We start from the raw sequence: 72,089 nt of genomic DNA, 5'->3' as shown, positions 1-72,089 counted from the left end.
TAATTGACAGCAAAAGTATCATTTTTTCAGGTAAATAACTATAGCAAATATCATTAATTATTTATTGATTTGATTTTTATTGAATTAATGAAAACCAAATAGAACATAATCTCCACCATTTTCCTTAAATGTTTTATCACTTTTCTTTCATTCTCTTTCAATTTCTCCCCTTCATATTTGGGTAAGAATCCCTCTTAAGAAAATAATAATGTTTTTCCTTTTTTAAAAAGATAAGTGAAATATGGAAAAGCCTCAAATGTTTCATAAGCCTCTTTTGTCTAATGGAATTAAAAGGAAATTTAAAAAGTTTCATGAAGATGCAGTCCACCAGATTGGATCTATGGTGGTGTTGAATGCATTACATGAGTTTCTTTAATGTAGTTTAAAGCATATAGAGACTAATTAAATAATTTCCCCATAAAGAAGAATTAATAGTGTTTGGATTCTAGGAAAATAATTCAAGGTATTACATTGCTTTCATTGGAAATGTTGAAATGTTCTGATTTATAATACCCTTTTTCTTGTATCTGAAGACAGTAATAACATGTGGACACAAATTGAACATGTTATAATTTTCAAGCTGTTGTATAAGATTAACATATTGCCAATTTGAAACACTCACTTGCTTCAGAGCATTAAATATTAGACTTGGAATCCATAGTAATAGCTTTTGAATCTCTTCATAGCTTCTTTAATATCTTTATTTCTCAAAGAGTAAATTGTAGGATTTAGAAGAGGTGTTATAGCAGTGTAAAACACGGCAAAAAATTTGTCCAACCACGGAACGCCAATTGGCCACACATAGATGAAGATGCAGGGCCCAAAGAAAAGCACCACCACTATGATGTGGGCAGTGCATGTAGAAAGAGCCTTGGATGCACCAGACTTAGAGCTTTGGCGAACAGTGAAAAGAATATGTGTGTAGGATATCAGTAATAGAATAAAGGAGGTTACAGCCACAAACCCACAGTCAATGTTTATTAAAGTGTCTACATTAGAGGAATCCATGCAGGCCATCTTGATTACCAGTGGTATGTCACAGAAGAAGCTGTCTATTTCTCTGGGGCCACAGAAAGGCAGCTGTGCAATTACAACCAGTTGACTCATGCCATGCACAAAGCCAGCAATCCAGGCAATCACTACCAGCCTCATGCACTTTTGCAGACTCATAATGGTAGTATAGTGGAGGGGTTTGCAGATGGCCGCGTAGCGGTCATAGGCCATGGCCACCAGTATTATCATCTCACTTGATCCAATAAAATGCACAAAGAGAACCTGGCACATGCAACCTCCAAAGGAAATGCTCTGGTTTTCCCTGAGAAATCCTATGATCATCTTAGGAGTGGTGATTGAGGAAAGCCACATGTCAACAAAGGATAGGTTGGCTAACAAGAAGTACATGGGGGAATGGAGATGGGTATCCTTCATGATTAGTAGTATGATAAAAATATTTCCAAAAACAGTCATCAGGTAAATCATAAATAATATCGTAAAGAGCAAAACCTGAATATCCCATGAGTGGAAAAGTCCCAGAAGCAAAAATTCTGACACTCTGGATTGATTTCCTCCTTCCATTTTATTCAATGTGTCTTCTGAAATAACCTTGAGAGAAGAACAGATTGTCAGTTATGGAGATAAAAAAGGAACTTGACTTTTAGAATTTGATGTTTACATTGACATTTAGCATCTATGTCTGAAATTGAAAAGTATAAATGGAGGAAAATCAGGGCTAAACATATCTGGTATTATGCTCAAAAAGAAAGATAACTGTGATTGGCTTTTCAAGAGAATAACGTGATTAGCATGTAAATAATTCATTATGAGTGTTCTTTCACCAGCAGGAAATGAGGAGAGGAAGGGGAAAATCTAACACATGTTTGAGTTGTTACCTGATAATTAGCTCCAGTTCACTGTTTAAAAGGATCAGATCAGTAAAAGTGATCTGGATGGGTAAACAACAGCAATCTTTATACTAAATAGCAAAAATTTAGATGATGTCCTTGGGAAGACATGGCATATTGAAATATGGTAAAAAGATTTGACATAATATTACAGTTTCTTTCTAGCTGTTCTATTTATCATAAAACTAATTATAAACTTATCACTAAAGTGTATAGTTGTTCAATTTCTTATAGATAAAAACTGCAAGAAAGATCATATAATAAATATCTGATATGAAGATTTGGATACAAACTCACATACATAACTCATCATTAATTTTAAAATCTATAAATTAAATGAGTATTATTTAATCAGCTAACTGAATTAGGCAAAATCTGTGGAGAATTATGAAACACTGAGACTAAAATGGAGCCAACTCAGACTTAAATATATATTTTATTGGGGTGAGTGGGTCCTGAGAATTCATCCCAGGGCACTCCAATGAGCCATATCCCCTGCTCTTTTACATTTTGTTTTGAGATAGGATCTCACTAAATTGTGTAGTGCCTGAAAAAGTTACTGAGCTGGCCTCTAATTTAGGATCCTATTGCTTCAGTCTCCTGAATTTCTGAGAATATTACAGGTGTCTACCACCATGTACTGTGGTGTACTATATGTTTTAAAACTTCTAGAATACAAATTTCAAATGTTGCAACATGAATAACAATTAATTGAGACAATGTATATATCAATTACCTTGGTTTATTCATTCCACATTGTACAGATATGTCAAGATCAAGTTGTACCACATTTAAAAGTACAGATTTATTTATTGATTAAAATAAATAAAATATAGTAACAAATTTTGGTTCTCCTTCTAGGTGTGATAGCTTTCTATAAAAATCATTTTCTATAATAATCCTAAAACTGAGATTCTTGATATTTATTTTTTACAAGGAGAATCTCTCCTCAAAGAACTTAATAGATTGCCAAGGCACACATTGGATGAGATCCACAGGAAGAAATTTCACGATCCTCTTAGTGCCTTGTTCCATCTTCCTTTTTCCTCAGGTTATAACATTTAATACTATTTCAGTATGAATATCACTTTGCATTGGATTTTACTTCTATCTTTACACTAAAAGTTACCTTAGAATACAATGATTTCTCTAATATAAAATTTTATTCATTCATATTCAATGGACCATTTAAGCAAGGATCATTGGAAACTTCTGGTCAAAGAACTGCAATCCCTCTACTCACACCAGAGAGAAGCTCTGAGGCAAAGCATTATGGTAGTGTGTGCATTATTGTTAAATAAACCTCAGAAATTCCAATAAGAATAGGGGACAAAGAAAAACCCTGTGCAATGTTTTATGGAAATATCTGAAGCTAAACCAGTCATTTTCAACTGTAAGACTAACAGTTTGTGTGAAACAGATACATAGAAATCCTTTTAAAATAGCCTTTGAGCATCACAGAGAACATGAAATGACTTACTCAGCATGAGTGTTCTGTCAGCTCACATTCTCTTTCAGTATCCTCTTCGGAAACACACTTGAGGTGACAAGCATTGTTCTGGGAAGAGAGTATCTGTGGAAGTGATTTCTCTTAGCCTGAAATATATTCAATACTGAAAGACATCCCTGGAGTGAAATATTCCTGTTCTGTGTTTTGTGGATTTGTGTTTTCATGGATTTGTTTTTGTTTTTTTACTTTAAACATCCCTTGAGTACATCTTTGTTAGGAGTTACATCAATCTGTTCATACATTGGAAAACATAACAAGGAGACAAGAAAAACCTCATAGAGATCAGCTTTGGCACCAGCCTAGGTGTTCATCAACAGATGAATGGATAAAGAAAATCTGGTTTATATACACAATGGAGTTTCATTCAGCCATAAAGAAAAATGAAATTATGTTTTTGCATGAAAATGGATGGAACTTGAGAACATTGTTCTAACTGAAATAAGCCAAACTCAGAAAGTTAAGGGTCATATGTTTTCCCTTTCATGCGAAAGCTAGAGAGGAAAAAGAAAAGAAAAGAAATAAAATAAATAAATAAATAAAAGGACTGGGGATTTAGCTCAGTGGTAAAGTAACTCTGGGTTCAATCCCTAGTGCCAAAACAACAACAACAATAACAAAACAAAAAAAAGAAAATTTAAAATACAGGCATTGTGACATCTGAGATCTTTATTTATTTATTTTTTAGTTATAGTTGGACACAATACCTTTATTTATTTATTTTTTTAAATGTGGTGCTGAGGATAGAACCAAAGGTCCCACACATGCTAGGCGAGTGCTCTACCACTGAGCCACAACCCCAGCCCCATCTGAGATATTTTTAACAAAGCCTCTATTTTAGTGCAATTGGCCATATAATAACTTGCCTATATTCATAGTGTGCAGTTTTATGCATTAATATATATATATATATATATATATATATATATATATATATATATATATATATTTTATTTATTTGTTTATATGTGTTGCTGAGGATCCAGCCCTATGCCTTGCACCTGCTAGGGGAGTGCTCTACCACTTAGACACAACCCCAGCCCAGTTTTATACATTTTGAAATATATATGCAGCCCGAAAAGATAAACACAGTCAACCTGGTGAACATGGGCTTCAACCCCCAATGTTCTTCCTCTCTTGATAAGCCCTTTTTCCATAAACTTAATTTCTTATCAATAGAAACAGTCCAGGGTGAGTTTTCAATAGTTAGTTCTAGATCTGTTCTGTTGGAATAAGAAAGAGAAAATGACTAATAGGAAAAAGGACTTCAGGGGCCTGGGTTGTGTCTCAGTAGTAGAGAGCTTGCTTAGCACGTGCAAGGCCCTATGTTCAATTCTCATCACCACATGAAAAATAAATAAATTAATTAATTAAATTAAATGTATTAAAAAGAAAAAAAAAGATTTCAACTGTGTTTGAGAGAGCAATTTGCTGAAATATGAATATTTACTTTCTTAGGGAACAATTTACCAGGAAGAAATCATATTTTTTATTATTAGCTGTTTTCAATTTTATAATAGTTAATTTTATATCATTAATATTAATTGCATAGTTAGGAATATTAGTAGACTAGCTATTTCCTTTTAATTTGTCATATTGGTCTGAAATCTCACTCTTACTTACTAACCTTGTGACCTTGATCAAAAGGGCAACCTTGAGGCCACTCAATCTAAAATGTATTTAGATAAGACAGAACTATAGAGAAGTTAAGCTTTTATGACTTTTCAGTCGATCTTTAATAAATATTAATCATTTTCCCTCTCTGTTCTTTCAGTTCAATCTTACAGAAGTAGTTTCCAATTGTTTTTTGACAAAATTTTTATTGCACAGACAAGGACTTTCTGTAAAACAAAAATATAAGACAACTTTCAGAAACATGCTCATTACCTTCTCTCTAAATTAACACACACATACTCAGCAAGGCTATCTGGTATACACATCAAAGGACATGTCCTACATGCTGCTTGCTTTATAGAAATGTGCCAATTTCTTTACTTTCACCCTGCTATTCCCAGGAGCCATTGATATTTTAACAGGAACTAAAAAGGGCAATAGGATAAATGGTGCCATTAAATCACCTTGGAAATTTGTACCTTGAACTCAGAGTGACTTCCACAATATGTGTGTAGGGGGGTAATTTTATCTCTTGAAATAATTACATTGAAAAGTAAGGGAAAAGACACAAGCTGACTTGCTTCTTTATGGGGTTTAAACTATAGCAAAAAAAATCATCTTATTCTAGGTACAATTTTCTTACCTAGAAGTAAATTTTTAAACTAATAATAGTCCTAAAATCCTGGTAGATCCTTAATATTTATGTCTTACAAAGAGAAACTTTAAATTTAGAAAATTCTAAAGATTGCCTGAAATATTCTTCACTGGATGAGGTACAAAAGGAAAGTCTATGTTTCTCCCACTAGCTCACCATGTCCTCCTTTGCTCTTAGGTTATGAGTTTTAGTCATGTTGAGCATGTACCAACTGAGTTTTATATCACTTCACATGTGATAGGTAATCCTCTTTGCTTCTCTGTATTTACTAACAGTCTTTTTACATAAAATACTATTTATGATGGAGTAACATCAACATCTTTATTTTATTTTTATGAGGTGCTCAGATGGAGTGGCCATCCAGGGACTGTCTCTGAGGCATTTTGGTGGTGTGTGCTAATAAAACCACGGAAATTCCAGTAAGAGTAGGGTATGAGGAGAAAACCCATGGACTAGTTTCTGATTTTCAGAGACTAAACAAGTCATTCTTTGCTCCAAGCATAGTGAGAACATGTGAAACCTAGAAATATTTTAATAATATCTTGGAGAATCAGAGAAATGAGTTGACTTACTAAAAATAACTTGTCTCTAAGATCAGATTTCTTTTAGTCTTTTATTCTAAAGTGTTATTGAGATAATATCATTGTTGGGTAATGGTAGTGTCTGTGGAAGTGCTTTCCCTCAGCATGATACATATTCACCATCTGAAGTGATCCCTTGGGTGAAATTACCTATTTTGTATCCTGGACAGAACAAGAATCATAAAAATAATTTACTATGGGCATCTCTTGAGGACTGCTATATTGAATAATACCAAGTGTTGCATATTTTGGAAATCAGATCATGGAAACCAGAGATACCTCAAATAAATCAACTCATGATTAAAAATTGGTGGTTTTGAATATTACTATTATATGAACACAGGAAATTTATATATGATTAATTCTCTTGTATTTCCTACTGCCATCTCCACTCCCTTTCCATCATTCCCCTTTGTCTAATCCATTGAACTTCTATCTGCCCTCCTACCACCTTATTGTATGGTAGTGTCTATATATCAGAGAACATTTGGCATTTGATTTTTTTGGGGTGGCTTATTGTACTTAGCATGATAATCTCCAGTTCCATCAATTTACCAGTAAAGGCCATAATTTCACTCTACTTTATGGCTGAGTAATATTCCATTGTGTATATATACCACATTTTCTTTATCCATTCATCTTTTGAAGGGCACCTAGGTTGGTTCCAAAGCTTTGCTGTTGTGAAATGACATTCTGTAAACATTTATGTGGCTGTATCACTGTAGTATGCTGATTTTAATCCTTTCAGTGTGTGCCAAGGAGTGGGAAAACTGGGTTAAATTGTGGTTTGATTCCAAGTTTTCTGAGGAACTTCCATTCTGTTTTCCAGAGTGGTTGCACCAATTTGCAGTTCTACCACATTACCAGTGAAATTTCACCTTATTTAAAACCACGAAGAATGGGATCCCAATTAGAATAAGTTATACACCATGTGTTATAATATGTCAAAATACACTGTACTCTAATGTATACCTAAAAAGGACAAATAAAAATAATAATGAAAAAAAGTAAAAATGAAGGCAAAAAAATATTTGGTGCACCCAAATACATTTCAAAGTTGTCTAAATAGGCTCCTAATCTTGGTCCACTGAGTATTTTTTTAAGAGAGAGAGAGAGAGAGAGAGAGAGAGAGAATTTTTTAATATTTATTTTTTTAGTTTTCGGTGGACACAACATCTTTATTTTATTTTTATGTGGTGCTGAGGATCGAATCCAGTACCCTGTGCATGCCAGGCAAGTGCTTTACTTTAATATTTAAAAATATTATCTATGATTACCTGATGTCTTGACAGTTATGCACTGCATGTCAAATTATTAATATCCTTAGATGTTTTAAAAATCAAATAGATGTTAGTTTAAAATACAGTTTTTTGACCTCTTAAATGATAAAACAACTTTCTCAAGATGCAACTGATATATATTAAATGGTTCATAAAAATCTTCTGTTCAATATACTTTTACCTATGTATGTTCACAATTATGAAAACATCACCATGATCAGGCTAGTGGACATGTTTATGCCTCGTTCCCCCAAAGTTGCCTTGCTCCTTGATAACCCCTTTCTCAGTCTCTCCACACACTCTTTCTCCAAGACAAACATTAATGGGTGTCTTATTCCTCACTTCATGTTACATTTTCTATAAATATGGAAATTAAATTTTATATAAGTAGTATATAATAAGTTTGTCTTCCTTTTGGTCTGGTATCTACCACTCAGTATACCTTCACCCATATATTGTGTTTATGAACAGAACACTTATTTTTATTTCTGAGCAGCAGTGTTCTATTTTATGTTTGTACTGTAATCTGGTTTTTGATTCATCTGGTGAGAGATATTAGGCTGTTTTCATTTTGGACCATTAAAATAAAGTTGTGATAGGGCCTGGGGTTTGTGGTTCACTGGTAGAGCGCTTGCCTAGCATTCATGAGGCACAGGGTTCGATTCCTGGCACCACACAAAAATAAACAATTAAATAAAGGTATTGTGTCCATCTATAACTAAAAATATTTTTTAAAAAGTTGTTTATATTGGGCTGGGGATGTGGCTCAAGCGGTAGCACGCTCGCCAGGCATGCGTGTGGCCCAGGTTCGATCCTCAGCACCACATACAAACAAAGATGTTGTGTCTGCCAAAAACTAAAAAATAAATAAATAAATAAATAAATATTAAAATTCTCTCTCTCTCTCTCTCTAGCTCTCTCGCTCTCTCCCTGTTTTAAAAAAAGTTGTTTATAAAAATTTCAGTACAAATTTCTTTGTGACCCAAATATATTAAAGTTTGTTGACACTTATTTTATAGCCTAGAATATGGTCCAACTCATTGTATGTTTTGTTTGCCATTGAAAATAAGAACTATTATGATGTTTTGGGTCAAAATGTTCTATGTATCACTTGCTGAAAAATTTCTACATGGTGATTTTCAGATCAACCACATCTCCATGAATTTTTGACCATGTTCTCTATTAATTATTGAAAGGTATATTCGAATACTTATTTAGAATTTTTGTCTATTTCTCTATGTATTTTGACCTGATTTTGTTTCCATATTGTAAAATTCCTCTTTAAGGCATTTACAAAATTTCAATTGTTAAGTCTCCCTGATTAAGTGATCAAGATGCTGCCCAATGGGATGTATATACTCCTTTGTTAAAATAAATTTAGATCTCATTTAACAAAGTTAAACACATAAGAAGATTGAGTAGATAATTCCATGATAACGAAGGATCACTAGATATTTAGGCATTAAGTGTTTCTCTTGCAATCTATGTAGTAGCTTCTGAATCTCTTCATAGCATTTTTCATCTCTTTGTTTCTCAGTGTATAAATGACTGGATTGAGGAGAGGAGTAAATACAGAATAAAACACAGCAAGAAATTTGTCCATCCAGGTGATGCTGAGTGGCCACACGTAGAGGAAGATGCAAAGCCCAAAGAAAAGCACCACCACTGCGATGTGGGCACTGCATGTGGACAGGGCCTTAGATGCACCAGTTTTAGAGCTTTTGCTTACTGTGATAAGAATATGTGTGTAGGATATCAGTAGCATAACAAAGGAAGTTATAGCCACAAACCCACAGTTAATATTCATGAAAATTTCTATATTATGGCGATCCATGCAGGCGAGCTTGACTACCAGTGGTCTATCACAGAAGAAGCTGTCCACTTCCCTGGGGCCACAGAAAGGCAAGTGCACAATGACAACCACTTGGCTCAGGGCATGCACAAAGCCAATGGTCCAGGCGGTCACCACCAGCCCAATGCACTTTTGTAGGCTCATAATGGTGAAGTAGTGAAGTGGTTTGCAGATGGCCACATAGCGGTCATAGGCCATGACCACCAGGAGCACCATCTCAAGTGCTGCAATTAATTGGGCAAGGAAGACCTGGGACATGCAGCCACCAAAGGAAATGGTCTTGTCCTCTCTGAGAAAGTCTATGATCATCTTAGGAGTGGTAATTGAGGAAAGCCACATGTCAACAAAGGACAAGTTAGCTAACAAAAAATACATAGGGGAATAGAGATGAGGGTCAGTTATGATTGAGGTCACAATGACAATATTTCCAGGAACAATGATGAGATAAAGCACCAAAAATATTACAAAGAGTAATATCTGAGTATTCCATGAGTGACAGAGTCCCAGAAGCACAAATTCTGATACTGCAGACTGATTTTCTCCACCCATTCTATTGTGTTACCTGAAAGAACCTAGGTATGATAGAGTGTCAGTTAGTGATATGAGAAAGGATGATTTTTAATATTTATTGTACACACAATAGTTAGCATCTTTATCAGAGAGTTAAAGGTATAAGTACAAAGAAACACGTTGTGCAAATATACATTGTATAATAACCCCTTTGAAAAGGTTAATGCCCAAGAATGACTTTCCAGGATGCAGAGACCAAGATGGGATTGTTGCACAAATTATTTATCATTAAATAGATTTTCTCACAAGAAGAGAGTAAGAAAACACACATATGGCTAATAAAAGACTTAGGTGTAACCTGGAAACTAGCTTCTTTCTACCATTCCTGTAAGTTAATCTGTGCAGATCAATGGCAACCATTGTTTTGATTAACTATGATTAGGTCATATGCAGTAGTGGATTTTCATTATTTCAGCTGCCTTAAATCAACTTCAGTATGAAAGTGTTAGTATTTGTTTTGAATCACTGAAAAAATAATCACATTCACACAAGGTTTTTTTTTTGTAATATGTGATGGTTATTCTATTTTACTATTTGTTATTGTTGAGCTCTTTATTATTCTAGTTTGTATATTAAACATCATGATAGGTATGCATTTTTAGGAAAAATATACTATGTAACATTTTCAGTACTATTTGCAGTACTGTCATCTACAGAATATTTTGAGATATGTCCTCTAGAGATAAGAATTGACTATTGTACTTAGGAAATGAATAGATGTTGTTATCCAGTACAAATGAATAGCGATAACATGATAATTCTCTCTACCATGTATATCAATGTTTTCAATATTCAGTGGAACCTATTCTGTAAGACATCATAAATCTAAATCTTATTTATTATCATAAATCTAAATCTTATATGGTGGGGCATGAGAGAAAGTATATAGAAGGGGATATAATACATATTTGGGCATAATGAATGGGATACAATAATAGGCACATAATTTGTCATTAGTTAAAATCTACCACAGAATCAACTAATTTAGAAAAGTGAATTGACAAGGAAAACAATCAGTGGAGCACCACATGGAAAGACATTCATCAAATTTTAAAGCAACTTGAAGATTTTGACTTCTAGAACTCTGAAAAAGAAGCTCCTTATAAGTCAGGCTTATCAATAGACAGTACTTATATTCTGTTACAATGCATGGAGGCTGTGAAATGCCTAGATTTTGAACTATTTCCATCTCTTGACCAACAAAGTTGAAACACCATCTGTTTGTCTATCTCTATATAGATCCATTTTCATATATCTGCCATTATCTGTGTTTTCTGAGTATAAATTACATATATGTGTAAGCAAAGTACATCACTGAGAGTTAGTCTGGGTTGGCAATAGGTAAATTTCAGAGTTCTTTGTTCATCTTTCAACTTAACACTGATTTTGCTTATGTTCAGCTCTGCTTGAATTCAATATTCTTCCAAAAATGGACCATAGAGAGATCTCATTCATGATTACCTTCTCCTGGAAGTTTCAGTTTTTGCCTGACACACCCTCCTTTGTACTATGATATGTCCAGGTGTTTCCATGGAGAGCAGGGAAATTATGATATCTGTTACTCATCAGGTATATTACCTTACCCTACCCTTACAGTAAGACCTCAGAAGCAGTAATTAAGACCAATAAGAAGAAAATTTCTCCTAAAAAATTACCTAGGACATACATTTACAATAGATTAGGGGACTGGTGTTAATGGCCTTAAAACTTACAAATAAACACATCCTCCATAATAGAAAAGATTACCTAATTTCTAAAATAAAAAAAAAATTCTAGAATGACTTCCAAGAGATTCATAACTATTGGGGAAATTCTCTCTGTAACTGACTTTCTTTTCTTAAAAGTCTCTTTTGGTCTCAAGAGAAAATCCTTTCAAGAGAAATTTTCAGTAACTAGTTCTGAACCTGTTGAATAAGTGACAGAGAAGATAGCTAATAGCAAAACCAAGTGTCTATCTGTTTGAGAGAGAGATTTGTGAAAAGATGAATATGTACAATTTCAGAGAAGAATTCATAATAAGAATTTACACAGCTTTTAAAAAAATCAGTTCTGTAACTGTAAATATATATTGGGGGACAAATGATATTACCCTTAATATTAAATAAAATATTTAGGACAATTAGAGTAACTATAGAATCTTTAATTAGTCCTGTGTAGCCTAAAATCTTAGTCTATTATCTATTGTGACTTCAAAAGGAAGGTTTTATTACTTCCATTTCTATATCTGTAAGAAATAGAAATGAAGATGAACCAGAAGATGTACCAGAACATATACAACACAGATATACTTGTTGTCTTCCGAGAATAGTAATAAATATTAATTATTCCTCTATTTTTCAAGATGGATCTTAAAGCAACACTAATTCCAGAGTTTATTGTACAGCTGAGTATTTTCTGTGAGTTAAATGCATGTAATAAACTTTCTTTAAAACATTAGCTACTGACATTTTATATAAACTGATTGCACTGGTATCTCAGGAGTATGAAAATCAACAAAATATCAACTTGTATATGCAATGTCCTTCCATGAATAATTTTTCTATATGAAAACTGAAGTTTTTCATACTTACACTTTAAGAAGAATCTTTTCTCCAGAGCTTAATATATCACTGAAACATACCCCGGGTGAAGTACACAGTGAGAAAGTGCACGTTCCTCCCACCAGCTCATGATGTCTTCCTTTACTCTCACCGATGAGTTTTAATCTATTTATTTAATAATGTCACTTCTCACTCAATATGTAACTCCTTTTACTTCTATCTCTATGAGTAATGTTGCAGTGCTCATCATTATATGAAAAACATTATTCTCTTAAATGGGGAGGACCATTTATATAAATATTTCTGAAGTCTGCTCAGATGATTTAACCATAGGAGAACTGTGAAACCCCACAGAGACCTGAGGTGGTTTTTGAGGAGGTGCATTATGGTGTTGGGTCCATGGTTGTTTAAGATACTGTAGGAATTCCAGAAACAAAGGGAGATGAGGAAAAGCCTTTAATTTATAGAGAACTATGAATTGAGATCTGAGAATGTCAGAAGCTAGATAAGCTTCTCATCTCAAAGCATAGTGGGCACATGTGAAACAGATATACAGAAATATTTTAATAAAAATCATGAAGAGAATCAAGAACATGAGTTGATTTACTAAACACAGTTTTTTTTCTTGGACTGGATCCCCTCTTATTCTTTTCTGATATGTGCAGCAGATGATAGCCCAGGCTGTATGAGGCTGTATCTGTGGACCTGCTCTCCTGAAGCCTGACATGTATTTTCCACCTGAAGTGATCCCCTGAGTATAAATTCCCATTCTACATCTGAACACAATGAAGATCATAAAACTAATTTACTTTGGACATCTCTTGGGGACTTCTTGGCTAAGAGTGATTACACTATTAAATATTTTGGAAATCAAAACAGGGAATCCAGGAAAACCTCAAATAAAAACCTAGTCTAGTTAACAAAATTATATTAGATAAAAAATACTAAGAATTTGTTTTCTGCAATTTTCATGTCTTGCTTGGTGTATGTAATCAGTTAATGTAGTCTTGATTTATAGAGAAATCATATCCCTGTATAGATGGAGTGCCCTAATACACATCATAGTCATCCAAGTAAGGAAGTAACTTTTCTCAACTGACTGATTATCTTACATGATATCTGTGATTGATTGAGATCCTGAACAGTTATTCACTGGCTATTAAATTATTAAGATATCTTTTGATTTTTCTGTAAAGATATTGATGTTAGTTTAAAATCCATCTACTGTTTTGACATCTTAGATGAGTTCATTAGGTACATTGGCATATCACAAACTACCCATATTTAAGTGACTTGATAAGTTTTGATACCTGTACCCAGCCATGAATACATCATCATAGGATAAGTAATGTATGCTCATCCCCAAAGTTCCCTTGTACCTTGACAATCACTCCTTCCCTTCTCTATTTACAACCACAAATCTGTGTGTGTTTGCTATTTGTATTTTCCAGAGTTTTAATTGAATATACTCCAGTTTATGTAATTTTTCTTGGTCTGATTTCTTTCCATGTATTTAGTTACAAATGCATAACTTTGTTGAACCAATACTGCATTCTTTTCTATTGTTGAGCAGTATTGCATCCTATCTCAATGCTACATTGAATGGCCAGTTCATTTGTTGCAGGAAATTTTGCTAGATAAATCTGGAATGTGTATTTATAGACAAATTTGTATGACTTAAATACTTTAAAATTCATTATGAGTTGGCTTATGAACCCGAATATGAGTCAACTTGGCAAATATTTTGTGTATTTTTTTAAAAAGTAGCATGCTGATATTTTGCATCTAAGCACTCTATAGGTATTAATTACATCACATTGTTTCATATTGTTATTCAGGTCTAGCTCATGTCTGAATTTTTGTCTACTATCAATAACTGAGAAAGAGATATGAAGTCTGCTTATAATTTTTGTGTATTTCTTGTTGCAGTTGTTTTAGTATTTCATTTATTTTTAAAATTCTCTTATTGAGGCTATACATCAATAAAATCATTATATCTTCCTGATTAATTAACCCCTTCCTCATTACAAAATGCTCTTCTTTAATCTCTGGTAGTATTTTTGAATCATATTTTGCTTTTTATTAAAAGAGTTGCTAATGTATAATAAGGATTGTAATGCATTCCACTCTTGACATGTATTTAAAAAAAGAGTTACTAATGTTTTCTTTTGGTTTATATAAGCATTGTGTATATATTTCTATCCTTTAATCCAAACATTTTAGGACTATTTTAGAGCAATTTCAGGTTCTCAGAAAATGACTAGAAATTTCAAATTGTCATGCGTAGCACACACAGAATTATTCAGTTTCTCCACTTTCAACATCCAAACCTCCAGATGAAGTTTGAACATAGATGAACACACTTTAACTAACCTAAAGTCCATAGTTTAGATTACAGTTCACTTTGGGTGTTGTGCACTCCATGGGTTTGGACAAATAATCACATCTATCCACACTATTATAGTATACTACCAAGTAGTTCTACTGCATTAGAAATTGTCTGTGTTCTGCTCATTCCTTCTTTCCTCCTTCCCTAAAACCTCTGGAAGACACTTTAAATTGTCTCAATGTTTTGTCTTTTTCAGAATTGCAGAAACTCAAACTCTACATAAGCTTTTCAGGTTAGGGTTTTTGTTTATTAATATGCATTTTTGGTTCCTCTGTGCCTTCTAGTGGTATTTTTTGTATTTATGACTAACTAATATTGCATTTCTGTAATAGTTTATTATCTATTCATAAACTGAAGCCCATTGTAGTTCTTCCATTTTAGAGAAATTGTGAAGAAAGCTCTTGTAAATATCCATGTGTCAGTGTTTTGATTTTGACTCTGCTAATAGTTACATAGTAGTGTCTTTTTGTTGTTTTATTTCCCAGTTCTCTATTGATCTGAAGTTGAACCTCTTTTTGTACACCTATTTACACTTTTTGCATGTTGTCATGAGACATTTCTGTTTATGTTTTGGGAAATTCTTAAATTATTTCTCTTTTTGTTGACTTTTAAATGTTCTTGGTGCATTATGGATGACAATCCTTTATTAGATATGTCTTTTACAAATACTCTCTGCAGTTTGACCTGTCTTCTCATTCTTTTTACATTGCCTCAAAAAGAAGAGTATATTAATTTTAATAGAACTCAGTTTGCAAAATTAATATTTCACAAATTGTGACTTTGACTCTAACAAGACATTTCCATACCTAATGTCATCTGGATTTACTCTTGTGTCATCATAAAGAATTTCAAGTTGCCATTTACCTTATGTCTCTTAAGTTTTGTGAGTTAATTTTGAGTTAAGGTGTATTGTCTGTGTGTATGCACATTGTATCTATTTTGTGCATGGTCTAGTTGTTCCAGCCCCATTTATAGGAAAGACTGCATTTTCTCCTTTTTCTCCTTTGCATTGTCTTTGCTCTTTTGTAAAAGATCAGTTAATTATATTTGTGCATCTGTTTATGGTCTCTGTTCTGCTCCATTGACCTATATGTCTATTCTTTTTCCAAAGCCTCATCTTGATTACAGCACCATTCCAGTTAAGACTTGAAATCAGGTAGTATCCGTCCTTTGACTTTTTTTAAAGCCTATTTGTGTCTTTATACTTAACCTATGCTTCTGTTAGATAGTTTACAGTTGGGCCTACATCCATGATGGTTATTAGGTTATAGTTTTCCTAACGTTTTGTTGTCTTTTCCTGCTTTGTTATCAGAGTAAATTTGACATCATCAAATGAGTTATCTTGGAAGAGTTTGTGAAAAATTAGTATTGTTCTTCTGTAATGTGTGATAGGAGTCTCTAGTGAAGCTCTCAGGTCCTGAAATTTTTCTGTGTGTAGTTTTAAATACAGTATCTTTAGTGGTTTTTTATATTTATATTTTTTTAGTTTTAGGTGGACACAATATCTTTATTTTATTTTTACATGGTTCTGAGAATCGAACCCAGTGCCTCATGCATGCTACGCAAGCGCGTTACCACTTGAGCCACATCCCCAACCCATCTTTATTAGTTTTGTCCCTTTATTTTTATATTCTTTCTGTCTTTCTAGGTATTTTATATTCCACCTACATTTTATAAATTATTAGTATATAGTACTATGCCCAGATGGCTGGATTTCTTTCTTTCTTTCTTTCTTTTTAAGAAAACAGTTAATAATGTTTCTGTTGTGATCTCAGTCTTTTCATAATACCTGGTCTCAGGTTTTCCATGTCTTTCTCCATATAAAGGCAGAACCAGGGAGCTTCCGGAATTTTCTCTCTGCCATGCTCACCTGGGAAGATCTCCACAACATGGCACCAAAGCTATGAGGTGAGAAGGAAGCCACCATTTATCACACCCTGCCTTGGCCCACCTAGAAAAGAGTCTGTGTTGAAATGTTGGAGCTGAGAGGGAGAAGAGGAGACACCCACCCATTTCCAAGGCCAGCCTTCTTGTGGTGGAAAGAAATTGAAAAACACACAGCTGGGGAAATAGTAGCCTCTATTAAAAAAAAAAAAATATATATATATATATATATATATATATATATATATACATACATACACACACACATATGGATTCCTATTTTTACATAGATCTTGTCTATTTTCCTTAACAATTGTTTCTTAATTTGTTCTATGTCTTGTCATTTCCAGGAGCTTTAAATGTTGTTTTCTGTGTGCATATCTAAAAATTGTGTCCAGTTTTATTGTTGTTTTTCTGGGGAAGTATTTTTCCAAGCTTTTAACTCAGTCATTCTGAATGCCCTACATCTAGATTATTGCTTTTTGTTCCTCAGAATAATCTAGATGTAGATAAATCACAATTTGTGTGGCCATTTTGTATTTTTCAAGTGTTTTCCACTATAAATGTTGTATTATGAACACTTACAAGGCTTCGATATGAATTATTAAATCAAATAATTGTTCCTTTTAGAACATGACAGCATTGGGTGTCTGTGCTTGTGATTCTGGGACTGATATGATCCCCCATTTTTCCAGTTGAATGTCATATAGTTAAAACTTACTGTCCAGTTATGCTAATGAAACTTTCTTCAAAGTCATTCTCTCCTGTTGCTACTGTTCTTCTTATCTCATTACAGTACAGTTAAGATACGTCTGGGAAACATGAATGGTGTGACTCTACTTTGTGTACAACCACAGATATGAAAAATTGTGCTCTATATGTATACTATGAACTCAAATGCATTCTCCTGTCATATATAACAAATTAAATTAAAAAAAAAAACTACATTGAGATTTCATCTCACTTCAGTCAGAATGGCAATTATCAAGAATACTAATAACAATAAATGTTGGCAAGGATGTGTGGGGAAAGGTACATTACTGGTGAGACTGCAAATTGGTACAACTACTATGGAAAGCAGAATGGCGATTCCTTGAAAAAATTGGAATGGAACCATCATTTGACCCAGCTATCCCACAACCCAGCCATATTCTCAAAGGACTTAAAAGCAGCATACACTGATGCAACCACATCAATGTTTATAGCAGCTCAATTTATAATAGCTAAGGTATGTATCTAACCTAGATGTCCTTCAACAGATGAATGTATAAAGAAAATGGAGTATATATACACAATGGGATATTACTCAGTCTTAAAGAAGAATGAAATGATGCCATTTGTCATTAAATTGATGGAGCTGGAAAATATCATGCTAAGTGAAATAAGCCAATTGTAAAACCAAAGGCCCATTGTTCTTCTGACATGCAGATTCTAATACACAATAAGGGGTGGAGGAGAACAAAAATTCACTGGATTAGACAAAGGGGAATAAAGGGAAGGTAGGGGAGATAAGTATAGGAAAGACAGTAGAACGAATTGGAAGTAACTTTCCTATGTTTTTTCAGAACATTCATATGTTCCTGTATGAATACATGACCAGTGTAACACCACATCTTGTACAATCACCAGAATGGGATTCTGTATGTGGATGTTAATTCACAATGTGGGGTGAGGGGTGGGGAGTAGGGAAGAATAGAGTTACTTTAGATTATGGACAAGGGATTGAAGGGAGGGGAGGGGATATGAGGGTAGGAAGGATAGTAGAATGAAATAGACATTATTACCTATGTACATATATGACTGCCTGACCAATGTGATTCTGCAACATGTACAATCAGAAAAATGAGAAATTATAATCTATTTATTATGATATATATCAAAGTGCATAAATGTATTCTACTGTAATGTACAACTAATTATAATAAATTTAAATTTTTTTAAAAAAATGAATGGGATCCTAATTAGAATGAGTTATGTTCCATGTATGCATAATACATTGAAATATACTCTGTTGTTATGTGTAACAAATGATCAAATAAATATGACAAAAATGAAAAAAAAATGTCTGGGAAAAAATATGAATGTTTATAATGTATGTGTCTCCCACCTATTTTCATTGTCTTTTTCTGTATCTATTCCTCTTCTCCATACCTACTGGGATGCCATTTCCCTAGGGCTTTGATCTCAGCTGATTTTCAAAGAAGAAAAGAGTTGATAAAATCCCTCATGACTGAAAACAAATATGTTACCTTTTGTATGTTTATATCCTTAACTAATGTATGCTCTAAAAAGAACTGTGTTTTTTTTTTACAATGAATGACAAACATTAGAACTTCAGGTCATGTAGCAAACAATATTGCTAGAAGATTTTGATCATTAAGTGGGATACTTCTGTGCAAATTCAGAATTATCACACATGTGTATATTTTGTGCAGTCTATGTACAAACTGTCATTGCGTCTTCTCCTCTGGCAGTGGGGAGACGTCTCCATTCTGGGAGTGTTAAACAGAACTCTGCCCTTGGTTGTGCACAAGGGAGTTCTCCAAGTGCCATGGCTTCTATCTTATTGTGTGATAGTGTGATAGTTGTGGAGAATCCATAAAGTCTGCTATCACAGGTATTTGATTATTTATAAAGACATTCGTCTTTTGTCTGGGAGGGTACTGGTGATGGTGCTGAGGTATTTGCATTAATGGATTTTAAAAAAGTATGTGCTTTCCTCTTATACTGCTTTCACTTCAGTTACTGATCTTGCTCATAAAATTATGTTTACTTTTTCTTTCTTTTTAAAATCTTTATTGATTCTTTTTAGTTATACATAGTATTAGGATTCACTTTGATATAACCATAAAAACATACAATATAATTTAGTCCCCCGTATTCTTCCCCATAAAAAAGGGGAAAACTTTATTTTCTTTTTAAAATCAGAACTCCTTCTTTTTTATTGGTTCTTTTAGTTATGTATGACAGTAGAATCCATTTTGATAAAATTAAATAAGCATAGAATATATCTTATTCTAACTCAGTCCCCATTCTTTTAGATGGGCAAAATGTGGGATTCACTTAGGTGTTTTCCTATGTGTAGGGAGGAAAATTATTCTAAAGCCTTTCTTATTCCTATACCCTCCCTTACTTTTTGCCCCTTTATCTAGTCTACTGAATTTCCCCTTTTCTCCTGTCTCCATTTATTGTGGTTTAGCTCCCACATATCAGCAAAAACTTTTGATTTTTATGGATTGGCTTATTTCATTTAACATTTTGCTCTTCAGTTCCATCCATTTACTGACAAATGTCATAAAGGTTTTCTTCTTTATGGCTGAGTAATATTCCATTCTGTATATGTACCATATTCCTTTTATCCATTCATCTGTTAATGGGCATCTAGGTTGGTTCTGTAGCTTAGCTATTATGAATTATGCTGCTATGTATATTGGTATGGTTGTATCACAATAGTGATTATATAAATCCTTTGGATATATATCAAGGAGTGGGAAAACTGGGTCAAATGTGGCTTCCATTACTAGTTTTTTGAGGAGTCTCTATACTGTTTTCCAAAGAGGTTGCACCAATTTGCAATCCCATCAACAATGTATGAGTGATCCCTTTTCCCCCACATCCTTGTTAACCTGTGTTGTTACTTATAATCTTGATACTTGTCATTCTGTCTGGAGTGTGATGAAATCTCAATGTAGTTTTAATTTGTATTTCTCTAATTGCTAGAGATATACAGCATTTTTCATATATTTGTTGAAAATTCATATTTCTTCATTTGAAAAGTGTCTGTTCAGTTATTTTTGCCCATTTATTGATTAGGTTATTTGTGTTTTTGGTGTTAAGCTTTTTGAGTTATTTTTATATATTGAAAATTAATGTCATGTGGCAAAGATTTTCTCCCATTCTGAAGGTTCCCTCTTCACACTCTTGAACGTTTTCTTTGTTTTAAGAAGCTTTATGGTTTGATGTCATCCAATTTATTGATTTTTTAAAATTTTATTTCTTGTGCTTTAGGATTCTTGTTAAGGAAGTCTGTTTCTGAGCCAATATAGTAAAGTGTTAGGCCTATATTCTCTTCTAGTATGTGCAGGATTTATGGTATAAGTCCTATGTATTTGATCCAAAAAAGACACCAGTTAGTTTCTAGAATTCATAAATGAATTCAGAAAGGTAGCAGTATGCAAAATTAACACTCATAAGTCATTGTATTTCTATATAACAATGATGAACCAGTTGAAAGAGATGTTAGGAAAACCATCCATTCACAATAGTCTCAAAAAAGTCAAATACTTAAGAATCAATTTAAAAAAAGAGATGAAGAATCTCTAAAATATAAACTAAGAACACAAAAGAAAAAAAATTGAGGAAGACCTTTGAAGATGGAAAGACCTTCCATGCTTTTGGATTGGCAGAATCAATATTGTCAAATGGCCATACTACGAATAAAACTATACAGATTCAATGATATTACCATCAAAATTCCAATGATGTTCTTCATAGAAATAGAAAAAGCTGTCATGAAGATCACTTGGAAAAATAAAAGACTCAGAATAGCTAAATAAATCTTTACTGAGAAAAATGGAGAAAGAGGCATCACAATACCAGACCTTAAACTATACAACAGAGCTATGGTAACCAAACCACCATGGTATTGACAACAAAATAGGCAAGAAGACCAATGACACAGAATAGAATACACAGAGACAAACCCACATAAAAACAGTTACCTCATACCATCCATCAAATGGTGCTGGGAAAACAGGAAATCCATGTCACAGAATGAAAGTTAACCCCTATCTCTCAGCCTGCACAAAAATCAGCTTTAAGGTGATCACAACAATTTCTTTATTTTCTCTCAGTGAATCATCAGAAAGTAGTCTCTCAGGAATTTGCTATTTCTCAAAAGCACATTCTGAGATAACATGATCAACATTGAGACTGTCCAAAGATTTTAGTTTGTAGATTGGCTATTCATTGAAGTGAAAGTAAAATACAATATTTGATTTTTGTGTTATTGAGATAATTTGTCTTTCCTGATTGGATGAACAAGGTTATATGCCGCAGTCCGACTGGCTGCAGCAAAATAACCGGGGGGTGACGAATAACTTGTGTACGTTGATACAGCATGAGTGGGAGCCGTTTATTGTAGGACAGGAGCAGTATTTATACATTCCACACAGCTTATCTAATTAGCATAAACTAGATACATCAGTCAACCAATAAGGAATCTCCACACTTAATGGCTTGTTTTTGTTACTTCTCAAACCACTCCCTCTGGCATTTTGCCAGGCACCATCCAGACTTGTTTACGAACTCTTAACATTCCCCTGGCTGAATGCCAGGTGTTATTTTGACTTGTTTACAGACTCTAACAGTTATATTCCTGTGTTCTTTCTAGCCACAAGTTGCTGCCACTGATTTTTTTTCTTCATATTTCAATGTCTCCTGGACCATTAAATTCTACTCATGTGGTTAAGATCAAAGGACACACAGAAGAGGATAAAATAATGTATCCTAAATATGTATCTACCTTCCCCTCCTCACCAGATTTCTACTATGCTTATAATAAGACTTGCCAAAAATACAAAACACAGTTTTATGTAGTTTCTATATTTTTCTTATATACAAATGTGATATAGACCAAGGAAATAAATGCATAGTTGAAAATAAGTCTGTGCATTTTTACAGCAAGAGAAATGTCAGAGAATTGTGATTTATTAAGTAAAATTAGTAGTGCAATGGTATTCAAATGTTGTTACATAAGTTCCCTAGAAATCAACAACTTGTGTGATATAATTTATTATAGATGATAACATATTATAGTCCAATTACCTTAAGCAAAAATTCAGTGTATTTCTGGAATGTGTAATCTTAGCTTTGGAATAGGGACAAAGTTCTTTGAAATCAAAATATTTGAGTGTAGAAAGATGGGAGTAAGATTTGATACTAATGGACTTAAAGGCATTTTTTTCTCCTTTTCAAGTGACATGAAAAATTATACATGTTTATAGGAACCATGTGATAACTTCTTGGTAAAATGAACTTCTACATACCTTTTGAAGGTGAGTCATTGAGTTTAAACAACATTTATAGAAAAATTCAACCCATCTAATTATTTTGCTGATACTATGTTAAAATATTATTGAATATTTGGTTATTATAATCTGGCTTTGTGTTTCTTGCTTACTCTACATGGATCCAGGAAGTTCATCTTAAAAAGAGATCCTGCATTTCCCTCTAAGAATTCCCCAAATCTCTTCAGAGAGCCCTCATGGTTGTATCCACTTCTTTGTTGTTTGGATTACAGATGACTGGATTCAACAGAGCTCAGGATGCTGTCGGATACAGAAGTGAACTTCTTCCCAATGATGCAGAAGGAGCATGGGACAGCAGACCCAAGCTGGCCAGTGTGAGGTGAGGCTGGAGTCCACCATACTGCTGCTCTTTTTACTCTTGAACATCCACCCACCTGTGAGCAGACTTCCATTCTCCTCACTTTCCAGGGAAGCCTTTCTGAAAAAGATGAAGTTTGCTGATATGACTGTCTCTGTCCATGACCTGCTGCAGCTGGAACTTACTGTCCCAGAGGAGGCTTGCAAGTCCCTTGAGTGGCAAAGGCAAGGAGGAATGTTCTGGGTCTTAGTGGCCCTGTCACATTCTAAAAGGGCCACTTATCATATATTGAGCAAGAAAGGTGCATGAGTACAAGTGACAATTCTTCCCACACTTAAGTGTCTTTACTTCTGCCTTAATTCCCCTGTTATGTCCCACCTGTCTTTGTACAATTGCATTGTGTGAATAAGCTTTTTTGAACAATCCCTGCAGTTAGATGCTGTCTGCATTGCAGCTGTCTTCGTACTCATGCAGAACAACAATGACTTGGTGATGGTGGAGGATGGCCCCTGTGCATAAACTCAGCTCTGGATCTCATTGTAATCAATTAATACAGACATCATGGGTAGACTACTACTACTACTGTGCAGTAGAGAATGATCGTGTGTGTGTGTGTGTGTGTGTGTGTGTGTGTGTGTGATGCATCAGAACACTCAGTAAGTACAATGACTAATTACACAGGAAAGAGAAATAAGATTGAAAGCTATCCACTTTATAAGGATTAAGGTTAAGAGAAGAATAAGCAGGACTAGGACTGAGAACCAACTTTGCTTACAAAAGTTGACTCATCTTTCCTTCTTGATCTGTTAATAAGCAGTAAATCTAGGTGGTTTCATTTGGTCTCTGAGTTCCTTAGTAGACCCAAAAATGGGCCTCTTGATAATGATTATTATTCTCATTTATGGATCTTCATTTTTACCCACATTTGGAGATTTTATTAGTTGTTTGCCAATTTGATTGTAATTTTGACAAACATAAATGTCAGAGCTTGTATGACAGCTAGTTGAAAAGTAAAGAGAAAACATACAGAATGGGAAACATTATTTATAAACTATGCATCTGACAATGAGGATTCATATCTGTAATACATAAGGAACTCAAAAACTCAACAGAAAAAAAATAAAACAAAACAAATAAGTTGACTTTGCAATAGGCAGTATATGCCAGCAACCTTGGGGCATGCCTGTAATCTCAGCAACTTAGAAGAAGTCAGGACAATGAGAATCAGAAGTTGAAGAACAGCCTGAACAACTTAGTGAGACTCTGTTACACACACACTCACACAAAATGGGGACAGGTATTGTAGCTCTGTAGTGTCTGCAGTAGAGTGTTACTGGATTTAATCCCCAGCATCACACACACACACACACACACACACAAATTAGTTTTTAGACAAGTAGGAAATTGATCTGAATAGACATTTTCTAAAAAAAAAAAAGAAAGAAAAAGAAAAGACATACAATGGTCAAAAGGTATATGAAAAAATATTCAACATCACTAATCAAAGAAAATGCAAATCAAACCACAATAAAATATTATCTTGCTTCAGTAAATAGGGCTATTATTAAAAAGACTAAAATTAACTAGTGCTGTTAATGTTGTGCCAAAGAGAACCATTGCAAACTTTTGGTGGAGATGCAAATTATTACAACTATTTTAGAAAATGAGGAGAAATTTTCTGAAAAAAAAGACTTAAAAAGACAAGTACCATATTTTTCAGTAATCCCACTCCTTGTTACATGTCCAAATAACATGAAATCAGTGTGTTGAAGAAAAAAAAGACAAGTGTGTCGAAGAAACATCTGCACACCCATGTTCACGGAAGCACTATTACCTAGTGTTAGACCTTGTTTTATTAAATGTAACACCAAAAGTACATCTGACCAACAAAAGTAAGTAGATTAGACGAACTTCAACAAAATACAAAGCTTCAAAATACATAATTTAGAATATAAAGATAGCTCCCAGTTTGGGAGAAAATTTTTCAAATTGTGCATTAGTAAAAAAAATGTGACAAAAGATACATCATTTATGAAAGTGGATTTATCATAATTGCAATGATGAAAAGATGATAACTAAATGAAACAGGCTCAGAAAATTTCTACAAAGAGGACTTTTCAGTTTGCAATAAGTACTTAAAATGGTGATCAGCACATCAGGACTTAGGGAGAAGCCAATAGAAACCACAAGGAAAATCCATTTGGCAGGGATTGAGATGGTAAAAGTTAAAAATACAGAAGATAACTAGGGTTGTCAAAGACACAGGAAAACAGAAATTCCTGTACATTGTGAACATTTCGTTTTGAGAATAATAGGGCATAGTCTTTCTGAGAATGGTCTGAAAATTCCTCAAAATGCTGCATAGAAAATTAACATATAATCTAGTTATTTCATTCCTCAATATATATTCTAGGGAAGTGAACACATATATTCATGTTCAGAAAACCTTGTTCATTCATTATTCATGATATCAATGAAGCAGAATCATTAAATGTCTAACAAAGGGTGAAGGGAAAGGAAAAGTGGTTGCATAGTCATTGAATTGAATGTTTTTCAATTTCAGAAAGGCTTGGTTTGCAGCATGAGGAAAGTTCATGCTAAAAGTTTGAATCACAAGTGTTCTTCAGAATGTTGGCAAAAGGCAAACCCAACTTTTTAAAAAAAAAACACAAAAACATTACCCTAGAATTGCTATGCAAATTTATCATATATTAATTTCCACCCAAGATAAAGTTTTAGGAAGAACTGTAAACGTAGGATAGATTTTCTACATGTGTATATGTGCATCTGAGAACTATGAAATTTCTGAGAGAAAAATATGAACTACTGAAATAACTCTGAAAGCAAACAAGATAAGCTATCATTTTCCTTTCAATATTAATCTTTTATTTGGAAGAACATAATTATTATTTTTTATCTAATAGAATGAACAAATGAATATAACTAACTTTATAAACATTATAATAAACTTGAATGTTTCTCATCTTCTACAAGAAATTTTCTACTTCCATAAATACAACAAAAATCAAAGTGTTAATTATTTATTTGTGCACACAGCTTCTTCAATAACCTTTGCCATGGCTGTTATGAAACATTACAGTGCTGAACAGTTTTCTGAGGGCCTCCTTCATGTCCTTATTCCGTAAACTGTAGATCAAGGGGTTGAAAAGTGGAGTTAACATGGAGTAGAACAAAGTCACAATTTTCTGCATCCCTGCTGGATTTCCTGCTGTGGGGCTCACATACACAACCATGATGGAGCCATAGAAGAGGGATACTACAGCCAGATGGGAGCCACATGTGGAGAAAGCCTTTTTCTGGCCTTCTGCTGAAGGGACCCTGAGTACAGCTCTGATTACCAAGGTGTAGGAACTGGTAATATAGAGGAAGGTGGAGAAAATGAGGACTGAGTTATAGATGGCACAGATAATTTCAGTGCCAGGAGCTGGTTCACAGGACAGCTTTATAAGTGGTCCTGGGTCACATAGAAAGTGATCAATTTTATTTGCACAACAAAATGGGAGCTGAGAAACTAGGTAAACAGGCAAGAGGAAACACAAGAAGCCACACACCCAGCAGCCGGCTCCTATTCTGAAGGAGTTTTGAACAGTCATGATTGTAGGGTAGTTCAGGGGTTTGCATATTGCAAGGTACCTGTCAAAGGCCATGACAGACAAGAAGAAAGTCTCAGTGGTGCCCATGGAGAAGAAGAAGTAGAACTGGAGGAAGCACCCAGAGAAAGAAATGTCATGGCTCTCAGAGAGAAAGTTGGCTAGCATATTGGGGACAGTAGAGTTGATATAACAGATCTCCAGGAAGGAAAAGTTGGCCAGCAGGATGTACATTGGTGTTTGTAGTCTATAGTCCCACCATACAGCACAGATAATGCTCAGGTTTCCAATTAGGGTTGAGATGTATGTTCCAGAAAAGATTGAAAAGAGGAGGATCTGAATCTTCCAGGTGTAAGGGAAGCCCAAGAGGATGAATTTACTCACAGAGCTGGAGCAATTATTTACATTCAAATTTTTATTTGTTCCAAAAGCTGCAAAGATAAAAAGATTTCACGTGAGAAGTGATCTTATATAATATGACTTTTTAAAACAGATTCCTTGAGTGGGGTCCCATTGATATTCCTTTCAAAAATAACAGATTATTCATACAGAGATATTTACATGATTTTCAGTTACTCATAGTCCTACCCTAGACACACCAAACCCAATTTGAAAAGAGGAAGAGAGAGTCTGGAGTCAAAGGAAGTTTACCACCCGTATTTTGGTTTTGACAAAAACAAAAGAAAACTAAATGAAACAAAACAACATATTCAAATTTAGGTCTTGTGGTGAATGAAAGGAGACAATAAATAAAGAGATAAGTCATTGTTTGTGACATACAAAGATATTACTTTGATTGTGTTCAATATTCTTTGCTCTATTTGTGAGAGTAATACAGGCTTTCATACTGATTTGAGGAGAGCATCTTGATGAGTCATAGAATTAAAATATACGTATAGAATAATTCATTTTAGCTTTGTTGTGTTAGGTTAAGACCTTTCTTTCTCTGTACATTTGAGACTGCAATTTAAATAAATATTGAGATGAAAAAGTTTGAATGCTTAATAGGAGTTTCCACATAAATTCATCTCATTAGTAAAAATGAATTCTTTTGAAATACTATGCATTATAAATGAAATACTATTTTTAAAGAAATATGGTTTATAACATATTACTTGAAATATTACAGGATAATTAGAATGATCTGGTTAAAAGAATTTGAATCTGAAAATTTATTCCACAAAAATGAGCCTGTCTGCTATTTGTCATTCAATGCGGATGATATCCCATAATTTTCATTTCAGATCTAACCATAAATATCATTTGCTAATATTTTATCTCAATTTGTTAACCAATGTAATAATTGGGATGATTTGTAATACCATCATAATCAATGAATCTTTTAAATAAAATTAATATAAATATATGCGATATATGTAATCAACCTCTTCAATACTTTGTAATTGGAATGGAGGGTGAGTGATCAACTCTCTTGTGGTTTTTGTATGGAAAAAGGTAAATAACCAATTATTATTACTTGATATTAGAGAGCTATGGTAGTCCAGGAATGATTGGTGGTCTTTGAGGGAAAAATAGATCAAAACTATTTTCATAATAATGTTAAGACAACATTTGGTTTTTCATTTTCTTTTTTATTTATTATTACATTGGAGTTTTCAGGCTTTATGGTATGTAGTATCACAGTAGATCAACCAGAGAAGTAGGTAGGATTCAATAACTTTTATTGTATTAAGACAAATAGTAATGATATTGGCAAAAAGTTGTAAATTGCAACTCTTCTTAGTAAATTTGATGAAGTTATTTTTACATAGACCTCACATGCATAATTACTTTACATATGTCTAATTACTTAATGCTACTATTTAAAAATTAATTTATAAGCAAATATTTTTCAGGTTTAATTCCTAAATAATAAATATTATTGGCTATAATTTACATAAATAAAAGTTGTGTGGGGTCCATTATAATAAGAAAGATTTTAAAGAGGTCCTGATACCAAGTATTTGATAACTATTCTCAATGAAACTATCCTCCAAAGAATAATTAAATGCTTTTCTTAGTCATTCATAGCAAAAGAATATATGTTGGATAAGAGTCTCATGTATATGTTGGATAAGAGTCCTTGGCATGTATTCATTATTCTTGTTGTATGTTTTATTGAAATTACTTTATTTGAATAGTATTATTAAAGGGTTTCATATGCAAATAGTAATTTGATTTTGGAAAAGTAAACATTAGGGCAAAAAGCATATGCCAATTTAAATTCTCCATTCAATATTTTAGAATGTTAAAACCTTAACTTTCAACACTAACCAGGCAATAGAATAATAAATCTATTCTATTTGTATCACTTTGACCTTTGGGGGTTTTAGCATATCATACAGACATGGAAGGTAAGTTGAAAGTAAATTGACTCATTCTTAAAATATTCACCATGTGTTTATGAATTCCAATCTTGGGAACTCAGAGATATAGATTTTTATCTATATTATACTAAAATATATTATATGTTATCTATATTATAGATATAGTTTTTTGATAAATAGGTCTAAAATTTGAAAAGCAATATTTTGTTTAGTTTTTGGTATCAGTCTTGAAGTCAGGAACATTTAGCCACTGAGCTACATGCCCCGCCTGTTTTATATATGGAAAGAATTTTTCTAAACTGGTTATTTTATTCAAATTTAAAGTAATCATATATAATATAAACTGATGCTTTTGATGAATGAAGAACACACTGCAATCCAATGCCAGTTCAGTAAGCCCTCGACATTTCAATACCACCTTTGCTGATGATTTTTAATTTTCATTCACTCTACTTCTTTCTCTGTGTTTCTGTATCTATCTCTATCCTTGTGCCCACAAATTTCCATTTGCTTCATTGGTCTTCTTTCTCTAAGGGTCTTGTGTATATGTGTTTGTACCCTTCCATAATTTTTTGTTTTATATTTTATTCAACTGTGACTGTATTGTCTCCAGATTGAAAACAGCATCTGCCTGGTGTCTGTTCCTATAAACTATAATTAAAAGGCAAAGAATATGATAGAAGAATGGACTAATATCAATGAATGTTTCAATGCAGAAAAGCCACTGATCATGTGGTAGATTTTATCAAGAAACTCAAACCACATTCTGTAATAACATTTTTCTTCATAAAATCTCAACTCTATTCTATATGATGTTGTTTTTCATTAATTTTACAGTTGAGATAAGATAGTAAGATAGATATTGAAATCAAATATATATATATATAATTTTCAAAAATATGTAAAATTTTGTTATGTTCACAAAGGCTATTCCTTTAAATTTACAATCAAAATGTGAATAAAATTTCCTTGCCTGATAGTCTCTAAAATAATCAGAAAGTCACAGGGTCCATGCAATATGTTGCTTAAAATTTTAGTAAAGGAAGATACGTCCATACTTGTTTTAGGAATCCTTCATAGTTAGGGTACAAACTCTACTATATGGAGTAGAACACAAAAGGTAATGTGAGAAGATCTCCAGCAAATTTAGCTCTCAGATAAAACCTTGGCTTTGATTCTGAAGAAGCAGTGCTTTTGTAATTTTGTGATAGAATATAAAACTAGAGCAGAGTGGAAGAAGGGCTGAAATCTGGTGGATGATTGATCATTACCTGAAGAAATAAGATGGGAATCATAGACACCTGTATGATTGAATGCCATCTTCCACATCAGAGTTCAAATTCCGGTCTCAGATCTCAGAGAAATGAAGTCATGTTTCAGGCATTACTGTGGGAACTCGTGAGGCTTTTTGGAGGAAGAACATTATGAGATTAATAAATTAAGTATGAGGCGTTTGTGTCTACTAATGTAAGTTAAAAGACAACAGGCAACTTGACATTTGGAAAGAGAATCGTGATTTCTCATTGTCTAGGCAGAAAGAAATGAACCAGTGAAATAAGGAGCCTTTGTGCTGGCCATCTCTAGGGAGGAGGTCTGTAGAGAAGGAACTTATAACAATATTTTTAAGGAGCATAGTGTCATGTTCAGCACTTTATTAATTATGCTGAAATGTATTGAACATCTTTACTTACCTCTTATTCATTTTCAAGGATTTTTCACTTGGTGTTTTTAAGTAGGAAAAAAAATACTCTTCTTTCTGATGATAAAGGGAAAATTGTGACTCTAGCTGGGAGAATTGGTTCAAAGCTTGGAAAAATGTCTACAGGGTGTAGGTTAACACAGAAGTAATGTTGCAGTATACTCACCTTATGAAAGACGCATTTCTGTGTAATTTGTTGTAAATCACCACTCCATTACACCTTATCAGTTTGAGAGATAATTTCATTGGTTGTTTTTTAAAATAAGACATTTATGAAAATTTTTCAAGAATCTAAATATACAGTTAATATACAGTTAGCTCTTCAACTTATGCTAAGGTTATACCCTAATAATCCAACTGAGATGATAAAAACAAAGTTAAAAAATATATACAATATGCCTAACCTACCCAAATTGCTTACACTACCCTACTTTTATTCTACAGTTGGGTAAAATCATTCAATAAATGCCCATATTGTTACAAAATGTTGAATGTTTAATGTAATTCATTGAGTACTGCAAGAGATAAACAGAGTAGCTGTATGTGTATATTTTCATACCATGGCAAAGTTGAAACATCATTAAATTGAACCATACATAAGGGATTATCTGTATTTTAATGGCTCTCTAGTATAGCACTACCTTTGTACATATATATATATAATTATTTATTTAATAATTCCCTAATTGTTTAGCTATTAGCTATGTTTACCAGAGCTAAAATGGTTCTAAATAAATTAACTAAGATCTATAGTAGAATATCACTAAATGATAGAATATGATCAAGTGAGATTTATTTCTTTATTTTAAATTATCCAGCATCACACCATTTTTCATTAGCATATATGAATATAACTTGGGGTAACTTATTATTAGAAAAAATATAAGGAGATTTTAATAGATATAGAAGTAGCATTAGATAAAATTAATTTTGATAAAACACAGAATTAACCAGAAATAAAAGGTGATTCCTGAATTTGTTACAAGAGTGGATTTTCTAAAATAATTGGCAAAATCATACTTCAATAGTAAAATACACAAAAATCCCATTTCAATTATACAAAGACAAATAACAATGATCACTTTGATAATCAGTGTTTCTGTTCCAAGTGATTCACTGTCCTTCATAGAGAAAGATTATGTTTTTATAACCTGCAGACATAAGTAGGAAGTATTATTTTTGAGTATTAATGCTGAGTGTATAAGAAGTTAAAACTTCAGTGATGAGAAATTACTTCCAAATGTAACAATGATATTGCTTATATTGGTCCTTTAGTAAACTGAGAATTCTAAATCTGGAGATTGAAGAGATTATTGCCCACTCTCCTTCCCTCTTTATTAAATCTCTTCCTTGACAATTCTTCACTATTTTTAAATCAGCTTTCATCTCCTTTTTATACTCTGAACTTCCGAGGGTGATACAAATGCAAGCAGGTGAGGAATGAAAAACAGTACTGCCTTCCAAACTGTCCCCTTAACTTTCTCTGAGAACTCAGAAATACAGAGTAAGGACAGAAAGAAAGAATCATTCCTAAAGCAATTTGACAAAGCATACATTTGCTGTGGAAAGGGAGACGTATACGATGAGTCTCAAATTACAAGTAAGCATATAATCTATAATGAGAATTACCTGATTTAAAGATGATATCCTGATAGCATATCAGATAGGCATATGCCCCTGAGATGTGTGAAATATCTGATATTTGTTTTTGAATTGAATTTTCTATCACTACAAACCTTTCCAGAATAAATTTTTGGTAGCTCTTTCCTCACGTTTTGGAATAAGTGACATAGAAGATAGGTAATAACAAAAGCAGAATTCCAGTGGCAATTGCTACAACATTAATATATAGCTGCAAGGGAACAATTTAGCAGCAAGAAATCATCCTGATTTTGTGTGTGTGTATGTGTGTGTCTAGTGCTAGGGATTGAACTCAGGGCCTTCTGAATGCAAGCGAGCACTCTACCAACTGCCCTATATTGCCCTCATCCTGATTTTTATCAGTTTTAAAAACTATTACTATTTAATAATTATGGAAGTTATATTATCTAATGCTATATTCAGGATACCCAGTTAAACAGTCATTTGCTTTTTAATTGTTAAGATTTGCTCTGAAATATTGATCCTACTTGTTGAACTGTGACTTTGATTTTAATCTATTTCTGTTTCTATTTCCTCATCTGACAAAAAAAATACTTAATCTATAGGAATGCTGTAAGAATGAAATATAAAATAACTTCAAAACTTTTGGTACAGTAAAAGTTAATAATATTAATTAATTCCCATCTTTAAGTTGTACAGTTTTCAAAGCTTTTAGCAATAATTTTAACATTTAGCCAAGTTTTAGTCAGCTTCTTTTGCTGCTGTGACTAAAATTTTAAAGGAGGAAAATTTATTTAAGGGCTCACAATTTCAGAGATCTTAGTCCATACAAGGCCAGCTCCATGAGGCAGAACATCATGGAGGAAGAGTGTGGCAGAGGGAAGCAGCTCACATGGTGATAAGGAAGCACAGAGAGAGAGAGAGATCTCCACTTGTGAGACACAAATAAATACTCCAAAGCTGTGTCCTAATTCCCACCTCCTCCAGCCACACCCTACCACTTTAGTTGCCAGGCAGTTAAACTCTATCAAGGGATTAATTCACTGATTGGGTTAAGACTCTTACAACCCAATCATTTCTCTGCTGAATCTTCTTGCATTATCTCACAAGTGAGCTTTAGGGAGACACCTTATGTCCAAACCATAACAGATAATTACACATATATTTTACAATGCCTCTGTTTAATATGTGTTGTATTCTCTTTATCCACTCATCTTCTCAAGGACGCTTAGATTATTTCCATAAATTGACTACTATCAACCATTGGGATCAGTGTTGCTCTGAACATAGGAATGCAGTTATCTCTTTGAATACTAATTTCATGTGCTTTGTATCTTTGAATACTAATTTCAGGCTGGTATGGTTGGAACGTATTGTTATTCAATTTAAAAGTTTAATTCAATTTAAAAGTTCTGTTTTATACACTAAATGTACCAATTTACATTCCCACCAATTTTGTTAAAAAGAGTCCCCTTTCTACTTAATCTGGTCAACAATTTTTTTATTATTTTAAATATTTTTTGTAAAAATCCTTCTAAGAGATGTAAAATGAAGTTTCACTGTGGTTTTGATTTGTATTTGCCTAATTATTAGTATTGTTAAGCATCTTTTCATATACCCGTTGGCCATTTGTATATATTTTTTTCCAAAAAATATCTATTCACTTCTTTTCATAGCTTTTAATTGGGTTACATGTTTTCTTTTTTTCACATATAGTTGCTTTTGTTCAGTACATGCTTTAGATATTAACAACTTATCAGGTGCAAGGTTTGAAAATATTTTCTTGAATTATATAGATTATCTTTTCATATTGTTTCTTGATTCATTGTGAATAAGCTGCTTAATTATATATAGTCTCAATAGTTTATTTCAATGCTTTTTTGTCTGTATTTTAGTTCATAGCCATAAATATATTGCCAAGAATAATGTCAAGGAACTTTATTTACTCATAGGTGATTTTTTATTTCTGTTTTTATTAGTATCTAATACATTTTGGTTGACTTTGGGCTATAGTGTAAGAAAAATTTCATTTTCAACTTTTTTGCATGTGAATTTCTATGTCCCAACACCATTTATTGAAATAGAATACTTTCTTCATCGTGTAATTTTGTGCTCTTGTCTAAGATGAGTTGACTGTACACTCATGAGCTTATTTCTGGGCTCTCCATTCTTATTTTATTTGTTTATGGGCCTGTTTTTATGTCAGTACTGTGCTGTTTTGATTTCTATTGCTTTGGAATAAAATTTGGAATCACAAAGTGCAATGCTTCCACCTTTGCTCATTTTCAGTTTGCTTTATTTATTCAGTCTTTTAGTGGTTCTATTCAATTTTAGGATTGTAAATTGTCTATCTGTAAACAATGTCACTGGAACTCTGAATGGGATTTTATTGAATCTGTAGATTTGGGTGGGAGGTAGTGTGATATTTTAACAAATTGATTTTTTCCAATCTATGAATATAGGATAACTTCAAATTACTTGTGGTTTTTTCCATTTCCTTATACACTTCTTTATAGTTTTTCATGTACTGATCTTTAACTTTCTTCCCTCATGACTGAACACAAACAAATATGTTACCATTTCTAATTTTGTATATACTTAGTTTATGTGTGTTTTTAAAAAATGTTTTTCTTACAAAATAATAACAAACTAGTGGAAATTTAGGCAATATAGCAAACAATACTGAATGAAGATTTTCATCATTGAGTTGGATTCTTCCGTGCAAATTCAGTATCACATGTATGTTTTCTTTTTTTTTAATTTTTTATTGTTGGTTGTTCAAAACATTACATAGTTCTTGATACATCATATTTCACACTTTGATTCAAGTGGGTTATGAACTCCCATTTTTACCCCATATATAGATTGCAGAATCACATCAGTTACACATCCATTGATTTACATATTGCCATACTAGTGTCTGTTGTGTTCTGATGCCTTTCGTATTCTCTACTATCCCCCCTCCCCTCCCCTCCCCTCTTCTCTCTCTACCTCCTCTACTGTCATTCATTACTCCGCCTTGTAATATTTTTCCCTTTCCCCTCACTTCCTCTTGTATGTAATTTTGTATAACCCTGAGGGTCTCCTTCCATTTCCATGCAATTTCCCTTCTCTCTCCCTTTCCCTTCCACCTCTCATCCCTGTTTAATGTTAATCTTCTTCTCATGCTCTTCGTCCCTACTCTGTTCTTAGTTACTCTCCTTATATCAAAGAAGACATTTGGCATTTGCTTTTTAGGGATTGGCTAGCTTCACTTAGCATAATCTGCTCTAATGCCATCCATTTCCCTGCAAATTCTATGATTTTGTCATTTTTTAATGCAGAGTAATACTCCATTGTGTATAAATGCCACATTTTTTTATCCATTCCTCTATTGGAGGGCATCTAGGTTGGTTCCACAGTCTTGCTATTGTGAATTGAGCTGCTATGAACATTGATGTAGCAGTGTCCCTGTAGCATGCTCTTTTTAGGTCTTTAGGGAATAGACCGAGAAGGGGAATAGCTGGGTCAAATGGTGGCTCCATTCCCAGCTTCCCAAGAAATCTCCATACTGCTTTCCAAATTGGCTGCACCAATTTGCAGTCCCACCAGCAATGTACAAGTGTACCCTTTTCCCCACATCCTCGCCAGCACTTGTTGTTGTTTGACTTCCTAATGGCTGCCAATCTTACTGGAGTGAGATGGTATCTTAGGGTGGTTTTGATTTGCATTTCTCTGACTGCTAGAGATGGTGAGCATTTTTTCATGTACTTGTTGATTGACTGTATGTCCTCCTCTGAGAAGTGTCTGTTCAGGTCCTTGGCCCATTTGTTGATTGGGTTGTTTGTTATCTTATTGTCTAATTTTTTTGAGTTCTTTGTATATTCTGGATATTAGGGCTCTATCTGAAGTGTGAGGAGTAAAGATTTGTTCCCAGGATGTAGGCTCCCTATTTACCTCTTATTGTTTCTTTTGCTAAGAAAAAACTTTTTAGTTTGAGTAAGTCCCATTTGTTGATTCTAGTTATTAACTTTTGTGCTATGGGTGTCCTATTGAGGAATTTGGAGCCCGACCCCACAGTATGTAGATCGTAGCCAACTTTTTCTTCTATCAGACGGCGTGTCTCTGATTTGATATCAAGCTCCTTGATCCATTTTGAATTAACATTTGTGCATGGCGAGAGAAAGGGATTCAGTTTCCTTTTGTTGCATATGGATTTCCAGTTTTCCCAGCACCATTTGTTGAAGATGCTATCCTTCCTCCATTGCATGCTTTTAGCCCCTTTATCAAATAATAAGATAGTTGTAGTTTTGTGGATTGGTTTCTGTGTCCTCTATTCTGTACCATTGGTCCACCCGCCTGTTTTGGTACCAGTACCATGCTGTTTTTGTTACTATTGCTCTGTAGTATAGTTTGAAGTCTGGTATCGCTATACTGCCTGATTCACACTTCCTGCTTAGCATTGTTTTTGCTATTCTGGGTCTTTTATTTTTCCATAAGAATTTCATGATTGCTTTCTCTATTTCTACAAGAAATGCCGTTGGGATTTTGATTGGCATTGCATTAAACCTATAGAGAACTTTTGGTAATATCACCATTTTGATGATGTTAGTTCTGCCTATCCATGAACAGGGTATATTTTTCCATCTTCTAAGATCTTCTTCTATTTCTCTCTTTAGGGTTCTGTAGTTTTCATTGTATAAGTCTTTCACCTCTTTTGTTAGGTTGATTCCCAAGTATTTTATTTTTTTGAAGATATTGTGAATGGAGTGGTTGTCCTCATTTCCATTTCAGAGGATTTGTCGCTGATATACAGGAATGCCTTTGATTTATGCGTGTTCATTTTATATCCTGCCACTTTGCTGAATTCATTTATTAGCTCTAATAGTTTCTTTGTAGACCCTTTTGGGTCTGCTAGGTATAGAATCATGTCAGCTGCAAATAGTGATAATTTAAGTTCTTCTTTTCCTATTTTGATGCCTTTAGTTTCTTTGGTCTGTCTAATTGCTCTGGCCAGTGTTTCGAGAACTATGTTGAAGAGAAGTGGAGAGAGAGGGCATCCCTGTCTTGTTCCAGATTTTAGAGGGAATGCCTTCAATTTTTCTCCATTCAGAATGATGCTAGCCTGAGGCTTAGCATAAATTGCTTTTACAATATTGAGGTATGTTCCTGTTATCCCTAGTTTTTCTAGAGTTTTGAACATAAAGGGATGCTGTACTTTGTCGAATGCTTTTTCCGCATCTATCGAGATGATCATATGGTTCTTATTTTTAAGTCTATTGATATGGTGAATAACATTTATTGATTTCCGTATATTGAACCAGCCTTGCATCCCAGGGATGAATCCTACTTGATCATGGTGCACAATTTTTTTGATATGTTTTTGTATCCGAGTGGCCAGAATTTTATTGAGGATTTTTGCATCTAGGTTCATTAGAGATATTGGTCTGTAGTTTTCTTTCTTTGAAGTGTCTTTGTCTGGTTTAGGTATCAGGGTGATGTTGGCCTCGTAGAATGAATTTGGAAGTTCTCCCTCTTTTTCTATTTCCTGAAGTAGCTTGAAAAGTATTGGTATTAGTTCCTCTTTAAAGGTTTTGTAAAACTCTGCTGTATACCCATCCGGTGCTGGGCTTTTCTTAGTTGGTAGTCTTTTGATGGTTTCTTCTATTTCCTCAATTGATATTGGTCTGTTTAGGTTGTCTATATCCTCCTGACTCAATCTGGGCAGATCATATGACTTAAGAAATTTATCTATGCCTTCACTATCTTCTAATTTATTGGAGTATAAGGATTCAAAATAATTTTTGATTATCTTCTGTATTTCTGAAGTGTCTCTTGTGATATTGCCTTTTTCATCCCGTATGCTAGTAATTTGAGTTCTCTCTCTTCTTCTCTTCGCTAGCATGGCTAAGGGTCTGTCGACTAAAAGTTGGTTCTTTGGAAAAATAAACACATGTATATTTTCTGTGTTCAATGTACAAATTGTTATTGTGCTCTCTCCTCTGGCAGTGGGAAGAGGTCTCTATTCTGGAAGTATTAGACAGAACTCTGACTTTGGTTACGAATTTCTCCAAGTGCCATGTGTTTAACCTATTTTTTGATAGTGTGATATTTACGGAGAATTAAAAAAAATGTCATAACAACTATTTTTTAAGACAATTTTCTTTTCTCTGGGGAGGGGGTTGGTGGTAGAGGTGTTCAGGTGTTTTCGTTTATGAATAAAAAAGTATGTGTTTTTCTCTTATGCTTCTTTCATTTCAGTTATTGCTTTTGCTCATAAAACTTTGTTTACTATTTTCTTTCTTTTTATTGTTCTTTTTAGGCATACATGAGGACTCATTTTGACATAAAAATAGAAGCACAGAATTTAATTTGCTCTAAATCAGTCTCCAGTATTTCCCCAGACCACCACCACAAAAAACAACAACAACAACAAAAAAACACTTCTTTTTCTGTTTTCGGTTTTAATCAGACCATTCCTTTACTTTTTCCTCAATGGATCATCAGAAAATAATCTCTAATGAATGTACAATTCATCAGGAATTCATTGTAAGATAACAAGATCAACATTAAGGGAATTGTCCAGAGATTTTAGTTCTTACATTTGCTATTCATTGAGGTGAAAGTACAACATTTACTTTTTGTGTTAATCAGACAATTTGTGTTCCCTCTTTGGGTACATAGGATTATATTCATATGTCCTCTCTAGTTGCAAGTTGCTGCCACTAACTGACATTTTCTTGAAATTTTAAGGTATCCTGAATCAGTATTCTTGCAAGTAGGATCAAAAGACAAGCATAAGAAAAGAAAATAATCTACCAAAAAATACATATTGAATCCATCACTCCAGCGTTCTTTTAGTGGTTCCATTCAATTTTAGGATTGTAAATTGTCTATTTGTAAAAAATGTCACTGGCTTTCACCATGGTCACCATGGCTACCATAAGACTCGTTAAGGGCCTGGGGATGTGGCTCAAGTGGTAGTGCGATCGCCTGGCATGCGTGTGGCCCGGGTTCGATCCTCAGCACCACGTACAAATAAAGATGTTGTGTCCGCCAAAAACTAAAAAATAAATATTAAAAAAAAGACTCATTAAAAAGATAAAACACAATTTTCTGTAGTTGCTATATTTTCTCTCATATACAAATGTGATATAGACAGAGGAATAAATGCATAGTTGGGAATAAGTCTGTGCATATTCACAGAAGAGAAACTTCAGAGAATTGTGTTTTATTAAGTAGAATTAGTGGTGCAATAGTATTCAAATGCTGTTACATTAATTCTCCAGAAATCAATAATGTGTGACATCAAATATTATAGATGACATGTTATAGTCCATTTACCTTAAGGAACAATTCATTGTGTTTCTGGAATGTGTAAACCTCTTTGGAATAACAAAATTCTCTGAAATCCAGGTATTTGAGGGTAGAAAGATGCAAGTAAGATGTGGTATTGTGGACTTAAAGGCATTTTTTTCTCCTTTTTCAAAAGATATGGGAAATTATACATGTTTATTAGGAATCATGTGATAACTTCCTAATAAAATGAACTTCTACATAACTTTTGAAGGTGAGTCGTTGAGTTTAATCAACATTTATAGAAAAATTCAACCCATCCAATTATTTTGCTGATACTATGTTAAAATATTATTGAATATTTGGTTATTATAATCTGGCTTTGTGTTTCTTGCTTACTCTACATGGATCCAGGAAGTTCATCTTAAAAAGAGATCCTACATTTCCCCCTAAGAATTCCCCAAATCTCTTCAGAGAACCCTCATGATTGTCTCCACTTCTTTGTTGTTTGGATTACAGGTGACTGGATTCAACAGAGCTCAGGATGCTGTAGGATACAGAAGTGAACTTCTTTCCACTGATGCAGAAGGAGCATGGGACAGCAGATTCAAGCTGGCCAGTGTGAGGTGAGTCTGGAGTCCACCATACTGCTGCTCTTTTTCCTCTTGAACATCCATCCACCTGTGAGCAGACTTCCATTCTCCTCACTTTCCAGGAAAGCCTTTCTGAAAAAGATGAAGTTTGCTGATATGACTGTCTCTGTCCATGACCTGCTGCAACTGGAACTTACTGTCCCAGAGGAGGCTTGCAAGTCCCTTGAGTGGCAAAGGCAAGGAGGAATGTTCTGGGTCTTAGTGGCCCTGTCACATTCTAAAAGGGCCACTTATCATATATTGAGCAAGAAAGGTGCATGAGTACAAGTGACAATTCTTCCATATTTAAGTGTCTTGACTTCTGCCTTAATTCCTCTGTTATGTCCCACTTGTCTTTCTACAATTGTATTGTGTGAATTAGCCTTTTTGAACAATCCCTGCAATTAGATGTTGTCTGCATTGCAGCTGTCTTTATACTTATGTAAAGCAACGATGACCTGATGATGGTGGAGGATGGCCCCTGTGCATAAACTCAGCTCTGGATCTCACAGTAATCAATTAATATAGATAACATGGGCAGACTACTACTGTGCAGCAGAGGATGACTCAGTGTGTGTGTGTGTGTGTGTGTGTGTGTGTGTTGCATCAGAACACTCAGTAAGTACAATGACTAATCACACAGGAAAGAGAGATAAGATTGAAAGCCATGAATTCTCCACTTTATATGGATTAAAGTAAAGAGAAGAATAGGACTGAGAATGAACTTTGCTTAAAAAGCTGCCTTCTTTTTCCCTCTTGATCTGTTTCATATCAGTAAAGCAAGGTGGTTGCACTTATTCTCTGAGTTTCTTAGTAGGCCCCACATTTAATGGGCTCTTGATAATGGTTCTATTGTTCTCTTTTATGAATCTACACTTTTAGCCATATTTGGAGATTTTATTAATTATTTGCCAATTTGATCGAAATTTTTTGTCAGAGTTTGTATGACAAATAGTTGAAAAATAAAGAGACAACATACAGAATGGGAAATATTATTTGTAAACTATGCATCTGACTATGAGGATTCATATCCATAATACATAAGAACTCAAAAACTCAACAGAAAAAAAATGAAACAAAACAAGTAAGTTGACTTTGGGCAGTATATGCCAGCAACCTTGGGGCATGCCTGTTATCTCAGCAACTTGAAAGAAGAGTCAGGACAATGAGAATCAGAAGTTGAAGAACAGCCTGGACAACTTAGTGAGACTCTGTTACACACACACACACACACACACAAAATGGGATAGATACTGTAGCTCTGTAGTATCTGTAGTTTGATGTTCCTGGATTTAATCCTTAGAATCAACAATTTAAAAAAAAATTTAGACAAGTAGGCAATATACATTTCTCAGTAAAGAAAAGATACACAAATCGTCAAAAGGTATATGAGAAAAGGTTCAACATTACTAATCAAAAGGAAAATGCAAATAAAACCACAATAAAATATTTTCTTGCTCCAGTAAATAGAAGAAGACTAAAGTTAACTAGTGCTGTTGAGGATGTGTCAAAGAGAACCATTGTAAATTTTTGGTGGAGATGCAAATTATTACAACTACTTTAGAAAATGAGTTGGAAATTTCTGAAAAAAAATGAAAATACAAGTACCATATTGTTCGGTAATCCATTCCTGGTTATATGTCCAAATGAAATAAAGTCAGTGTGTTGAAGAAACATCTGCATGCTGATGTTCATTGAAACACTGTTACCTTGTGTTAGACCTTGTTTTATTAAATGTAACACCAAAATTACATCTGACAAATAAAAGTTAAGCAGATTAGTCGAACTTCAACAAAATACAAACTTAAAAATACATAATTTAGAATATAAAGATAGCCCCCAGTTTGGGAGAAATTTTTTCAAGTTATGCATTACTAAAATTATGACAAGATATACATCATCTTATGAAGGTGGATATATCATAATTGCAATGATGACAAGATGACTACATTGAAAGAGGATCAGAAGTTTAAAATATTTCTTCAAAGAGGACTCTTCAGTTTGCAAGAAATACATAAAAAGGGGATCAGCACATCAGTCAGTAGGGAAATGTCCATTGAAATCGCAATAAAATGCCACTTTGCACTGACTGAGATAGCAAAAGTTAAAAAGACAGAAGATAACTAGTGTTGGCAAAATACAAGGAAACAGAAATTCCAATACATTATGAACACTGAGTTTTGAGAATAATTGGTCATGGTCTTTCTGAGAAAAGTCAGACAATTCCTCAAAATGCTGCATAGAAAATTAACATATAATCTACTTATTTCATTCCAAAATACATGTTCTAAGGAAGTGAAAACATGTTCCTATTAAAAAAAAACTGGTTCATGCATTATTTATGACATCACTGAAGCAGACTCATTAAATGTCCACCAAAGGTGAAGGGAAAAGAAAAGTGGTTGCATTGTCTTTCAATTGAATGTTATTCAATTACAAAAAAAGGTTGATTTGCAGCATGAGGAAAATTCCTGCTAAAAGTTTGAGTCACTAGTGTTCTTCAGAAGATTGGAAGAAGGCAAATCCAACAACTTCTGTAATAAAAACACTACCCTAGAATTGCTATGCAAATTTATAATATATTAACTTCAACTCAGGAAAAAGTTTTAGGAAGAAATGTAAATGTAGGAAGATTGTCTGTGTGTGTGTGTGTGTGTGTATCTGAGAACACTGAAATTTTAGAGAGAAAAATATTAACTAGTATTAACTCTGAAAGCCAGCAAGATAAGTTATCATTTTCCATTGACTATAGTCTTTTACTTGGAAGAACTTTATTATTAATTTTTTATCTAATAAAGTGAACAAATGAATATAGCTAACTTTATAAACAGGTTTCTGAACTTGATTATGTTCCCACTTCCAGTAAAGATATTTTTCTAGTTCTGTAAATACAAACAAAAAATCAAAGTGCTAATTTATTTGGATACACAGCTTCTTCAATAACCTGTGCCATGGCCCTGTGGAAATTTCACAGTTCTGAACAGTTTTCTCAGGGCCTCTTTCATCTCTTTATTTCGTAAACTATAGATCAAGGGGTTGAAGAGTGGAGTTAACATGGAGTAGAACAAAGTCACAATTTTCTGCATCCCTGCTGGATTTCCTGCTGTGGGGCTCACATAAACAACCATGAGGGAGCCATAGAAGAGGGATACTACAGCCAGATGGGAGCCACATGTGGAGAAAGCCTTTTTCTGGCCTTCTGCTGAAGGGACCCTGAGTACAGCTCTGATTACCAAGGTGTAGGAACTGGTAATATAGAGGAAGGTGGAGAAAATGAGGACTGAGTTATAGATGGCACAGATAATTTCAGTGCCAGGAGCTGGTTCACAGGACAGCTTTATAAGTGGTCCTGGGTCACATAGAAAGTGATCAATTTTATTTGCACAACAAAATGGGAGCTGAGAAACTAGGTAAACAGGCAAGAGGAAGTACAAAAAGCCACACACCCAGCAGCCAGCTCCCGTTCTGAAGCAGTTTTGAACAGTCATGATTGTAGGGTAGTTCAGGGGTTTGCATATTGCAAGGTACCTGTCAAAGGCCATGACAGACAAGAAGAAAGTCTCAGTGGTGCCCATGGAGAAGAAGAAGTAGAACTGGAGGAAGCACCCAGAGAAAGAAATGTCATGGCTCTCAGAGAGAAAGTTGGCTAGCATATTGGGGACAGTAGAGTTGATATAACAGATCTCCAGGAAGGAAAAGTTGGCCAGCAGGATGTACATTGGTGTTTGTAGTCTATAGTCCCACCATACAGCACAGATAATGCTCAGGTTTCCAATTAGGGTTGAGATGTATGTTCCAGAAAAGATTGAAAAGAGGAGGATCTGAATCTTCCAGGTGTAAGGGAAGCCCAAGAGGATGAATTTACTCACAGAGCTGGAGCAATTATTTACATTCAAATTTTTATTTGTTCCTAAAGCTGCAAAGATAAAATATTTCCATGTGAGAAGTGATCTTATATAATGTGACTTTTTAAGACAGATTCCTTGAGTGGTGTCACGTTGGTATTCCTTTCAAAAATAACAGATTATTCATGCAGAGATATTTACATGATTTTCAGATACTCATAGTCCTACCTTAGACACACCAAACCCAATTTGAAAAGAGGAAGAGAGGGTCTGGAGTCAAAGGAAGTTTACCACCCATATGTTGGTTTTGACCAAAACAAAACAATACAAGACAGTAGATACAATTTTAGGTCAAGTGGTGAATGAAAGGAGAAAATAAATATACTAAAGAGAAAAATCATTGTTTGTCACATACAAAGATATTACATTGATTGATGTTCAATATTCTTTGCTCTATTTGTGACAGGAATACTTGCTCCCATACTGATTTGAGGATAATATCTCAGTGTATCTATAGAATTAAAATATATGCATAGGATAATTCATTTTAGATTTGTTGTGTTAGGTTAAAGGCTTTCTTTCTCTGTACATTTCAGACCATAATTTAATTAATAATTGAGGTGAAAAATATTGAATGATTAATAGAATTTTGACATTCATCTCATTGGTAAAAATATATTTTATTAAACTATTTTATATAATAAATAAAAATATTATTTTTAACAAATATGGTTATGGTAACACATAACTTCATACATTGCAAAGATAATAAGAAGGAATGGATAAACAAATTTCAGTCTAAAAATTTCTTCCAGAAAAATGGGCATGTCTGCTATTTGTAGTTCAAAGAGTGGGAAATCCCACAATGTCATTTCAGGTCTAATCAAAAATATTATTTGCTAATATTTTATCTTAATTTGTTCTCCAAATAACAATTAGAATTCTTTATAACATCATCATCATCATTTAACCCTCTAAATAAAATTAATATGAATATGTGAGATATATCATATATTGTCGGCCTCTTGAATACCTTGTAATTGGAATGGAGGGTGAGTGATCAACTCTCATCTGGTTTGTATAGCAAAATGTAAATAATCAATGCTGATATTAGAGAGAATTGGTTTTCAAAGTATGGTCCAGGAATGGTTAGTGTTCTTTGAGAATCTTTCAGGGCAAATAGATCAAAATTATTATTATTTTACATCAAAATTATTTTTATAATAATGTTAAGATAATATTTGGTTTTCCATTTTGCATTTTTTCTTTATTATTAAATTGGAGTTTTCAAGGCTATATGATACATGATATCACAAGAGACTAACCAGAGAAGTAGATATGATACAAAAATCTTTACTGTATTAAGAAAAACAGTAATGATATTGGAAAAACAGATGTAAATTGAAACTCTTCTCAGTAATTTGGATGAAGTCACTTTTACATAAAATATTCATCATTTGACTTAATATATGCCTAATTAATTACTGCTGCTATTTTAAAATTAATTTATAAGCAAATATTCCCCAGGTTTAATTTCCAAATAATAAATATTATTGGCAATAACTCACATAAATGCAAGTTATGTGGTGTCCTTGAGAGTTTTTAAGTTATAAGCATGTCCTAAAATCAAATATTGGATAACAACATTCCTAGAAAAATCTTACCCTCTAAAGAATAATTAAATGCTATTCATAGTCATCATAGCAAAAAGTATCTTGGATAAGAGTCTCATGTAGTCCTTTGCTTGTTTTCATTTTTCCTTTATTATTTTTTTATTGACATTCCCAATTTTAGCAGTATTATTTATGGGTTTCATATGCAAATAGCAATTTTAGAAACATAATCTTTTGGAGATAAAGCATATGCCAATTTAAATTCCCCATTCAATATTTCAGAATGTTAAGACTTTAACATACAAAAAATTAACCAACCAGTAAAATAATAATATTATTATATGTGTATCATATTGCTTTATTTTAGTTTTAGTATATAATAGAGACATGGAAGTTAAATGAAAATAAATTGACTTATTCTTAAAATATTCACCATGTGTCTATTAATTCCAACCCTGGAACTCAGAAATGTAGATTTTTTTTAAAGTTTTTTTTAATAGCTCTGTAATTTGAAAAGCATTTTTTTTTCATATCAGGAATCAAACCCACGAGCATTTAACCACTAAGCCACATCCCCAGCCATTTTTGTATGTGGAAATAATTTTCCTGAACTAATTATTTTATCCAGTTTTCAAAGCAATCATTTATAATACAGACTGATGCTCTCCATGAGTGAAGAACAGACTGCAATTCAATGCCAGTCAATCAAGCCCTCAACATTTCAATATTCTATTTACTGATTATTTTGAATTTTCATTCACTCTACTTCTTTTTATATGTTTGAAGATCTGTCTCTATCCTTGTGCCCACATATTTCTATTTGCTTTATTGTTCTTTCTCTAAGGGTCATGTATAGTTTTGTTTGTACCATTCCATATTTTTTTTGTTTTATATTTCATTCAACTGTGACTCTGTTGTCTCCAGATTTCAAACAGCATCTGCCTAGAATCTGTTTCTATAAACTATAATTAAAAGACAAAGAATATGTTAAAAGATTGGACTAATATCAATCAGTATCTCAATGCAGAAAAAGCTACTGATTATCTGAAAGATTTCACAAAAAAACTCAAACCACGTTCTGTAATAACATTGTCCTTCATAAAATCTCAAATCTATTCTATATGATGTTGTTCTTCATTAATTTTATAGTTGAGATAAAAAAGTAAGATAGATACTGAAATCAAATATGTATCATTTACAAATATATGCAAAATTGATTATGTTCACAAAGGTGTTCCTCTATATTTGCAATCAAAATGTGAATAAAATGTCCTTGTCTATTAGTCCCTAAAATTATCAGAAAGTTAAGGGGTTCATGCAATGTTGTTTTATATTTTAGTAAAGGAAGATATGTCCACACTCATTTTAGGAGTCTTTCCATATTTAGGGTACAAACTCTGTCATATATAGTAGAATACAAAAGGTGATGTGAGAAGAGCTTCAGCAAATTTAACTCTCAGATAAAACCATGGCTTTTATGTGGAAGAAGTGATGATCTTATAATTCACATACTATGTGGTAGAACATAAAACTGGAGCAGAGTGGAAGAAGGGCTGAAATCTTGTGGATTACACCTTACCTGAAAAGACAAGATGGGAATCATAGACACCTGTATGATTGAATGCCATCTTCCACTTCAGAGTTCAAATTCTGATCTCAGATCTCAGAGAAATGAAGTCATGCTTCAAGCATTACTGTGGGAATGTGGGAACTGCTGTAGAGGCTTTTTGGAGAACATTATGAGATTAATAAATTAAGTATGAGGTGTTTGGGTCTGCTAATGTCAGTTGAAAAGACAACAGGAAACTTGGCAATTGAAAAGAGAATGATGATCTCCCATTGTCTAGGCAGAATGAAATGAACCAGTAAAATATGAACTGGTCATCTCTGGGGAGTGGCTCTGTAGAGAGGGAACTTACAACAGTATTTTTATGGAGCATGGTGTTATGTTCAGCACTTTATTCACCATGCTGAAATATATCAAATATCTTTACTAACCTCTTACTCTTTTTTCAAGAATTTTTCACGTAGCTTATGAAAAGAAACAGAATTAAGTAAAATTATTTGGATGGGTGTAAGTTTGGTTTTAGTAGAAGAAAAGCACTCTTTTTCTGGTGAAAAAGGGAAAATTGTGACTCTAGCAGTGAGACTTGTTTCCCAGCTTGGAAAAATGTCCTCAAGTTGCAGGTTATCAGAGAGAGGTTACATTCCAGTGTACTACTCAACCTTATTAAAGACTCATTTCTATGTCATTTGGTGTTAATTACTTTGTATACACACCACTACAAGATGACCACTGTCTCTTTGAGAGATGCTTTCATTAGCTGTTTTTTTTAATGACAAAGACATTTATGAAAATTTCCCAAACATCTAAATATATTGTTAATATACAGATAATTCTTCAACTTATGATGAGATTATACCCTGATTAAACCCACTATAAATTGAAAACAAAGTAAAAAAAATCACAATATGGCAAGTCTACTCAACATAGCTTAGTTTAGCTTAATTCAAATGTGCTCAAAACTCTTATATAACTCTACATTTGGGTAAAATTATCCAACAAAAGCCTGTTTTATTATAAAATGTTGAATATTTAATGTAATTAATTGAGTACTGCAAGAGATAAACAGAATCACAGTATGTGTACTTTCACACCATGGCAAAGTTGGGTCAGGGAGTCTCTGCATTTTAATGGCTTTGTAGTATAGCACTACTTTTCTACAGATTTGTAACAGTTTATTTCATAATTCCTTAATAGTTTAACTATTAGCTATGATTACCAGAGCTAAAATGGTTCTAAATAGTAGAATATGATCAAATAGGATTTATTTCTTTATTTTTTATATTATCCAACATTTTACCATTTTCAATAGCATATATGATTATAATTTTGGTTATTTATTAATAGAAAAATATAGGAAGATTTTAATAGATATAGAAGTAGCATTAAATAAAATTAATTCTGATAAAATTCAGAATGAGCCAGAAATAAAAGGTGACTTCTAAATTTGTTAAATGCTTGCATTTTCAAAAACAATTGGCAAAATCATACTTCAGTAGTAAAACACATACAACAGAAACCCTTTTAATTAAATTAAAGAGAAATAAAAATGATCACAATTACAATCAGTGTTTCTATTCAAAGTGATTCACTACCTTTAAGGAGCTGGGTTCAATCCTCAGCACCACATAAAAATAAACAAATAAAACAAAGGTATAAAAAAATAGAAAGATTATATTTCCGTGACCTGAAGACTTTGTAAAGTGAATGTAACTTGTTGGTCAATCAAGTGGAGGACAATTTTTAAAATTCCACTTTTTTTCAAAATGTATTTTATACTTAAATAATACATAAGAATTTTACATATTTATACAGCGTAGTGTGATATTGATTACTATATGTAATTATGGGATCACAATTACTGGCACACTCATCATCTCAAACATTTATTATTTCTTTCAAAATCTCAGTTATTTTGAAATATGAATCTAATTATTGTCAACCATTTACCCTATCATGCTATAGGAGATTAGAAGTTATTTCTACTATCTAATCACACTCCTGTACCCATTAATCATCTCAGCTCCATCCCCTTCTCCCTAATTATTCCCAGTCTCAGGTAATCACTGTTCTACTCTCTACATTTAGGGGATTATATTTTTTAAGTTTGTACATATAAGTGAGAATATGCAGAACTTGTCTTTCTGTGCAAAACTGAATTCACATAACAGAATGCCTTTATTCTTTCTTAGAGTTGAATAATAATTCATTTTGTATAAATACCACATTTTGAAGTCCATTCATCTATTGATGGATCCCTAACTGACAACATTTCTTGGCCAATGTGAATAGTACTGCAATAAACATGGAAATAGAGATATTTCTTCAACATACTGATTTTCTTTCTATTGGATATATACCCAGTAATGGAATTGCTGCATCAAATTATCTATCTTGTTTCTTGAGAAATTTCTATACTGTTCTCCATAAGAGCTATACTTATTTTTAGTCCCAGCAATAACATATGAGATTCTCCTTTCTCTGCATCCTCACCAGCATTGTTTTTTGTCTTTGTGATAGTAGAAATTCTAATTTGAGTAAGACAGTATCTCAGTTGAGACAATATCTGATATGTTTCTGATTTGAATTTTCCTATTGAGATGGCAATATGATTTTCATCTGTTATTTTGTTAATGTGTTGTAGTTCATTGGTTAATTTGCACATTCAGAACCATCATTATATCTCAGGGATAGATTTATGGTGACCATGTGTAGTTGAACTCAATTTGCTAGTATTTTTTGAAGATATTTCCATATATATTCTTCAGAAATATTGGCCAACTGATCTCAAATTGAAACCTCCTATAATTTTGTGTCCTTTTACCAGTATCTTTTAAACTCCCTTTTTTCACCCAACTTCACCAGTCTCTTGTAGCCAAAATTCTACTATTTGTATGAGATCAATGTTTTTAGATTCTGCATATGAGTAAAATCATGCAGTATTAATCTTTATATACCTGGCTTATTTGACAAAACACAGTATCCTCTAGGTTTATCCAAGTTGTTGTAAACAATAAAATTTCTTTTCTTTTTTTTATAACTGGAAGATATTCCACTGTGTATATGTAACACATTTTCTTTATACATTTATGTTTGATAGACACAAGTTGATTTTATCTCTTGGCTATTGTGAGTAGTGCTGCTATAAATATGTGTGTGTGTGTACGAATGCACTTGTGTGTGTGTTTGTGTGTGCGTGTGTGTGTGTGTTTGTGTATAGACACCTCTTGACATACTCATTTCCTTTCTTTTGAATATATACCAGTTATTAGGCTTACTGAATGATGTGAGAGTTCCATTTTTAATTTTTGAGGCACCATCACACTGTTTTCCATAATGGCTATACTAACTTACATCCCCACCAACAGTTTACAATGATTTCTCCATATCTTCTCCACCAGTTTATCCTTTTATTCTTTTTGATAATAGTTATTTTAACAGGAGTGAGGTGATATCTCTTTGTCATTTAGATTTGCATCTTTCTGATGATTAGCAATGTGTTACCTTCACATTAAAGTGATACAAAGTGTAATGGTGCTTTTACAATACTATAACATTATTTAAGTGTTCTCAATTTGACTATCTACTTACTTTTACCAGTAAGTTTTTAACTTTAAATTTTGTTACTCCTTTGAATAGACTGAGATACTATGCACTGTGTTACTTTGAACATCACCTGAATAACACAGTCATAAAAGATGTGAAGAGGTAAAAACTAAAAAAAAAAAAAAAAAAAAAAAACCTTGGAAGTTTTGTTTTCTAATCTGAATAGTAATGGCATTCATTATTTATAAAATAATCACAATCATCATCTGCATCACTTATATGGAACCAAGTATTAGGAACCTTGGTGTTTTCTTTTTACCAAATAATTCTTTTTGGTATTATACAAAGAGAGCTTTCTTGTGAGGATAAATTAAAATGAGTAGTAAAATATCTTGTGGTTTTCTCATGGAGAAATCCATACACTTGTATTTCTAAACTTGAAAGTACAAGTTAAGAAATCTCTTATTCGAATCATTAACAAAATATAATATTAAAAATTATATTACATATATAATTATATTAGATATAACTCAAATATCATAAAAATTTCACATTAATCATGATATGTTCTACAGAAATATTGAACATTTTGATATTTTGAAAGCATATTGATCAACTATATTAATGTTGTAATTCTCACTGAATCCAATAATCAGAAAAAAGGAAATTATTTTGGATGTCTTAAACATTCTCATTGGATCAAATAATCAGAAAAAAGGAAGCAATTTGGAGTAGATAATGGGCCATAAACCTCCTAATAATTTTTCTTAAAAACCAGTGGTCATCATCCTATTGAGCTCTGGTAGATAGAAAGTATATAGTTTTTTTTTTAAATGTTTTTTTTTCTTTTGGTATCAGAAATTGAACTCAGGGACACTTAACCACTGATCCACAACCCCAACCCTTTTTTTGTATTTAATTTAGATTTAGATTTGCAGGAGTAGTTGTGAAAGTAGATGCACCATAAGTATCACCATCTCAAGCCCAGCAATGAAATGGGAAAAGAAGATCTGAGATATGCAGCCTGCAAAGGAAATGGTCTTCTTCTCCCTGAGAAAGTCTGCAATCATCTTTGGAGTGGTGTTTGAAGAAAGCCACATATCAACAAAAGACAGGTTGGCCAGAAGGAAGTACATGGGGGAATGTAGATGAGTGTCAGTGATGATTAAGGTCATAATGACAACATTTCCAGACATTATCCTTTTCATTCTAATATATTGATGCTGAATTGTTTAGGGCCTCACTAAATTGCTGAGGCTGACTTGGAACTCACAATCCTCTTGCCTCAGTTTCTGGAGCTGCGGGGGTTACAGGCATACGCTAACACTACTGGCTCATGTGTGTAGGCTTTGACAGCAAGTGATTGTGTGATCTGTTGTTTATCATTACTTGAATCCCACCACATTCTTCATAGTGTGAATTGAGATGCAAAAATGGAATTTTATCATCAAGTAGAAATGGCACTCAAGAAATCAAGTTTTCTAACACCACATGCATAAATAAATTGCATTAGCTGATGGTGCATCTACTTTTACAACTACTCCTGATTTTTTTTTTCTCTCCTTCAGTGTACAACTCTGGCTACATGGAAAGTTCTTTTTTTATATATTTATTTTTTGGTTGTAGTTGGACACAATACCTTTATTTTACTTATTTATTTTTATGTGGTGCTGAGGATTAAACTCAGGACCTTACATGTGCTAGGTGAGCGCTCTACCACTGAGCCACAATCCCAGCCCAGGAGAGTTCTTTATAACCAGTGGACTGGCAAGTAAAAATTTCAACCTGAATATACTGATGATTTTTCATGATAACAAATTAGAAGAAGTAAAAAAAGAAAGGTTTAATTTTTATAATGTCAATTAAATGAAGTATTCTGGTGAAATATTGGTATTGCTTAATGTAACTATAGTCCTAAAGGGCAGTTATGAGGAGAAATTGTCCCACTAGAAAGAATGGAAGCAGTACACTGAGTTTTCACCTTTGCTACACCTGCGTTGTTGTTGTCCTCCTCCTCCTCTTCTTCCTCTTCCTTCTCCTTCTCCTCCTCCACTTGCTCCTTCTCCACTATTTTTTTTTTTGTGGCTGGAAGCATACCTATATTGTTTCATGAGATTTTACTAGTTTGGCTAGATCATTGGGGTTAATAATGAATATAATTGACAGATTAATGACAATAAAGCTTGGGAATAATTCTGATAACAAACTTGTGAGAATAGGAACAGACTGTGATAATGAAGTGTCTCATTTGTATGATTGATAGACAGTATTCACTACAGGGGAAGCTTTAGTAATTGGATGGAGAGAAATACTTCAGTTTCATTATTAATCATGTATACCATGGTCCCTGGATTCAGGGAGATTGCATTTCAGGGGATAAAATAAATATAATTGTAATAATTTAAAGAATACATTTTGTTCTCAAGTTCTGAAATAACCAAAGGAAATAGCATTAGATTTTATTTATTTTTTACTTTTATTGAGTTAATGAAACACAAGAAAGAGTAATCTTCATGGTTATTTCTTAGGTAGCTTATCCTTTTATTTCTCTCTCTCTCTCTCTCTCTCTGTCAATTTGCCACTGGTATTTAGATATGAATCTAAGGAAAAATAATATCCCATTGCCTATTGACAAATGGCACATGAAAGTTTTGAGGGAGCCATCAAAATACAGAAACACTTCTTCTCCAAATGAAATTAGATAAAATTCAAGAGAAATTTGATAAGATACTACCCTGTGGGACAGATTTACACCTTTGAAAAACAAATACAAATTTAGTTCATCATCTAACATATTTAAAAACATAGGATGGCTGATTGGATAACTCTCTGATAATTAAGGACTTTTAGTTTTCTAGGCATTAATTATTTCCTTTGAAATCCACATAGTAGTTTCCAAATCTCTTAATGGCATTTTTCATCTCTTTATTTCTCAGTGTATAAATGGCTGGATTGAGTAAAGGTGTAAAAATGGAGTAAAACACAGCAAGAAATTTGTCCATCCATGTGATGTTGAGTGGCCACACATAGATGAATATGCAGGGCCCAAAGAAGAGTACCACCACAGTGATGTGAGCAGTGCAGGTGGATAGGGCCTTGGATGCACCAGTTTTAGAGTTTTGGCATACTGTAACAAGAATATATGTATAGGATATCAGCAATAGGATAAAGCATGTTATGGCTACAACCCCACAGTCAACATTCATTAAAACTTTCAACGTATGGGAATCCATGCAGGCTAGATCAATTACCAGTGGTCTATCACAGAAAAAGCTATCTATTTCCCTAGGGCCACAAAATGGCAGCTCCACAATCACAACCATCTGACTCATGGCATGCACAAAGCCCACAGTCCAGGCAGTCACCACCAGCCCAATGCACCTGTGCAGGCTCATAATGGTAGAGTAGTGCAGTGGTTTACAGATGGCCACATAGCGGTCATAGGCCATTATCACCAGTACCACCATCTCAAGCCCAGCAATGAAGTGGGAAAAGAAGATCTGGGACATGCAGCCTGCAAAGGAAATGGTCTTCTTCTCCCTGAGAAAGTCTGCAATCATCTTTGGAGTGGTGTTTGAAGAAAGCCACATATCAACAAAAGACAGGTTGGCCAGAAAGAAGTACATGGGGGAATGCAGATGAGGATCAGTGATGATTAAGGTCATGATCACAACATTTCCAGACACAATGATCAGGTAAAGTATCAAAAATATCATGAAGAGTAAGACTTGCATATCCCATGAGTGGCCAAGTCCCAGAAGCACAAATTCTGACATTACAGACTGATTTCCTCCATCCATTTTATTCACTTTATCTTCTGAGTTAACCTAGAGAGAAGAATAGGTTATCAGTTGGTAGGATAAGTAATGATGGATTTTTACAATTTGTAAAATTTGATATTCATTTTGAAATTTAGCATCAATATATTAGAATGAAAAGGATAATTATGAAAAGGAATCTGAGCCAGTTATCCATGGCATTATGTCCAAAAGAGAAACTAAATGCCTAATACTGTTTTTTTTTTCAAGAAGCAGAACCAAAGATGTTTTTTTGTGCAAATAATTGAGAGGGTGCACTCACAAGAAGTAGTGAAGAGAGCAGGACAGCAAGGTGAAAAACTAAAATACTTGTGGTCTTACCTAAAATCTAACTATAGTCCACTATTCTAATAAGGAGATCTGAGTGAGATTTAATAAATACCTTTACAGTGAATAAAGAAAATTAACACATCTGCTTAGGAAAATGAATGTAAATTAATATTGAAATATAGTATGAATGACAGTACAGTATTTAGTTTATCTGTACTATGCATACTGATTTCCAAACCCACTACTGAACCTCTTCTAATAATGTATCATAAAACTGAAACTTTAACCCTCTAAAATGTATGTCAAAAGAACTTTAAGGAGAGAAATTGTCTAGAAAGTCATTTGATAAATATCTTGACATAAAGATTTGGATGTAAAACTAGCATATAACTTATCATTAATTAAATCCCATCTGTGATCTAACAGAGATAATTTAGTAAACTAAATGGATTAGAAACAACTATCAGTGCAAAGTCATGTGGACAGAGATTAAAGTGGGTGGCAACTGAAATTAGATTCAGACTTGATAAACTTTGAATGGATACTCCTTATAACTTAAACATATCAATAGAAAATACTGATCTACTGTTTTATGGATGGATGCTGAGAAATTCCTAGACATTGAAATATTACGATTTCCTGAACAACACAGACACAAACATTATCTATTTACTTGTTTTTCCCTTTGACTATGAATCCATCACTGATCTGCGTTTTCTAACAGGAAAAGGTATTATGTTCATGTGTAAGAAAAGAACATCTTTGAGTGTTAGTGCTTAGTGAACACAAGGTAAACGTGTCAGTGAACACTGATTATTCATTTTTAAAGGTATCAATAATGTTGCTTATAACTATCTTTATGAAAATGCAAAGTTCTTGTGAAGATTGCTGTTAGGAAGATAATTGTATATTTTTTCCTTTTATAATTTTTTTTTCTCATGGCATTGTTTCAGTTTTTGTGTGTCACATCTTTTTTTATATTTTGAAATCTCTAGGGTGGTGCCAAGGAAAAGATGAATGATCAAAACTCCTACCTTATCATGAACACTATTTCCCTTAACCTTATGTAAGAACTTGAAAGCATAAATTATAAATGACAAGAAATACAATTCTCCTAAAGAAATCAGTCATACCTATGTTTGTTGTGGATAACAGAACATAGAATAGACTCATAATTTACAAATAAACACAATTACCATGACAGATATTTACCTAATTTTTAAGAAAAATATCCTGATGTTATACTCAATAAATTTATGATCCCTAAGAAACTTGAACAATCTGAACTTTTTTTTCTAAATTTCTTTTTCTTATCAGTGCAAACTTTCCCAGAGTTTTCAAAAACTAGTCTTGTACCTGTTGAACAAAAGACAAGGAAGAGAGCTTATATTAAAACAAGAATCCAATTACATTTGAGAGAGGAATTTCTTAAAAGGTGAACATGTATATTCTCAGGGAACAATTAACCCATAATAAAACATTCTGCCCTTTATGTTTTGAAATTAATAATATTTCATATTATAAATAGGCAAATTATCTTTCTCTGTTAATATTAATCAGCATTAATATTTAATAGAACTTGGACACTTTATTATAATAGATTCAGAATTTTTACCTGAAACACAGGGAGAATTCTCATAAAATTGGTACTTTTCCTTCTGGGATCTGTCAATTGAAACATTAGGGGCATTGTATCACTCTTTTAGGAGTTCAAAAATAGACAAAAAAATGTTTCCCTTATAGATATAATGTCCTTCAATAAATATCACTTCCTATAATATTAACTCTGAAATTCTGTGAGGTACTCAGCATTTAATTTTTACAAAAAGAACTTAGACCAGAAAATTTAATAAACTGCTTGAGGTAAATGTCAGATGTGATGCAAAGGGGTTGGGTTCCAGATCTTCCCATAGTACATCATGTCTTCCTTTTCCCAGATGTATGATTTTTAATCTTATTTCTGTAGTAATGTCATTTATTTCTCAATATTATATATATAATATTATATATACATACCTATATATGTATGTGTATACACATATATATAAACTTCTTGCTCTATTTCAAAAGTTTTCTTTCAGGCAATACTGACTTAGAAAGCATCTCTGAGACAGTGTATTACAGTGGCTTGTAAACTGTTTTTGATAAGATAGAAATTCCAATAGAAATAAAAAAGGAAAAGGAGAAAAAAATTGTGACTCATTTTCTGAAAATGTCAGAAGCTCAACAAGTCATTCTTACTCAAATTATAGAGGGCATTTGTGAAACAGAATAATAGAAATATTTTTAAAATTATCTTAAGATAATCAGAAAAATGAAATAACTTACTAAATATTAATTATCCTCTCTCAGATTAGATTCTCTTTCTGATCATTCTTCTCTTCTGAAACATGTTTAATGTGACATCCATGTTGTATAGGGACAGTATCTTTGGAAGTTCTTTTCCTCAGCCTGACATATATTTACCTTCTGAAGTGGTCCCTTGGGCTTAATTTTCCTGTTCTACATCTGAACAGATCAGAACAGAACATAGAAATAATTTTCCTTGGACATCTCTTGGGAACTTCTTTGTTAAGAATTTTCAGTTGTTGCACATTCTGGAAATTTATAACAGGAAGTCAAGAAAACCTCATATAAATTAATCCAGCGTTAAAAGTTAGTGGTTTTGAAAAATTATTCTTTATCTAACTAGAAGTGTTAAGAATACTTGTTTGGCAATCTTAATTGCTTATTTTATCTTTATCTACAGATATACTACACTAAAATTAATGTTTTAGTTTCTGTGTAGTACAAATCATAGCCTGTGAGGTGTGATATATGCCCACCAACAAAAAACCCTCATATGGATCTGCATGTCATGGTCATCCAAATAGGTGGTTAGCCTTGGTCAGCTTATTGATTTGTTTCCATGTTATCTATGATTAATTGAGGTCCTGAATGGTTATATACTAAATTTTAAGTTATTAAAATACTTTTATTTTTTATGAGAATGTGAATGTTAGTTTAAAATACATTTATTGAATTTTGACATCTCAGATTTTAATATGATTTTTTGGGGTGCAATTGAAATGTAATAAACTGCTCATATTTAAGTGTGCAGTTTAACAAGTTTGACACACGTATACAGCCATAAAAAGATCATCACAGTCAAGATAAAGAATATGGGGGACTCAAAGATATTGGATTTGTATGAGGAAGCATTTCTCTTAACTTGGCTACCCAAAACTCAAAGCAGCGGAAATACTACTTCTCCCTGAGGTTTAGAATGAAAAATCCTGTCTGGAGGGGCAGTCTGACCTAGGTGAACCGGAGACTGTTTGACTCATTAATTGGACATAAATAAAACCTCTCCACATCAGTTTGTCTATTGTTCACCAAAAGCGAACTCAGGGGCCATCTTGGGACTGCAGCATTGTGGAGCCTACAGAAACTGGAAACCCAGATGTGAGTTTGAGGTTAGTTTGGCGTGGATCTGTCTGAGCCTAGCAATCTGCTGGAAAGTCAGAAATTGGGAGCATTTTGCCCAGGGGAACTAACACAGGTTAGAGAAACTGATGAGAACTGGCTTTCCTCAGCTTCAGGAGTCCTGAGGCTTTTGGGGAATGACAGGCTGGCTATAGTGGATCACAGTGAGAAGGTAGGAAGAGGGTGTGAGAGCATTTTGCTCTCTGCTTGACAAGCTAGCCGGTCTGGGACCCACCAGCTTCCTGGGACCCACTCATGCAAGCACTAGCTGGGGGCACCAGTGTAGTCTCTGACTCTCTCCCCAGTCTAGCATACTCTGATCCCCTGGTCCTGCTTCCAGCTCCAGGATCAATCTGGCACCCAAAAGGTCCCTCTGGGTCTCCAGTTCCCAGTCTTCCAAATCCTCCTTGGTTCCTGACCTGGACCATTACTTGCATCTTTACAGCTGGCTTACAGGTCATAACATCTGACTTTGATCTACCAGACAGAACAGCTAGGCTTCTGTTGTGGCTGGGTTTCAACTCACCACACATGCTGCTTAGCTGGCAGACCCATCAGGTCCATCATATAACTCCATGATGAGTGCACAGGTCCTGGCACCCAGCCCTCAGGACTGGCTGGGAGACAAGCACCTGACCAGGAAATCAAAAGGATAGAAGAGGGAGAGACTGAGTTTGGAGACTGTATCAGAAACCAGGAATAATAGGGTCCACAGGCCACACAGGGAGCTATAAACAGGCTCCTACACTACCCAAGTGGAACCTAAAGAGATTCCTAGGATGCAATCTTCCAGTGTGGACCATAAATTACTTGGTCCTGGAAGTACAATGACTTTAAATCTCCAGATCATTTGGCATTTAGAGAAGAGACTGGATCATACATGTAGCCTATGCCCTGCCTCCAAAGTTTCACCTACAGGGTTAACCTTCTCATTCTAACAACACACCTACCTTGAGGGTGAAGCATCAAACTCAAGACATCCCCACCTAGATGCTGAGAAAAAAAGCTGAGAAACTTTTGAAATCCAATGAAAACAATTATCCAATTTTTCATTGAGTTTTTTTCTTTCATATTTCCACCATTTTTGAAACCAGTTACTTTTCATGTATCAGTTTATTAAGGACTGGGATGTCTAAATTTCAGTTTTGTTTGTATTTTTTTATTTATACTTTTTCTTTCTATTTTAATTTTTTATTTTATTTTTAAAGTTTTCAATATATACTATATATATATTCTCTATATATAATTTATATATATATATATATTCTCTATATATAATTTATATATATATATATATATATATATATATATATATATATATATATTCCCTTCTCAGCAAAAGAAAATAACAATGTGGTGAACAGAGAACCTACATTTTTGCCACACGCATGTCGGAGCACTAATCTCCAGGATATATAAATAACTTAAAAAACTTAACACCAAAAACAAAACCACCCCAATCAATAAATGGGTTAAGGAGCTGAACAGACACTTCTCAGAAAAAGATATACAATCTGTTAAAATATATGTGAAAAAATGTTCAACATCTCTAGTAATTAGAGAAATGCAAATCAAAACTACTTTAAGACTTTATCTCATACCTGTCAGAATGGAATTTATCAAGAATACAAACAATAAGTTTTGGCAAGGATTTGGGGAAAAGGCACACTCATACATTGCTGGTGGGATTGCAAATTGATGCAACCTATCTGGAAAGTAATATGGAGATTCCTTAGAAAATTTGGAAAGGAACCACCATTTGATCCAGCTATCCAACTCCTCCGTCTATACCCAAAGCACTTAAAAACAGCATACTACAATGACACAGCCACTTCAGTGTTTATAGAAGCTCAATTCAAATAGCTAAACTGTGGAACCAAACTAGATGCCCTTCAATAGATGAATGGATAAAAGAAATGTAGTACATACACAATACAATATTACTGAGCATTAAAAGAGATTAAAATTACAGCATTTGCAAGTAAATTGATGGAGTTGGAGAATATCATGCTAAGTGAAGTAAGCCAATACTCAAAAACCAAAGACCAAATGTTTTTCTGATAATGGATGCTGATCCGTAATTGGGGGGTGGGGAGCATAGAAAAAGTGGAGGAAACGTGAATGGGCAAAGGTGGAAAAGAGAGGGCATGGGGGCAGAAAAGATGGTGGAATGAGATGGACATCATTACCCTAGGTACATGTATGACTGCACATATGGTGCAATACTACATCAAGTACAACCAGATAAATGAAAAGTTGTGCTGCAATTGTGTACAATGAATCAAACTGAATTCTGCTATCATATATACCTAATTAGAATAAATAAATACATTTTAAAAAATATGTATTTTATAAAAATTATATATATAATTATATATATATATATATATATATATATATATATATATAATTTTATTTCTCTGTATTCCTTGATTCTTTCTCTCTTTTCTCCTGCTAACAGCCAACCTCTATTATTCCCTTTTTCGCTCTTCCTATAATTTTAACTATCTATTCTCCTCCTTTCTCAAAAATATCATATCCTTCAATACTTATGTTCTCTATTTGTCCACCATTTGAAATTATAAACACTTTTTCAAATTTACTATTTTTATTTTAGGCAATACCTGAACACAATATTTTTGTTTATTGTGACAAAACTGTAGACATTGTAAGAGAAAAGATTTCATTTAAGGCTGTATATTATATGCATTGGGTGCTGTTAATATTGGTCTCCCCCTTAAAGGCAAGGTAATGGAAATATTTAGGGACACTATAAGTCTACAGGGTAGAAACTGGACAGCCTCAGATCCACACTGCTAAATGGGTAGACACACAAACAGTATGAAAATACAGGGGAACAAATTACCCCAAACAAACCAAGATAATTCTATTCTATTATTGGACAGAATCCATTGACACCACAGTGGAAGAAATGTCAGAGAAGGAGTTTAAAACGTATAGAGCTAGACTAGTCCATTAGGTAAAGAATGATGTAAAGAGTGAAATCAGAGAAAAAATTCAGGAGGTGAAAGATCACTTCAATAAAGAGAGATTCTGGAGAGAAATCAGGCAGAAATGATTGAAATGAAGGAATCAATAAACCAAATTAAAAATAGAATGGAAAGCATCAACAACAGACCAGACCATTTGGAAGGCAGAATTTCAGGCAATGAAGACAAAATATATAACTCTGAAAATAAAATTGACCATGTAGAGAAGATGTTAAGAGAACATGAACAAAATTTCCAAGAAATATGGGATAACATGAAAAGACCAAATTTATGATTTATTAGGATAGTTGAAGGCATGGAGATACAAACTAAAGGAATGCATAATCTTTTCAGCAAGAGTACTGCTTCATAGCGAGGTGCTGAGAAACTACAGGGACACTAAAAATGTATCGGGGAAGAAAAAAAAAAAAGAAAAAGTGACAACCAATCCCCAAGTAGGACCAGCTAGAAATGAGCCCTTAGTTCTCACTCACAGACATCCACTCCTACAGAAAAAAGATAGAATTAAAACAAAGGCTATGGGTACTTATGGATACTACACCTATGAAGGGGGTCTCAATCTAGATTGCCCTAGGATACATTGGCAGGAGAAAGCCATGCCCTAAAAAGGTCTACATGTAAGAATAGAAGAGAAAGCCATGTCAACAGATACATAAAACTCAACACAAGAATACAAAAAAATAAGGAAAATACAAGGTAACACAATGTCTTCTAAAGTTCACAGTTCACCCATAACTTACTCCAAAGATATTGAAGTAATTGAAATATAACAGATAAAGAAATCAAAAGAATGATTATAAAATAATCAATAAATTCCAAGAGATCACAGAAAAATGAATGAATTAAGGAAGTTAGTACAGGATATGAATAAAAATATTGATAAGAGGATAGAGACACTGAAAAATAATCAAAGGGAAAATTGGAAATGAAAATACAATTAATCAAATAAATGTTCCATTGAATGCCCAAGAGTAGATATCATGCTAAAAACAGAATATAATAGAATCTCAGAGGGAAGACAAAGAGGCCAGTCTTGAACATTCAGGTAGTATTTAAGAAAAGAAAATAAGTGATCATGATTAGAATATTCCAGAACTCTGGGACATCATTAAGAGGCTAAATTTAAAAATTGTTAGAATTCAAGAGCATTGTATGATGTAGCCTAATGGAAATGATAACTTCTTTATATAAATATTAGCAAAAAAGTTTCCAAACATTGAGAGTGAGATGTACATACAGATACAGAACACTTCATAACTCCTAATATTAAAGGATTTAAAAAGAATCCTCCTGGGCTGGGGCTGGGGCTCAGTGGTAGAATGTTTTCCTAGCATGTGTGAGGCACTGGCTCAATTCTCAGTACCACATATAAATAAATAAAGTCCATTGACATCTAAAAAAATATTAAAAATAACCCTCTGTGATACATTATAATAAAAATTACTAGAACACAGCACAAGTATAGAATTTTAAAAGTCTCAAGATAAAAAGTCAGATCACGTTTAGAAGCAAGCCAATTAGAATTATTTCTGATTTCTCAGTATGAATCCTAGAAAACAGGAAGGATGTATTCCATGTCCTGAAAGAAAATAACTGAAAACCAGGATTGCTAAAATCAGAAATGATCCTTAAATATTAAAAAAGAAATTATAACCTTCCAAGATAACTAGGAAAAAATGTATTCTATGATTACTAAGCTGGCACTACAAAAAATACTGAAAGAAACACTCCATGAAGAAGAAATAAAAAAACAAACCCCAGAGCTCAGAATGAACAAATCTCATTTGAAGAGTAGCTAATCAAGTGAGAAACACGACCAAGTTACACATTAGAAATGAATTCAAATGGAAGAATAATAAACCTTTTGCCATAGTAACATTGAATGTAAATGATTTCAACTATTTAATTAAAAGACAAGGGCTACACTTATAGGAGCTTACACCGAGCACGGAGCGGCCGAGTTCCGGCTCCCGGAACTTCCCTGGACCGGGGCTAGGAGCCCGCGGAAACTGCGTCTCGGTCCGGGTCCTGCTGAGGGCTGGTCAGGACTCACCCGTTGCTTGGGTTGCCCGGCAAGGGGAACGAAATGCTGCCATTCGCATAGGATACCAACATGGCAGAGATCTGATGTCAGCAGAAAGCGGTGGAGGAGAGATCTTCATCAATACCAGCGGTGACATAAGCAGTTGGTCTCCTGGTAAGGGGGATGAGGCTCAGTCACCCGAGTCTCCTCAATTTGTCCTCGAGCCAGAGGGAAGGAGCCGGGCCGCCGCCAGCCCCCGGAGCAGGCCCAGCGGCTCGCCAGCGTGGTGACCGCGTGACCCCAATTGGAGAGGGGGTGGAGCGGAGCCGCCACCCACACCCGCCAGGTGGGCAGACCCACGACCCAGTAGTACATTGGCGTGGTAGGAGGGGCAGGGCAGAGCCGCCCTTCACGCTTGCAAGGTAAACAGACCTGTGACAGCCTGGCGGGTCAGGCCCAGTGGCCTGCCAGTGTGGTACACACGTCACCCCAACTCGAGTAGGGGCAGAGCAGATCCTTCTCCCACGCCCGGATCAGGCCCTGCCGGTGTGGTGGTCACGTGACCCCAATTGGAGTGGGGGTGGAGCGGAACCGCCACCCGTGCCCGTAGGGTGAGCAGACCAGTGATCAACCTGCAGATCAGGCCCAGGGGTCCGCAGGCGTGGTAGGAGGGGCAGGGCAGATCCGCCTCCTGCGCCTTCAAGGTAGGCAGACCTACAACAGACCGGCGGATCAGGCCCAGGAGCCTGCCGGCGTGGTACAAACACCACCCTAATTGGAGTAGTGACAGAGCAGAGTCGCCTCCCTTGCCAGGAACAGACCCAGCGTCCTGCAGGCGGGGTAGTCACGACACCCCAATTGGAGTAGGGGCAGAGCAGAGCCTCCACCCGTGCCCGAAAGGTAGGCAGATCTGCGACCGACCAGCGGGACAGGCCCAGTGGCCTGCTGGTACGACAGACACGTCACCCCATTTGGAGTACGGGCAGAGTAGAGCTGCCCCCCGAGCCTGCAGGGTAGGCAAACCTGCAACCGACCGGCGGATCAGGCCCGGTGGCCTGCCGGCGTGGTACACTCGTCACCCCAATTGGAGTAGGGGCAGAATAGAGCCGCCGCCAGCTCCCAGAACAGGCCCAGTGACCTGCCGGCGTGGTAGCCACGACACCCCAATTGGAATAAGGAGAGAGCAGAGCCGCCGCCCGCACCTGCAGGAAAGATACGCAAACAGTATGAAAAGACAAGGAAAGAAAGGACCACAAGCAATGCAGGTCAACGCAACTTTAGAAGAGGTAACAGCTGCAGCAGATGGAATGTCAGATAAAGAATTCAGGATATACATGCTTCAGATGATCTGGAGTATCAAGGAAGACATTAAACAGCAAAATCAGACAATGAAAGATCACTTCGACAACGAATTACGCAAACAAATCCAGGAAGCAAAGGATCAACTATACAGGGAGATAGAGGTTATAAAAAACAAGCAATCAGAAATCCTAGAAATGCAGGAAGCAATAAACCAACTTAAAAACTCAATGGAGAATACTACCAACAGAGTAGAACACTTAGAAGATAGAACATCAGACAATGAAGACAAAGTATTTCAACTGGAAAAGAACATAGACAGCTCAGCAAGACTGTTAAGAAACCATGAGGAGAACATCCAAGAAATATGGAATAACATTAAGAGACCAAACTTAAGAGTCATTGGGATACAGGAAGGTACAGAGCTCCAAACCAAAGGAATGAGCAGTCTATTCAATGAAATAATACAAGAAAACTCCCCAGACTTGAAGAATGAGACAGAATCCCAAATCCTAGAAGCCTACAGGACGCCGAATGTGCAAAATCATAAGAGATCCACACCTAGACACATTATAATGAAGATGCCCAACATACAGAATAAGGAGAGAATTTTAAAAGCTACAAGAGAAAGGAAGCAGATTACATTTAGGGGCAAGCCAATCAGGATAACAGCTGATCTTTCAACACAGACTCTGAAAGCTAGAAGATCCTGGAATAACATATTTCAAACACTGAAAGAAAATGGGTTCCAACCAAGAATTGTGTATCCAGCGAAATTAAGCTTCAGGATGGAGAATGAAATTAAAACCTTCCACGATAAACAAAAGTTTAAAGAATTCACAGCTAGAAAACCGTCTCTTCAAAACATCCTCGCCAAAGTATTACAGGAAGAGGAAATGGAAAATAACAATGAAAACCAACAGTGGGAGGTAGGTCAGTAAAGGGGGGGGAATAATCAAAGAGGAAAACAAACAATGTTTAGTAACAGAAATAAACAAATATGGCTGGAAGAACAACCCATATCTCAATAATAACCCTAAATGTTAATGGCTTAAACTCACCAATTAAGAGACACAGGCTAGTAGAATGGATCACAAAACAAGACCCAACAATATGCTGCCTACAGGAGACGCATTTGATAGGAAAAGACATACATAGGCTGAAGGTGAAAGGTTGGAAAAAATCATATCACTCATATGGACTTTGGAAACAAGCAGGCGTGTCCATACTCATATCAAATAAAATAGATTTCAAGCCAAAGTTAATCAAAAGAGATAAAGAGGGACACTACATAATGCTTAAGGGAACCATACACCAACAAGACATAACAATCATAAATATTTATGCCCCAAACAATGGTGCAGCTATGTTCGTCAAACAAACTCTTCTCAAGTTCAAGAGTCTAATAGACCACCACACCATAATCATGGGAGACTTCAACACACCTCTCTCGCCACTGGACAGATCTTCCAAACAAAAGTTGAATAAGGAAACTATAGAACTCAATAACACTATTAATAACCTAGACCTAATTGACATATATAGAGTATACCACCCAACATCAAGCAGTTACACTTTTTTCTCAGCAGCACATGGATCCTTCTCAAAAATAGATCATATATTATGTCACAGGGAAACTCTTAGACAATATAAAGGAGTAGAGATAATACCATGCATCTTATCTGATCATAATGGAATGAAACTGAAAATCAACGATAAAAGAAGGAAGGAAAAAGCATACATCAATTGGAGAATGAACAATAGGTTACTGAATGATCAATGGGTTATAGAAGACATCAAGGAGGAAATTAAAAAATTCTTAGAGATAAATGAAAACACAGACACAACATATCGGAATCTATGGGACACATTGAAAGCAGTTCTAAGAGGAAAATTCATTGCTTGGAGTTCATTCCTTAAAAAAAGAAAAAACCAACAAATAAATGATCTCATACTTCATCTCAAAATCCTAGAAAAAGAAGAGCAAAACAACAGCAAAAGAAGTAGAAGGCAAGAAATAATTAAAATCAGAGCTGAAATTAATGAAATCCAAACAAAAGAAACAATTGAAAAAATTGACAAAACTAAAAGTTGGTTCTTTGAAAAAATAAACAAAATCGACAGACCCTTAGCCATGCTAGCGAAGAGAAGAAGAGAGAGAACTCAAATTACTAGCATACGGGATGAAAAAGGCAATATCACAAGAGACACTTCAGAAATACAGAAGATAATCAAAAATTATTTTGAATCCTTATATTCCAATAAATTAGAAGATAGTGAAGGCATAGATAAATTTCTTAAGTCATATGATCTGCCCAGATTGAGTCAGGAGGATATAGAAAACCTAAACAGACCAATATCAATTGAGGAAATAGAAGAAACCATAAAAAGACTACCAACTAAGAAAAGCCCAGGTCCGGATGGGTATACAGCAGAATTTTACAAAACCTTTAAAGAAGAACTAATACCAATACTTTTCAAGCTACTTCAGGAAATAGAAAAGGAGGGAGAACTTCCAAATTCATTCTATGAGGCCAACATCACCCTGATACCTAAAGCAGACAAAGACACTTCAAAGAAAGAAAATTACAGACCAATATCTCTAATGAACCTAGATGCAAAAATCCTCAATAAAATTCTGGCGAATCGGATACAAAAACATATAAAAAAATTGTACACCATGATCAAGTAGGATTTATCCCTGGGATGCAAGGCTGGTTCAATATATGGAAATCAATAAATGTTATTCACCACATCAATAGACTTAAAAATAAGAACCATATGATCATCTCGATAGATGCGGAAAAAGCATTCGACAAAGTACAGCATCCCTTTATGTTCAAAACTCTAGAAAAACTAGGGATAACAGGAACATACCTCAATATTGTAAAAGCAATCTATGCTAAGCCTCAGGCTAGCATCATTCTGAATGGAGAAAAACTGAAGGCATTCCCTCTAAAATCTGGAACAAGACAGGGATGCCCTCTCTCTCCACTTCTCTTCAACATAGTTCTCGAAACACTGGCCAGAGCAATTAGACAGACGAAAGAAATTAAAGGCATCAAAATAGGAAAAGAAGAACTTAAATTATCACTATTTGCAGATGATATGATTCTATATCTAGCAGACCCAAAAGGGTCTACAAAGAAACTATTAGAGCTAATAAATGAATTCAGCAAAGTGGCAGGATTTAAAATCAACACGCATAAATCAAAGGCATTCCTGTATATCAGCGACAAATCCTCTGAAATGGAAATGAGGACAACCACTCCATTCACAATATCTTCAAAAAAAATAAAATACTTGGGAATCAACCTAACAAAAGAGGTGAAAGACTTATACAATGAAAACTACAGAACCCTAAAGAGAGAAATAGAAGAAGATCTTAGAAGATGGAAAAATATACCCTGTTCATGGATAGGCAGAACTAACATCATCAAAATGGCGATATTACCAAAAGTTCTCTATAGGTTTAATGCAATGCCAATCAAAATCCCAATGGCATTTCTTGTAGAAATAGAGAAAGCAATCATGAAATTCATATGGAAAAATAAAAGACCCAGAATAGCAAAAACAACGCTAAGCAAGAAGTGTGAATCAGGCGGTATAGCGATACCAGACTTCAAACTATACTACAGAGCAATAGTAACAAAAACAGCATGGTACTGGTACCAAAACAGGCGGGTGGACCAATGGTACAGAATAGAGGACACAGAAACCAATCCACAAAACTACAACTATCTTATATTTGATAAAGGGGCTAAAAGCATGCAATGGAGGAAGGATAGCATCTTCAACAAATGGTGCTGGGAAAACTGGAAATCCATATGCAACAAAATGAAACTGAATCCCTTTCTCTCGCCATGCACAAAAGTGAATTCAAAATGGATCAAGGAGCTTGATATCAAATCAGAGACGCGCCGTCTGATAGAAGAAAAAGTTGGCTACGATCTACATTCGGTGGGGTCGGGCTCCAAATTCCTCAATAGGACACCCATAGCACAAAATTAATAACTAGAATCAACAAATGGGACTTACTCAAACTAAAAAGTTTTTTCTCAGCAAAAGAAACAATAAGAGAGGTAAATAGGGAGCCTACATCCTGGGAACAAATCTTTACTCCTCACACTTCAGATAGAGCCCTAATATCCAGAGTATACAAAGAAATCAAAAAATTAGACAATAAGAGAACAAACAACCCAATCAACAAATGGGCCAAGGACCTGAACAGGCACTTCTCAGAGGAGGACATACAGTCAATCAACAAGTACATGAAAAAATGCTCACCATCTCTAGCTGTCAGAGAAATGCAAATCAAAACCACCCAAAGATACCATCTCACTCCAGTAAGATTGGCAGCCATTATGAAGTCAAACAACAACAAGTGCTGGCGAGGATGTGGGGAAAAGGGTACACTTGTACATTGCTGGTGGGACTGCAGATTGGTGCAGCCAATTTGGAAAGCAGTATGGAGATTTCTTGGAAAGCTGGGAATGGAGCCACCATTTGACCCAGCTATTCCCCTTCTTGGTCTATTCCCTAAAGACCTAAAAAGAGCATGCTACAGGGACACTGCTACATCGATGTTCATAGCAGCACAGTTCACAATAGCAAGACTGTGGAACCAACCTAGATGCCCTTCAATAGACGAATGGATAAAAAAAAATGTGGCATTTATACACAATGGAGTATTACTCTGCATTAAAAAATGACAAAATCATAGAATTTACAGGGAAATGGATGGCATTAGAGCAGATTATGCTAAGTGAAGCTAGCCAATCCCTAAAAAACAAATGCCAAATGTCTTCTTTGATATAAGGAAAGTAACTAAGAACAGAGTAGGGACGAAGAACAGGAGAAGAGGATTAACATTTAACAGGGATGAGAGGTGGGAGGGAAAGGGAGAGAGAAGGGAAATTGCACGGTAATGGAAGGAGACCCTCAGGGTTATACAGTGGAGGGGGTAGAGAGAGAGGAGGGGAGGGGAGGGGAGAGGTGGGGAGGGGGGAGGGTGGATGATGGGAAAGGCAGCGGAGCACAACAGACACTAGTATGGCAATTTGTAAATCAATGGATGTGTACCTGATGTGAATCTGCAATCTGTGTATGGGGTGAAGGTGGGAGTTCATAACCCACTTGAATAAAAGTGTGGAATATGAAAAAAAAAAAAAAAAAGACAAGGGCTAGAAGGGATGGATTAAAAAAACAAGACCCAACTATATGTTGTTTGCAAAAAACTCATCTTAGAGGCAAAGACAGCCAAAGACTGAAAGTGAATGGTTGGAAATTGATTAATCATGTGTATGTAGCCCCAAAACAAGGAGGATTAACTATTCAAATATATGACAAAGCAAACTTCAACAAATTTAATCAGAAAAGACAAGGACAGTCACTTTGTACTGATAAAGAGAAAAATAGAAAAATAAGATATAATATAGTAAATAATTATGCCCCCAATATTAGTTCATCTAATTACATAAAAGAGACACTATGCAAATTAAAGCCTCAGATAGACCCAAATACAACACTACTATGTAGATTTAACTTGTCTCTCTTACAAATAGATATTGCATTCAGACATAATACCGGCAAGGGCCCTTTGGACCTGAAAAATATTATAATCAAGTGAACTTAACAGATATCTATAGAACATTTCATGGAACAACAGCCTAATATACTTTCTTCTCAGATGTTCGTGGAAAACGGATACAATTCCTTGCCTCTTATCTGGTCGTAATGGAATGAAATTAGAAATTAACACCAAAAAACTCTAGAGAAACTATATAAACACATAGAGATTGAACAATACACTTTTAAATAATGATTGACAATAGAAGTGACAAATTAAAAAATTTTTAGAATCAAATGAGAATAGCAATAAAATACACCAGAACCTCTGGTATACTCTGAAGGCAATTCTGAAAGGAAAGCTTATAGTTATGATTTCCTACATAAGAAAATCAGAAAAATCTCAAATAACCTAACATTACATTTGAATGCTCTTGAAAAACAAGAACACACCTATTGCAAAACCAGTAAAAAGAAGGAAATAATTGAGAGCTGAAATCAATGAAATTGGGACTAAAATAATACAAAAGATCAATTAAATGAAGACTTAGTTCCTTGAAAGGATACACAAAATTGATGTCTTTAGCCAATCTAACTAAAAGAAAAAGAGAGAAGATCCAATTTAACAAAATTAGAGATTAAAAAGGAGAAATTGCCACAGATATCACAGAAATCCAGAGGATCATGAGGAAACATTTCATAAACATATACTCCAATAAATTGAAAAACCTAACAGAAATTAATACATTTCTAGACAACACATAAAATCTGCCAAAATTGAATCAAGAGAATATAGATAATTTAAACAGACTAATATGTTATAATGAGATATAAACATTAATAAAAAGTCTTCAAGCAAATAACAAGGATTAAAGCCTAGGACCAGATGAATTCTCAGTTGAATTCTACCAGACCTTTATAGAAGAACTAATGTCAATACTCCTCAATTTATTCTATGAAATAGAAAGAGTTGGAACACTCCCAAATTCATTCTATAAATTCAGCATCATAAAAACACATCAAGAAAAGCAAATGATATATTAATATCCCTGAAGAATTTGCACATAAAAATCCTTAATATTAGCAAATATACTCAAGAACATATTAAGAAGATTGTATATCAAAAACAAGTAGTTTTATCACAAGAATTCAAAGTTGTCTTAATATATATATATATATATATATATATATATATATATATATATATATAAAATTTATAAATTTCAATTCCATTTGAAATTAAGGAAAAAAATCACTTATTTGTCCCAATAGATGTGGAGAAAGTCTTCATCAAAATTCAGCATCCTTTAATGGTAAAAATATAGAATAAACTAGGGATAAAAGAAACTACCTGGACATCATAAGGCTACACACACACACACACACACACATACAGAGAGAGAGAGAGAGAGAGAGAGAGAGAGAGAGAGAAGTTAACCTTATAGTAAATGGGGGAAAAAATAAAAACCTTTCTTCTAAACTCTGAGATAAGTCAAGCATGTCCACTCTCATCACTGCTATTTAATAAGTAGTATAAATTTGAGCCAGAACAATTAGGCAAGAGAAGGCAATAAAAGGGATAAAAATAGGAAAGGAAGAATCATATTTGACATCTTTTGCAGAAAATATGATCCTATACTAAGAAGATCCAAAAGACTCGATCTAATAGAGCTAATAAAAAATTTGACAAAGTAGCAGTTTACAAAATCAACATACAATAATCAATAGCTTTCTTATACACCAATAATGAATCTTATGGGG

The 72,089-nt window shown here is 34.1% G+C and overlaps 5 protein-coding genes across 5 annotated transcripts; all 5 read right to left on the bottom strand.

Moving 5' to 3' along the window:
- Window positions 1–642: 642 nt before the first annotated feature.
- LOC124104047 (olfactory receptor 4F4-like) lies at window positions 643–1,578 on the bottom strand. Its single transcript, XM_046460713.1, has one exon. The coding sequence runs from the start codon at window positions 1,573–1,575 to the stop codon at window positions 643–645; it is 933 nt and encodes a 310-aa protein (XP_046316669.1). The 5' UTR covers window positions 1,576–1,578.
- Window positions 1,579–9,000: 7,422 nt separating this feature from the next.
- On the bottom strand, window positions 9,001–9,939 carry LOC124104639 (olfactory receptor 4K3-like). Its single transcript, XM_046461683.1, has one exon. The coding sequence runs from the start codon at window positions 9,937–9,939 to the stop codon at window positions 9,001–9,003; it is 939 nt and encodes a 312-aa protein (XP_046317639.1).
- A 16,283-nt stretch (window positions 9,940–26,222) lies between these two features.
- LOC124104046 (olfactory receptor 11G2-like) lies at window positions 26,223–28,931 on the bottom strand. Its single transcript, XM_046460712.1, has 2 exons — window positions 28,900–28,931; window positions 26,223–27,159 (listed from the first exon to the last, which is right to left on the bottom strand). The coding sequence occupies exons 1-2, from the start codon at window positions 28,929–28,931 to the stop codon at window positions 26,223–26,225; spliced, it is 969 nt and encodes a 322-aa protein (XP_046316668.1).
- Window positions 28,932–43,242: 14,311 nt separating this feature from the next.
- On the bottom strand, window positions 43,243–47,392 carry LOC124104045 (olfactory receptor 11H6-like). Its single transcript, XM_046460711.1, has 2 exons — window positions 47,344–47,392; window positions 43,243–44,216 (listed from the first exon to the last, which is right to left on the bottom strand). Exons 1-2 carry the CDS (start codon window positions 47,390–47,392, stop codon window positions 43,243–43,245), a joined length of 1,023 nt encoding a protein of 340 aa, XP_046316667.1.
- Window positions 47,393–53,735: 6,343 nt separating this feature from the next.
- Window positions 53,736–54,677, bottom strand: LOC124104623 (olfactory receptor 4K3-like). The gene has a single exon (XM_046461658.1). It carries the CDS (start codon window positions 54,672–54,674, stop codon window positions 53,736–53,738), a length of 939 nt encoding a protein of 312 aa, XP_046317614.1. The 5' UTR covers window positions 54,675–54,677.
- Between the last annotated feature and the right edge of the window lie 17,412 nt (window positions 54,678–72,089).

The sequence above is a fragment of the Marmota monax genome, unplaced genomic scaffold (assembly GCF_021218885.2).
Source record: "Marmota monax isolate L192 unplaced genomic scaffold, Marmota_monax_Labrador192_F-V1.1 WCK01_AAM20220418_F8-fsc00001, whole genome shotgun sequence".
Classification (NCBI taxonomy): Eukaryota; Metazoa; Chordata; class Mammalia; order Rodentia; family Sciuridae; genus Marmota; species Marmota monax.
The sequence above is the reverse complement of the archived record's forward strand: the minus strand, read 5'-3'. Positions and strand labels throughout refer to the sequence as shown.

Coding starts and splice junctions, on each gene's coding strand:
- LOC124104046 (XM_046460712.1), bottom strand. CDS start 28,931: ATGAAACCCTTTAATAATACTATTCAAATAAA. Junction 27,160..28,899: donor AATAATACTATTCAAATAAA/GTAATTTCAATA, acceptor TAATTGCTCCAG/CTCTGTGAGTAAATTCATCC.
- LOC124104045 (XM_046460711.1), bottom strand. CDS start 47,392: ATGGCATTCAATCATACAGGTGTCTATGATTCCCATCTTGTCTTTTCA. Junction 44,217..47,343: donor TTCCCATCTTGTCTTTTCAG/GTAAGGTGTAAT, acceptor TTGCAGCTTTAG/GAACAAATAAAAATTTGAAT.
- LOC124104047 (XM_046460713.1), bottom strand. CDS start 1,575: ATGGAAGGAGGAAATCAATCCAGAGTGTCAGAATTTTTGCTTCTGGGA.
- LOC124104623 (XM_046461658.1), bottom strand. CDS start 54,674: ATGGATGGAGGAAATCAGTCTGTAATGTCAGAATTTGTGCTTCTGGGA.
- LOC124104639 (XM_046461683.1), bottom strand. CDS start 9,939: ATGGGTGGAGAAAATCAGTCTGCAGTATCAGAATTTGTGCTTCTGGGA.